The 71,399-nt window shown below is 35.1% G+C and overlaps 2 protein-coding genes across 5 annotated transcripts; both read right to left on the bottom strand.

Moving 5' to 3' along the window:
• Nucleotides 1–4,695: 4,695 nt before the first annotated feature.
• Nucleotides 4,696–15,319, bottom strand: LOC123548314 (uncharacterized). The gene is made up of 2 exons (XM_045335483.2): nt 14,576–15,319; nt 4,696–6,363 (listed from the first exon to the last, which is right to left on the bottom strand). The coding sequence occupies exons 1-2, from the start codon at nt 14,580–14,582 to the stop codon at nt 5,444–5,446; spliced, it is 927 nt and encodes a 308-aa protein (XP_045191418.2). The 5' UTR covers nt 14,583–15,319; the 3' UTR covers nt 4,696–5,443.
• Nucleotides 15,320–16,821: 1,502 nt separating this feature from the next.
• On the bottom strand, nt 16,822–59,611 carry LOC123548312 (Bardet-Biedl syndrome 4 protein-like). Of its 4 annotated transcripts, none has more exons than XM_045335479.2 (13): nt 59,496–59,611; nt 46,489–46,597; nt 45,857–46,000; nt 44,971–45,082; nt 44,031–44,103; nt 43,606–43,659; nt 41,615–41,742; nt 40,001–40,055; nt 39,000–39,221; nt 36,412–36,583; nt 24,866–24,935; nt 23,617–23,761; nt 16,822–22,030 (listed from the first exon to the last, which is right to left on the bottom strand). In XM_045335479.2, the coding sequence occupies exons 1-13, from the start codon at nt 59,550–59,552 to the stop codon at nt 21,374–21,376; spliced, it is 1,998 nt and encodes a 665-aa protein (XP_045191414.2). In that variant the 5' UTR covers nt 59,553–59,611; the 3' UTR covers nt 16,822–21,373. The 4 variants fall into 4 exon arrangements, with proteins under 4 accessions (XP_045191414.2, XP_045191417.1, XP_045191416.2 ...); XM_045335482.2 differs by lacking the exon at nt 59,496–59,611 and adding an exon at nt 56,611–57,563; XM_045335481.2 differs by lacking the exon at nt 59,496–59,611 and adding an exon at nt 51,314–51,480.
• Nucleotides 59,612–71,399: the final 11,788 nt, after the last annotated feature.

A 71,399-nucleotide genomic window follows, 5' to 3' on the forward strand; every position in this document is an offset into this window, starting at 1 on the left:
TTCTCCGCAAGTAACTGCCAACTTCCCCACATGAATCAGAGATGGAAGACTAATGATTTCAGACACAATGTCGTTTATCAAATAGTCACGGAGAACATACGCTCTGTCCGAGTATCGAACTCACGACCCCGCGATCCGTAGACCAACGCTCTACCTACTGAGCTAAGCGAGAAAGCATAAACATATAACCCAAAACGGATAGTTCAAAAGGAAATGACGTCAACGTAAAAAACGTAGAAATGGAAATTCAATGACGTTGAGGGGCAATATATTCATTTACTTGTTTTTAACGCGTTTTATGCTAGATAGCGCATGTTCTTTTCGTGTTATAAAGTTTGATTTGAATTAACCCTTGTCGGGCCTCAGCATAAACGAGCGCGTGCGATGACGTCACGCGACCCGCGAGACAAAATACATGTATTTGCAATTCAGAGTACTTTAGGGAAGGACAACTTTTTGTTATACTCACCTAAACTTGTTGTGTTTTTTTTTTTTTTTTTTTTTTTTGCCGACTTTGGTGCTGATGCAAGTGCTTGTGATGACACAGATGTGTTTTCAAGTATCTGGCTCGAAAAAAAGCTTTAAAGTGGGTGGCCGAATATTTACAACCTGGCCGAATTTACGACTTGAACCAGTACATATCCTAACTTGATCAGTCTTATATTGTTGGGTTTTACGTAGTCCAACTCGTGACGTAATCAAATTTCATTTTTAAATTTCAATCTGATATTTCTGTGAACGGACCGTCGGGGGAGGTAACTGGAGTCACGGACTTGGTCTAGGTTTTACGTCACACCGACAAAATTGTTGGTCACATGGCGACTTTCCAGCTTTTCGTGGTGGAGGAAGACCACATGTGCCCCATTAGGTATTAGTTCAAAAATGGGCTTCTTGGTATCTAACGTCCGACCTTCCCTAAGGCAGATAGAAGGCTGCCTCACTTTGAACAATGAATTATACTTTCCAAGGACTTTCGAACCGACAGTGGTAAAGGGCAAGTGACTCTTCAGAAAGTCGGGAACGTTAACCACGCGGATACTCTCTAAATACCTTTTTCCATCCGAGTTAAAAGGCAATGCAGATTGGAGTAGTATTTATATATGCAGATGATATTCATTTAAAAAAATCATTTTTAAACATGTATTACGTTTTCAAGAAAAAAAATACCAAAATATACTCCGATCTCCAATGATCGCATCAGATCTCTTACCTCCGTCACACATGTCTAAATAAGAAGTGACTACGTTATGACTAGGAGTAAAAATCTGCTGAGAAGGACTGACTATTCTTGCCTACCTAGCGGGGAAAGTATACATTTATCCGAGCACGCGCCGAGGATAGATATTCCTGTCTTTTCCTAGGGAAAAACCTTGTCTAAAATAGCGTGCACTAAGGTGACGTCACATAGTACTGGTACCATTGTGACGTCATAAACTTTATAAATAATGTCAGGAAATACCCAGACCTATTTGTCTCCACGAACCATTTTGAACATGATAGGCAAGAAAAATGATCTAACATGCCTGCTTGTGTAAGACAGCTGTTTTCCCTACCCTCGGGACAGCATGGATAAAAAACCTCGCTAACGCTCGGTTTTCCATTCCACGCTGTCCCTCGGGTAGGGAAAACCCCGTCTTACACAGGCAGGCATGTAAGATCCTTATATTCTTGCCTACCCAGCGGGGAAAGTATAAATTTATCCGAGCACGCGCCGAGGACAGATATTCCTGTCTTTCCCTAGGGAAAACGCTTGTCTAAAATAGCGTGCAATAATGTGACGTCACATAGTACTGGTACCATTGTGACGTCATAAACTTTATAAATAATGTCAGGAAATACCCAAACCCATCTGTCTTCACGATCTATTTTTAATGTGATAGGCAAGAAAAATGATCTAACATGTCTGCCTGTGTAAGACAGCTGTTTTCCCTACCCTCGGGACAGCATGGATAAAAAAACCTCGCTAACGCTCGGTTTTCCATTCCACACTGTCCCTCGGGTAGGGAAAACCCCGTCTTACACAGGCAGGCATGTAAGACCCTTATATTCTTGCCTACCTAGCGGGGAAAGTATACATTTATCCGAGCACGCGCCGGGGATAGATATTCCTGTCTTTCCCTAGGGAAAACCCTTGTCTAAAATAGCGTGCACTAAGGTGACGTTACACAGTACTGGTAACATTGTGACGTCATAAACTTTATAAATAGTGTCAGGAAAAACCCAAACCTATTTGTCTCCACGATCTATTTTAAACATGATAGGCAAGAAAAATGACCTAACATGTCTACCTGTGTAAGACAGCTGTTTTCCTTACCCTCGGGACAGCATGGATAAAAAACCTCGCTAACGCTCGGTTTTCCATTCCACACTGTCCCTCGGGTAGGGAAAACCCCGTCTTACACAGGCAGGCATGTAAGATCCTTATAGTCTAGTCCTAACTAGAAGAAACGTAGTTCTAATTAGGACTGAATTAGGCGATCTAGTAACTTCTGACTCGAAAATACTAGTCATAATTAGGAGTTACTAAAATTAAAATGAGTAGGACTAGTTACACAAGTCCTAATTTAAAAATAAACTTAAAAATAAACTCATTTAATAGATCTAGATTTTTTTCTAAATATACTTATGTATGTAAATATTTACCTTAAAACTGCTATGTGATGTGGCCTGGTTTTGAGGTCTTCAGCAACCACCTCTATCTAAAATTTGCTGGTTCCTGGACTATTAATAAACTACTGCGAATGATATTTCGGTAGATCTAGTGTACATGTATTTTCGCGAGCTGTAATTTGCATTTGTCATGAAAAGCCTACCTAAATGAACATTAAATATTACGTCACACCCATGACGTAGTGTTTAAGGTTATTTAAAGTAACCAAGGGTAACATATCACAGTGAGCAGGCGGTTCCAACGTTTTTTCTTCTTTTTGTGCACGGTGAAATTTACTCAGAAAGAAACTGAATGGATATAAATAGCTATGACTGTGTTCACTTTATAATTTCCTGGTGTTATGTCGTGTCCAAACACTCAACTTAAGTAGGCCTACATTCAGTGGGGAAAGGGGACGTTGTTTCGTGTTTTCATCATCATGGTTTCGATTTCTTTACAATCGTAGTTTTGACTTTTCATCATCGTAGTTTCGTGTTTTCACCATCGTGATTCCGACTTTTCGAACTCAGAATATGCGGCGATGCCCTTACGTACGGGACACCATAGAAGTCCAATCAATATCATCTTTGAAAAAGGGCACTTATTTGATGTACGAAGGTTAATGTGAAACAACACGTAATAACTTTGACCTTAAAAGGTTTTGTACGGTGTTCTGTTTGGACCGTCGTCATTTTTATTTCTGAACCCCATATCTCGAATGTCAAAATCATGAACCTACGATGAAGAAAAGTCGAAAACACGATCGTGAAAGTCAAAATTACGAGGGCGAAAACTCGAAACTACGATCATCGGGTGAAAGCCGAAATTATGCAATATCATTTCGCGTTTTCGCCATCGTCGTTTCGTGCTTTTTTTTTAACGTGCTTTTGACTTTCGTCATTATGGTTTTGACTTTCATCATCGCAATTTCATGATTTCCTGGAATGGGGTTTAGTTAGTCGAAAGCACGATTATGAAAGTTTATAACTAAAACAAAACATGTTATGGAATCAGGGGCAGAGAAATCTGATTTTGACTTGCTTGTCCCTTTTTGTCATTTGATGTTTTTTACTTGTCCGTATGATAGTTATATAGTAAATTCTGGTCAAATTTTACTTGTCCGTATAGGCTTTGGGACAACCTGGGCAATACGGACAATTGAATTTGCCGCCCCTGGGAATGTGGAAAAAATCTAACTATTATTAAGAATAATATCATCCAAAGTGGATGAAAATTTTATTTTTTGTGTGTTAGTTTTAGGCCATATTTCTAATTAGCCGAACATAATTGTTTTAGCATTTTAAGTCTTTGTTTAATAGACTGGTTTGTTTCATTTTGTTGTCAATGATGCAGAGATATATTGATGCTTTCAATTGCATGTCATTGGAATATGTAATATTTTGTAATATATTCGTGTGTACACATATTATTCACATTTTATTTGTGGAACAGAATGTATGAAAATAATTTATGCAATGGGAAATTATGAATGGGGGTTAATTTATTATATAAAAAGAGAAGAATAAAAACTTTAAAATGTCCATTTCGAGGGCTCAATGCGAAACTAGTCTATTTGCTTCTATTTCTATATACACTTAGACTAGTTTCGCGTGTAGCGCTCGATTTGTTGGCTCGAAATGATATTTTGTTGACTTTTAACTGTGTTGATAAATTTTTATGCTCCAACCATACAAAAAGGATGGAAGGGAGAGCATATAGTGATAGTTCAGTCCGTGGGTGTGTGTCAATCCATTCATTAGTCCATATGTGCATAAATTTCTATGACCAGGTTTCCGCATACTGAAATACCTGCAGTGACTAGGACAAATTTAGAGGGAAAAAACATGCTCTAACAGTAAACAGTTGCAGGCATAAATTCAAACATTTTTCGACTTGTATGCTTTTGTCTAAAATGTGCAATTTATTTTGCAATATTTCGAGGTTATAGTATTTTAGGAACGGAATTGTATGTGAAACCCGTTGACGGAAATGAAATGAATATAAGGGAGTGTATTGTGTAAGTTGAAATTGAAACGACATTTCTATTCATTACTTTTATTCAAAATCAACAAAATGTATAACAATCTAATAGAACTTATCACAGCAACTGCTTAGCATGGCTATTTCATTTATGTAGATAGCCCGGTTCGGCGAATTTCCGGTTTCCTTTTCCGGATACTTTTTATAGTCTCTAAACATATCCATAGCTTGATGTGACATACGGTAAGTAAAGAACTTAAAGACCCACAAGAAATATGTCCCTTTTTTCCAGGAATATAACGATAAATGAATTGCATTGAGAAAATACAAGTTATGACTTAGATATTAACCTTTAGCCTGCTGGCAGCAAGTGATTCTGCCTTTGCGACCAGTGCAGACCAAGATCAGCCTGCACATCCGTGCAGTCTGATCATGGTCTGCACTGTTTGCCATTCAGTCAGTATATTTTTGGTAAACACCCTTTTTAACAGTTAATGGTACTGTCCAAATTGAATGGTACTGTTCCAGATAACACTGCAGTTTTCTCTTCTGATTCATAGTTAATTTTATGTAAGAAATACCTCAGAAGCATCTCTTGAATATTGTCCGGTGAGCATACCCAAGCCGACATAGTGCGTCCCAGTTGAAACAGATTAGGTATCTTAAAACTATTAATGTTAGCTGTTCCGTCGAGCGTAGCAGACGACATGTACCTTAAGCAGACTGAAAATGCAAGCCTGGAAGTTGATTTTTTGTACATGTTGAATTGCACAAGACCAGAAAGACACTTTAGAAATCTCGTCTGTCGTCCTGTCAGGTTTTCTCTTCAATTTTACTAGCACTCTCAGTATTTGAGTCACCGTTGCCTTTATTATACTCTGTTTGGATATTAGTTTTTTTGATAATGGGAGAGACGGAATTTGTTTTATATTTGGCTTTCTTTTCACTTTCTGAATTAGTTTTAACAGTTCCTGTCTCATCAGTCTTAATGTTTTCTTTATTTTCCTTTTCAATTACAGAAATAACTTTAGTACTATCCTTTTTAGTGGTAGATTCTGTTTTCACTAAATTAGTATCATCTTCAAAATGAACCGACTTTATATGAACTTTAGCTGTATTATTTATATCGACGTCAGTGAGTATTACATTAGGCAAAGTACGCTGTTTACTAGAAACTGGGCGTCCCCGAGGAACAGGCGATTCGGCTTTTAATGTATTTACTTTATTTGACGATGCATTACGGGATGTTTCCAGCTGTGGTTTTATAGCTCCCCCAGCCGTTTTACTTTGTGTAAAAAATGGAAATCTTGGAATTCTTGGGCTTCCATTCTCTATGATTTTACTTCCTCCGTTTTCTAAAACACCATTTTCTTTCGCTGTTACTTTATCAATAGTTATTACAACTTGACTATTTTCCTCTGGTCTTTGAGATTTTAAGGTCGATTCTCTATCCTTTTTTCTGCTCTTCACAAGTTCTTTCCATCTTGTAAACACATCTAAAGTTCTTTCTTGCCGTGCTTTTTTGATTTCTCGTTTTTTGAATTGAATCACGGAAAGTCTCGCGCGAATCAGCGATCGTGTGTTCTCGTCAATTTCATTCTCATCGATATCTGTATAATGCTTCTTCACACAGAACTTAACAAGTTTAGCAATTATAACAGCGAGGATACCCACAACTGCCAGCACACCAAGTGTTATTACGGCTTTTACCCCAGCGTTGTCAAGGTCAGAGTCTGAAACAGAAAATAAATAATGAATTGACTAATGAATGATGTGCTTTGTCCTGTGTGTGCAATTTGTAATATCATTTACTTGCTTCTTCCTCCTTATTATTGTGTTTGTCTGGAACTTAATGATTATAAAACGTTACCATAAGAGTGTCTGACAAAAAGGGAATATAAAAAAGACAGGCACCATGTTATATGGCAGCCGAACCATGAGAATAGAAGTGTATTGTTACAAAACGGTCTAACAAAAAGAATGCAAAGTAGTGGAGGACAGGGAACAAAGAACGTTATGGACGTTTTAGGGGTACTGGAGGATATGGCACAAAGAACGTAATGTTTGCCGTGGTACTGGAGGGTATATCACAAAGAACGTTTCGGAAGCTATTTTAATGAACGGCAAAACACAAAAAAAGAACTGGAAGCCATAGTACTAGACGGCATGGCACAAAGAACTTATTGGAAGTCATTGTACTGAGGAGCATGGCGCACAAATGTTTTGGAGGTTATGATATTGGAGGATATGGCACAAAGAACGTTTTGAAAACTATGGTGTTGGAGAATATGGCATAAAGAATGTTTTGGAAGTCATGGTATTGGATGTAATGGCACACAGAACGATTTGGAAACTCTGTTATTGGAGAGTATTGCACAAAGAATGTTTTAGAAACTATGGTATTGGAGGGTATGGCACAAAGAATGTTTTGGAAGTCATGGTATTAGAGGGTATGGCACAAAGAACGTTTTGGACACTATAGTATTGGACGGTATGGCACAAAGAATGTTTTGGAAGTCATGGTATTGGAGGGTATGGCACAAAGAACGTTTTGGACACTATAGTATTGGACGGTATGGCACAAAGAATGTTTTAGATACTATGGTATTGTAGTGTATGGCACAAAGAATGTTTTGGAACTCATGGTATTGGAGAATATGGCACATAGAACGTTTTGGAAACTAGAGTATTGGACGGTATGGCACAAAGAACTGTTGGAAGCCATAGTTCTGGACGGCATGACACAAAAAATTTATTGGAAGTCATTGTACTGAGGAGCATGGCGCAAAAATTGTTTTGGAGGTTATGATATTGGAGGATATGGCAAAAAGAACGTTTTGGAAACTATGGTGTTGAAGAGTATGGCTCAAAGAATGTTTTGGAAGTATGTTAGCTGAGGGCAAGACACAAAGAACGTATTGGAAGCCATGGTACTGGAGAGCACATTACAACAAATAAAGCTAAAGAAAAGCAATGAATTAATGGATGGTTGACAAATAATAATCAATGTATAAAAGCTTCATGACACAGGATGGCCTACCAAACTGTTCTACCAAACTGTTCATGAGCATTTTGTAGAAGGGTCTGAAATAAAACATTGAACATAAAATGGAATATGAAACGCATGAGTTTGACAAACATACCGCGGCTATAGAAATGCGTCATGGTACATTGAATTTTATAACAAGATCATGGCTATACTGACAGACCTAGACAAAAGAAAAAACGTCACTTTCCACTTTGCAAAGTGAATCGAGAGGGTTTCCTATCCTAACAAATATTTGACTTATTATATTATTAAAAATTAGAGGGCCTTTTTAGGTCTCATCATACACTTTGGAATCCCTTAAGAAAAATCTTTACAGTCTTATCCCCATATCAACAAGATCGGTTCTTTGTGGTAAGTTATTACGAATGCGATACATTGTCAATAAACAAGCGGCAATTAAACTTGCCAATTGACCTCAGCTTTCCATTTTTTTTATCAAATGCCGCTTGTCAAGTAGCAAAGAATAACTACACAACATTGATCTTAATCTTTTCTTGACGTTTTTTCTTACTTTCTTACTTTCATATTATCATTGATTTGCCAAAATAACATTAAGTGCTTTGACGTATAATTAAACTTTAGCATTAAGGTATAATTTCTCCCAGCGAAATGTCATTTTGTGCAATATGGCGCCACAGCCTCTTTATTTAAGAAATATATATTCGATTTAACAATTTCATATTTTTACATTTGAATTAAACTGCTATTTGAATTTTATTTATTACAAACGTTTGTCTTAAAATATGCACTTAAATCTCATTAAATGTAATACAATCTTAAGATCTTAATTCAATATATCGGTAATTGTATTACATAATGACCTATGACACGTTTCTGTTACAAGGGAGCAACAGTATTTATTTTATTTTTTTTCGTTCGTGGTACTTGAACATTTATTGCGATAAAGCAGTCTTTGATCTTAAATAAATACCTGTTAAGACAAATTCCAATTAGAAGTACATTAAGCTGGTTATAACACCGTTTGTACGTACGCATATACTTAATTAACATTTTACGTCAAACTCAGTATAAAGTTACGTACTATCTTGCAATAGTTCACAATCATGATATGTTGTATCACATTATCTTTTAAGACTTAATATAAGCCGCTTAAATAACGAGACGACTCGCGGATAGTCCTAGAGAAAACTCTTCAGACCTGATTTTCCTGGTCTATAGCCATATTATGGGTGACAGTATATATAGGTTTAGACCATAAAACCTATATCTCCCCTGGACATTTTAACATATTTATAAGATTTTGTTTTAATTGCATTGTAAATATGAGCCGCGCCATGAGAAAACCAACATAGTCGCGGCATTTTGCGACCAGCGTGGATCCTGACCAGCCAGCGCATCCGCGCAGTCTGGTCACTGGTCAGGATCCATGCTGTTCGCTAATGGTTTCTCTAATTGCAATAGGGTTTGAAAGCGAACAGCATGGACCCTGACCAGACTGCGCGGATGCGCAGGCTGGTTTGGATCCATGCTGGTCGCAAACGCACTATGTTGGTTTTCTCATGGCGCGGCTCATATTATGGTGTTGACCTGTAACAAAATCAGTTTTCATAACAGGTTGCTCTGCAGCTTTACCATTCCGTGTCGCACCGTACAGATGCAAGATTAAAAAAAATATTATATACCTATATAATTTCAGTCAAAAATACGGCAAACAAAACAAAGTCGTGGAAGTATTATGAAAGAAGGGATCATTATGATAACAGTAGCTAGATCTGGGATTCTGTATTCGGCTCTCGTGGATTTTGCAAGGTCGGATCTCACTCGATGTTTGTGCGCTTCGTGTGATCCGACCTGGCAAAATCCACTCGAGCGAATTCAGATCACGCTCCTCCCATATATAACAAGGCCAAGGGGACATAACGCATAAGTAACAGAGTAACCGTTACTGCTCAATGAGATGTAGCAATACAGAAATGTCACGTGTGTTGGCCAACCTATAACCAGACCAAAAAGGAAGCGGGTAGTTTCTGCAATATATATCTTATAGAAAGCATGAAAAGGGAACAATCTGTTCCAGATTTTTTTTATAGAAGCATGAAACTTGACCCCTTTAAAAAATGCATTTATGATTATAGAAATGTAAGCGCTGGCAAGTTAGAAGTAATGCTGTGAACAATATGACCTTGCTTTGACTTGTTATGCGTCATAACTATCATTTAAGCAACATTTAATGTTCATTTACTTCATAGTATAATGTATACATTTATTATAGGTGAATTCGTTCATTTCATGTTCAATTTAGCTATAGAGGAGGCAAGTTAGCTATGATCATGATGATAATTGCATGAGAATGGACAATAAGCCGCTGATACAGCTGTCTTAGAAACCTTTATATAGCCCAAAATCATGAATTATTTACTTAGCTTGCGTTTCAAAGTAAATAAGTTATACATGCACAGCATTTATATGCATACGACCAAAACATTATTGATAAAATGATAAGGTGCATGAAAGTTCAATTAACAGCATTAACATATAGATGTTTTTCAAATTGATAACCCGTGTTACCTAATTATAATGCAAATTTCTCTCTCAGTTTTCAGTCAGGGGACTTTGTGGTTGACTGAAAGAATTTTTAAAATCAGACCACCGTCACAAAAGATATGGCAGTTTGAAATTTGAGAAAATGGCTTATCATGGAGGCAGCCGTTATAGTGTGTTAATGACGTTATTTATACACTGTGAATTCTTTGTTTGGCAAATAACCTTTTAAATAGATTCATTTTATGTGTTTCTTGAGTATAAGATGTAAAAGATGTTAATTTCTTTCATGATAGCTGGAAAAAAGTAGAGAAGTATTTTACAGGAAGAAGTAAATACAGTCCAAATTTATGTCAGGAAACTTAACAAATCCACCATTTTGTTGGGGTTTTTTTTGTTGCCATGGAAACAAAATGGCCGCCATTTTGATCAAATATTAAAATGCTCATCACTTATTTAAGATAATTTTGAAAACTCTTTCAATTCTTTTAATGATTTATGAATTCCTAGCAGACGGAATTAACATAAGAACAACATTGCCTTTCCCTTTAAAATGCCTTTACAATCCGAAAAGAAAGCTTTTGATATCTAAAAGGTTTTGAGTTGACATGGCTTTGCTATTTGATACATTAATGTATTTAATAGAACTAACAAAAATATTGAAAGGCAAAGTTGGCTATGAATGTATAATTTCGATATTCATTCTTTGATATAATAACAATACGTCACGGTATTAAATCTTTTTATATAAATATTTAAAATATGACCACTTACGTGGGCCAAACAATTTCAAATATTATTCGACACAACTAAGGTAAATATCAAAACAAGGGTGTGAAGACGTTAAGATTTTGACATTAAACTTTCTCGCTCTTGAAACTTGAAGTAGCCGGGTTTGTACTTAATCATATTTACTTTTATTGAAGCATCGTATCAAATAACTTCAAGTTTATGTAATAGAGATTTATTGTAAATTACGTTATGTTTATTGTTTAATTAGAGACACGGTCTAGAAATGTGATAAAGGCAAACCCAAGTCTCAAACTGAAATGTGATTTATACTGTATAATCATAAATCATAAATGTTGCGAGAGAGGGGAGAGAATGAGGGGTGGGATGGGGATTAACTCTTCCTTATGATTGGGTTGATAAGGACAATCCTTCTGTTGATAATAGAAATCTGTTTTTAAATGCCAGAAGCGCTTTTTCTACATGTAAACGTAAAGCCAAAAGAAAATTTTATACAAAAGAAAGGAAAACATTGTCAAATTTGAGTAAAAGTAATTCGAAAAAGTTTTGGAAATATATTAAGAAATATAAACGAAAATGTAATAATGCATCTGGTAATATTAGTTTAGATAGTTTTGTTGAACATTTCAAAAATGTTTCAAATTCCCAACATGAGTCAACATTTAATATTGATGATTTTGATAGAAGAGACGAACCTATAAATATTGAAAGCTTAGACTGTCAGTTTACTAATGACGAAATTAAGAAAACTATTGAATGTTTGAACAGGCATAAAAGTTGTGACATAACAAACAATGTTGCCGATTTTTTCATCGATTCAAAGGATTTTATCTCATCATATTCAGCTATAATTTTTAATGTTATATTTAATTCAGGTGAATACCCTGATCTTTGGAGGAAAGGTGTGATCGTACCAATTCACAAAAAAGGCGATACTTCTGATCCCTCAAATTATAGAGGAATAACACTAGTTAACGTAATGGCAAAGATATTTTCCCTTGCATTACGCAATCGAATAAACAACTGGTGTGAAAGTGAAAATGTTTTTAATAACGCCCAATTCGGTTTTAGAAATGAACATAGTACAGCTGATTGTATATTTTTGTTGCATAGTATTATCCAAAAAGTGTTATCTCAGAATTCTAAATTGTATTGTTCGTTTATAGATTATGAAAAGGCATTTGACACTGTTATTCACGATGCATTATGGGTTAAATTGATTGAATCCGGAATAAGTTGTAAAATGGTAAAAATGATAAAGTCTATATATAGTAACGTAAAAGCCTGTGTAAAAGACACTTTGACATTGTCGTATTCTGACTTTTTTAATGTAACGTTAGGCGTAAAACAAGGCGAACCACTGTCGCCTCTATTGTTTATACTATTTATAAATGATGTAAAGAATATTATTGACTTTTCACAATTGTCTGAAACTGATATAAACTTATTATCTATGTACATGTTATTATTTGCTGACGATATTGTTCTATTCACTACAAACCCTAACAGTCTTCAAGATTTGCTTAACAATTTATATGAATACTCGCTCAAGTGGGGTCTGAAAATAAATGTAAGAAAAACGAAAATTTGTGTATTTAAGCAAAGACTGCGTGACCAATATGTTCAAGAATGGAACGATACAATATCAAATCAGTCTAAACTAAATTATTATAGAAAATTCAAGACTGAGTTTAGTTATGAAAAATATCTAGATGTTATTGATAGTGTTTCTCTAAGAATTGAATTATCTAGGTTTAGACTGTCTGCACATTGCTTAGAAATTGAGAGTGGTAGATTTATAAATGTAGCTAGAAATGATCGTACTTGTAAAATCTGTATGAAAAATGTTGAATCAGAGTACCATTTTATGCTATGTTGTCCTTTCTATCGTGATCTACGCCAAAAGTATTGTATTGATCCTTCATTTCCTTCTATTAATAAGTTTGTGAAACTATTATCATCAAAAACGTTAGAACTATTAGAAATGTAGCCAAGTATGTATTTAATGCTATGAAAATACGTAAAGAAAAACTTGATATTGCTGCTTCTTAATTCAATTTATTGTGAACTAATATAGTATTATATGAGCATTTATGTGACGTAATTACTAAGTATATTATACAATATATACAATATACTGTATTTGCATTATATACTGTTAATATCATGAATTTGTATTTTATAAATGTATGTCTTGGCCATCTGAGATTTTGTTTTGTAAATAGCCAAAGGCATGTTTATGCCGATATGCCAAATAAAACTGTAAAACTGTAAACTGATAAAATATACATTTAAATGATACATTTATTTTTTTGTCAGATAAAAATGACTATGATCTTTTGAGAAAATGTTCAGCTTTAGTGCTGGACGAAGACCCCCGCGTGTCCCCCAGGGAATTATTTCAGACACGAGTGGGAATCTGGGCACAGTCACCGACTGTTCCGTTATTCCCTTCTATCATTATGAACTCCAAATTAATTCAATATTTTTCCCGGCATATGTGTTTATGTGCGAATTTTACTGCGCAAGTTGTAAGTATGCGAAAATGTAAATTGGAAAACTTAAAAAGTTGAATTTTTTTTGACCATTTTTGATCTTCACTTTGACAACTACATTGTACTGGAATTCAATCAATATTTATTTGTAGAGAGGCGGAGTGAGGTGGTGGGGGGAAGCGGGGAGGGGTAATGGATGCAACTTTTGCCGAAGCCAGACTTGTAGAGAAAAGTGGTTTGGTAAAACGCAAACTGCCTTTAAATTAATATATACCGGCCTTGAAATTCAAGTATTTAGTTACAATTCTATTGTTCTTACAGCTTTAATAGATATCATATGTATTCTATATATCGCCTGCCTTTGGATTGCTAATTGATATTTGTAGTTAAACAATAGATCAAAAGGTTATTTTGTACATTAAAATTCTTTAATCAACTGTTAAATCTTGCGTGTTGTACTCTTTACCCCCTAGCTGAATACAGATATATATTAGTTATTCATAAAGTACTAATTACTTTATAACTACATGTAACTTTATACCTGGTATAGAGAATCTCATTTCCCTAAAACAAAAAACAAGGTACAATTTAGCGTTAATCGGTCAGAATAATTAAAAACGTCTGATTTTCAGTCTGTGACAGTGCACTTCCATTCTAAAATGTGGAAATTATGGTAGATATGGTATAAAAAGGTACCGTATACAAACGAAATACGTGAAGCTACCTCTTGGCATTTTAAATGGGCTCCTGTTTACCTGGAGACCTAGGCACCAGATAATATATGAGATTCCCATGGTAATATTAGTTTCCTAGCGTTTTTAAGACAAACGGACAAAATGCAAATGTCTTTCATAATTTTATAACAAAGTTATTTAATAATAGAATATCGTTTTTGGTATCAACATTCAAGATTCCTCCTGAATACCATTTCATTGCTAAGGAGACTGCAGCGTTTCAGCGAAATGAAATAAATGTGCACAACATAATAGTGCGTACCCACTTACAATTCCGAAATTATATTAGGGTTTCTGTCACAAAGCAACCAGGGAGTCAATATAGGTTTCAAACCGCCGGTCCAGCTCTAAGATCAAATCTCATCCACGCGATACTAAGAAACAAATAAACAAAATATCTAGTATAGTGTCTTACCTGCCATCTTTCCGAAAAAGACAAATCATTTATTTCAAATTAACATTGTTTTCCTCGCTGCAAAAATATTTATGACAGACTGCACATTTTTTGCAAAAAATATATAAATGGTGTATGTTTAAATATCATAACCACAACACGTTGTCAAATTGCATTGTTATATTTTGGTAATCCGCCCTGTCTTATTTATAATCCATTTTTACAATATTTTATATAAAATTATATATCCCATTTCAGTTGTTTATTGCACCATCTTATTTAGAAATTAAGGGGCTTTAAACGTAACGTACAACCATATAGACCATTACATATACCCTTTTATCTTTTTAAATAAAATACACAACTTAGATATATATCTTAATCTTTCATGTTATATCTCTTCATTATTTATAAGATCAATGATTTTTCACGGTAAGAAAGCCTCTCTATTACCCAGACTACCTCGAGTCGGAACAATTATTTCTACATTGTATGTTCCATTTATATACACGCAAACATTTCTTTAAATGCAATATAAGATTTCTTTTTATTCCATTTATTTCAAACACTCGTGTCACCGTAAATGCTATTAGTGATATATGAATGTTTATAAATTTTGGGTAGACCATGATTATACAAAAATCTATTATTAAATCTGGCAATATTTACTTTGTCAACTTTGACGATTTTAAATAAAATTCTGAAAACCTTTTTTTTTTCAAAAAGATTTCTTGACCTTATTGTGATAACTTAAAAGGCAATTATCAAACAGTTAGTTTTAAAGGCATCTGAAAATTTAATTTAAAGATTTCTTAAAATTAAAGGAGCATGTCTTTAGATTTACATAACAGAATCAATAATATTTTTCCTGTTATGTTCAACCGTTATAAACATTTTTTACCAAATGGGTACCTGCTATGGGTCAATGGAAGAACGCCATATTTGTAATTTCTTCCGTTTCTGTCCACTGTTTACAGAAATTATTGTAACTTGTATTTCAATTATTCTTGAGGGAGCCGCAGAGTCGCTCACCAGACTTAGATGCTACAAAATTAGTTTGATGTATACAGAACTGTTTCAACAAATATACGAGAGGTTCAAACTACATTGCATGTCTATTTTACAATCAGGTTTGATCTTTTTTTTTTCGTACAGGTACGTGTGTTTCCTATGACTGACCAAGTGACAGACCCAGTTTACCCACTTTTCAAGGTCACCTATATTTAATAAAGATAGAAGTTCTGACCAGATGCCGTAAATATTATTAATAAGTTTTTCCATGGTTTGAACAAGTGACCTAGTTTTTGAACCTGGACGACCCAGTTCGATTGCAAGTATATTGTAGATAATCATTTTGGCTTGATTTCATGTACATGCATGTGGAGATGATTGACATAGCCTTCTAATTTTTGAGTCAAGATTACCCAATTTCAAACTTGATCTTGGTTGTTTAATGACGAACATTATTAACAGGCTGGACTGTTAATAATAAGAATTATGTATATGATTTGACCTAGATTTTATAATGGTGAGCATTCTGACAAGGCCTGTTATAGGTTATTTGTTTCTTTTGGGATTTCCACCATTTTTTCAACAGTCTTTCAGTTACCTAACGACGTGCAGTTAACCTAACCAGTGATCCTGGATTCTGTACCAGTACTTAACTATTTCTCCACAAGTACCTGCCAATTTCCACTTATGAATCTGAGGTGACCAAATCATTTTAGATCGAATGTATTATTAATAGCCACGGGGAACATATGCCTCGCTCGAAAATCCAACCCGAAGACCCCGAGATTCGTAGATCTACGCTCTCTCTTCTGAGTTAAGCAAGTGGACTCTCATGTAGGTCTGATAGAAAATGTGACCCCAGACTATTATCAACCTACAAAATTGTAACAAGGACTTTACTACCTTGTTACTTGCTCTCATTACAGCTTGAAACTCATTCTATGCAAGTTTCAGGAGCTGCTACAGAAATAGGGTCTGTTGTGTGTTTGCTAATTTTGTGTTCAGCTGAACTCAAAACGAAACACATGTTCAAAAACATTCAGCTTCTGCAGAAGTATACAACTGGGTGGCGAAATACTAGTATGGTAGATGTACAAGCATGTCTGGTGAATTCTGAAAAGTGAAAATATCTATTTGTTGTAGATTGGTTGGAAGCTGAAATGTAAGTGCCAATGAAATTTTTTGGCAGTAAATTAAACCAATTTTACTCTCTAATTTTTGCATCAGTCTCCTCTTGAAAAAAAAATAGACAACAATGAATTTTGCTTCTTTTATTTCAAATGTTATGCAATAATAATGGTGTATCACAGACAAAATAAATACACTAACATTTTATCATTTATACTACATGTATGTTAACCAGGATGATGAATATTCAACAAATTATCTCAACTACCCAGACACAATACAATGTAAAGTTACACGCCTTTTTTCGTGTGTCATGATATGCCCATGTTGAACAACATAAAAAAAAATCCAGAGCTTTTACTTGAAATATACCACCCAAAAACCATAAAATTTCCTTCATTTGAAACAAATACACAAAATACGACAGCTAATCAGATCTAAAAGATCCACTTCAAAAATCAGTGCCACCATTTAGCCTTTGCCTACACACCTGAGAAAACAAAAAATATAAATCAACATGTCCAACAGATCTAAACAAAACCAACTATATTCAAACAGCATTTCATATACAGTGAGGGGGACACTCAAAATAATGAAACTGATAAACAAAATACAAACAAACCAAATTTGGCTGACTCAGCATTCTCTTACTGTTATGGAAAAGCCACTTTCTGTTAACATTCAACTTATAGCCAAAGGATGTTAAAAAAGCAAATGAGAACAGGTAATAGCATGGAAATTTCCATTTGTAATTACCCGTCTACTACCTTAAATATCAAATTTGTAGAAAATGGTAACAGCAGACAACTGATATTGTTTAGTAAGTTTTTGGGCCGGATACTTTGCAAATCAATCTCAAATCAATTATACGAACGATGTCTTTTAGAAAATGCATGTTTTCAACAATTTTGAGAGAACCTTTTCTCCTCTTTAACCAAGCTCATGCAAGATTAGTCAGTTAATATGAAACAAGAGCTGTACATAAAACACATATGCTTTTCCCCTCCCCTATGCTGCCCTCTTAGAGGTAGATGAGTGTGTAATTTTCCATTTCAAGTATGTAATGATCTTCAACTTTGACCTCCATTTCAAAAATAGGGGTCATCTATCAATATTTGTCTCAAGGTCATTGTGACTTTTGACCTATTGAGCCCTTAAACAGTAGATATCATCTACTAAATAGACAGTAGTAAGCCAAAATGTACCCAATTATTGGCCAGCAATATTGTTCAACCACACACAAGATCACAGTGACCTTATCCTCTGACCTACTGATCCCAAAAAAGAAAGGGGACATGTAGTGACCAAAAACAAACAATCATCTTATGATGTTTTACAACTGCAGGTCAAATCACTTTCTATTTCTAGGTTGAAAACTGAGCAATCTTTGGTTGCAGAGGAACAGTTCAATTATTGAAAGTAAATTCTTTCAAAATCAATCCATATGTGCATGTATGCATTAAGAACATATGTGAATATCTATAAAGTTTGTGAGTCATTATTTCTGGAGACAGATTTGAGTGGAGCAGTGTGTTTTCTGCAGCGAAATGAGTGTCTCCTAAAATTTCCTGGATGGCAGATACTTGGATTTGCAAGGGTTTGCACTCTAGGGGTCAATAAATAAGCATTATAATAATATAATATAATAATAAATAAAAATAAATATTCTTCATTATATTTAAATACACAAATGAATGCATGACATGTGTTGGAAGTAAGGAAAAAATGTCGAAATTTCTCTGCCTTAATGGGCAGGAGATGGGTGGGGGTGGGGGATGAAGGTAGGTTTAAATACCTACTTATTCTAGAAATGATCATAAAGGTCTAAATTCTAAATTAATTCTTTCGAATTGAATCAAACATTATTACAGAATAATCCACAAGAGTTGCTACTTTTTAAATGAATAAAAACAAATGAAAATCTTTCAAACTCTTGAGTATCCTAAATGTGCTTCAAAATTATGAAATAACACACTCTCATTCTTAAGGTCATTTGACATTGAGCTACTGAAGCCTAAAACAAAAGGGTCATACACTGAACACAGTAATTCATCCAAGTTACTTGACAACTGTAGGCCAAAATGTTCTCTAGTTACTGACGGTAAACCAAATTGCCTACCAACGAAAAGACAGACAAGGCAAAACAAAACCCCAATACTCCCCCTTGTTTGAAAGGGAGTGCAATAACTCAGCATTGAGGAGAGAGTTTGTGTGCAATTGGCAATTCTTGTGAAGAATAATAAAAGTTATACATAATAACACTGATAATGATGACAATGATTATAATTATTATGCTCAGTTTCCATTATAATGATTAAGATGATGATGATGATGATGATGATGTCAATGGTGATCAAATATTGCTAACAGATCATAAATTCAACTCTCTATTTCTGATCTTAAACTACTTTAAATTAAAGGCATATGCACATAACATTACTTTACTGTTCATTTCATCTTCTTCAAATACACATTAGATTAAGACATGGTAAAGTAAACAAAGAAAAAAAAAAACAATAAAAAGAAAATGCAAAATTAAATCTAGAAATGAGCCGTGCCATGGGAAAACCAACATGGTGGGTTTGTGACCAGCATGGATCCAGACCAGCCTGCGCATCTGCACAGTCTGGTCAGGATCCATGCTGTTCGCTTTCAGAGCCTATAGCAATTAGAGAAACTGTTAGCGAACAGCAAGGATCCCGACCAGACTGCGCGGATGCGCAGGCTGGTCTGGATCCATGCTGGTCGCCAACCTACTATGTTGGTTTTCTCATGGCACGGCTCAAATATGGACGGAACACTCATAATAGTAAGTAAAACCAAAGTGGCGGACCAATAACTCAATCTGGAATGATGTCTAGACGAAAAAACGTCAACAGTATAATTCTATTAGACTGTAAACTACATTCAAGTAAAAAAATAAACATACTTTCAACATTAATACAAAAACATATTCAAGGTAAATCACAGCTATACAAGGAACATATTTAAGTTTGGGATGGGTTAACATCACTTATCAATAATACAAAACAAGCCTGAAACACAATTCTCAAAAGCTTCCCTAAGTAAGGTTACCAAGGAAGAAGTCTTGAAATTCCAGTACATTTCTCCCCTTGCATCTAAACCATATATATATGTTTAGTGAAAATCTTTTAAAAAATGTCAGGAAAAACTGTAAATGATATAAAAAAAAGAAGCATTTAATATGAAAATTACGTAGTGATTCATCAATATGAACTTGTCTGACCTGTAAGTACTACACAAATACCAAAACAATCTTTACTTGTGTTTCTCACACGACTAATGTTTGATATCACCCTTTTAAATGTTTAAACAGGATTAAAAACTAACTTTTCATTCATGTTTGTTTGTTAAATTGGGTTTAACACTGCTCTTTCAATATAAAGAAACCATGCACATTAAAGTATGCCTTTAGATAAGTATGTTTTTTTTTTTTTCAAAATTGTGATACCTTTTGTCACATATGTTAGAAATTTTTACATTAAAAGCCTACTATTTCAATAAAATCCAAACCATTAACAGACTGTTGAAGTAAATAAACACAGAAATGGCAGATTTTGATACTGTATGTTTAAAACATATCTTTATCAATTCCCTCTTTAAAGAACATATTACCTTAAAACCATTACAATTTAAACCCGCATTATGTATGTCTAGAGTGAACCATGTTTAAAATGTTATTTTTTTATGGTACAATTTTCTTTTTCTTTAGATCATTTTTAATTAAACACACTTTAGTTGGTCACATAATATCATCAACTAAAGATCCAATTATCGAGATTCAGTTGCAACAGATTTTGAAATATAATTTACTACATCATGTGTACAGATATTATTTGTTTGTTTGTTTTTGGTTTAACGCAGTTTTTCAACATTTCAGTCATGTAACAGCGGGCAGTTAACCTAACCAGTGTTCCTGGATTCTGTACCAGTACAAACCTGTTCTCCACAAGTGAATGCCAACTTCCCCACATTAATTATCAGAGGTGGAGGACGAATGATTTCAGACACAATGTCTTTTATCAAATTGTCACAGAGAACATACGCCCCGCCCTGGAATCGAACTCGTGACCCCACTAGTACAGATATTATGTCTGGAGCTTTCAAACATTGGCATGCAACTAACAACCAGAAAGATAAAGACACTGAAGCTTTATGAAACATATCCCCAGAAAACTTTTTTTTCCTAAAGGACTTAACCCTTACCCTGCTTTTCTATAATGAACTTGTCCATCTTTCAATTTGGACAGTACCATTAACTGTTAAAAGGGGTGCTTACCAAAAAGATACTGACTGAATGGCAAACAGTGCAGACCATGATCAGACTGCACGGATGTGCAGGCTGATCTTGGTCTGCATTGGTCATAAAGGCAGAAACACTTGCCGCCAGCAGGCTAAGGGTTAAATTGGTAAAAACTTTTCCATCACATGCCTTATTTGATTTTAAGTTAGAAAATTCTGCCCCAAAATGAATATGTCTCAATGAAATGATCTTTTGAAAAAAGGCATGAAGTCATTGTATCACACAAGTATCTTCAATACAAAATGACAAAGACATTAAAAATCTGTGCAACAATGACTTCCAACAGTGCACATACAAACCAAAATCAAATCTGAATTACTGAATAAATAAACCTAAAGACTAAAATTCACACCTCATTACAATGGTTCAAGTTCTGCTTTAGGTTCTTTGTGTTTCTTTTTCTTCTTGCCTGATAATTTATCGGCCATTTCTACTTCCTCGTAAGATGGTAATTCATCCTCAGGGGGGTTAGGAAGATTGTCTAAATTGGGCACTGCCTGACCTTGAACCGGTGGTAGCTTGCCACCACCTAATTTGAAGGGTAGGGGAGGAACAGTTTTTCCGAATGGAGATGGAAGAGATGACAAATCTCCTGCTTTTTTCTGAAGCATAGGCTCTCCCGGAGGAGGGTGAAAAGTTGGTGTTGGCGGGGGTTGATCATGTTCATCTTCTGGTGGGTGGTTTGGTAACGGTGTTTCTGGGACTTCATCTCTGTTTGGCGGGAAACTCGGTGCAGGGGTTTGGGGTATATCTGGAGTCGGTGCAATGTCAGCTTCTACACCGGATGAAGTTGCGGCACGACTAATACCACCAGGGGTGGGGGTTGGGGTCGGGCCAAGATCATGTCTTGTAGGTTCTGGTTCCTTCACTCTGGATACTCCATATGGTTGTTTGACTTGTGTGTCCTCAGATGTCGGTGCAGAAGGCTTGGCCTCAGCTTGTTGTTTATCTTTCCAAACTAAATTATCTCCTAGCTGAAGAGCTGCTGCCATCTTACTAGCTGTCTCCTGAACCTATTAACAATAAAACAACACAATCAACAATATATAGCAAAACATTTTATGCTATATTCACATGCAGTTACATCTATATGCAAGGAGGCTAGATATCAAACAGATATGCTTGAGGAAATCCAGGTAACCATAAGCTTCAGAGACTATTTTCAACTTTATTCCTATACATGTAAAAGTGTTTCAATTCTAATCATCAGTTTAAAACAGGTATTTTTAAAGTTGTGCTGAAGGCTGAGCATAAAACTATTGTGTCTTGTTCTTTATTTATATACAGTTACAGCAGTTTCCAACTCAGTCCTCTGTATGAATAAAGCAAAATCAAGGCCATCAATGATGGCTATACAATTTGGCCAATTGATTCAGCAATTCAACTCAAGTCATTAGATGGTTACTTCTTTAAGATTATCTTAAGAACTAAAGATTTCTGAAAAGATTCCATCTTTCTGTCAAAGCAGTAAGAATTCAGCAACAACCAGTTTCGTTTTAGGTAGTATATTGGAGGACCATCCAGGGATCATAACTGCAGACCAAACTTAATTAAACAAGTGATCGCGTATTGCAGTGGCAATACCGAAGTCCCCTTCCGGTGAAAAATGTTTCTTTTTTACTTGACCTTAAATAGTGTCCTTGACCTTTGACCGACAACCATGGGTCATGCGCGTGACACATAGTCTAATCAATGGGAACATTTCTGTGTAGTACTAAAGAAATCCTTCAATGTTATTAAAAAGAAATGGAGCAGAAATGAATTTTTACTTGACCCTGAACAGTGACCTTGACCTTTAAACGACATGTATTGACCATGTGTTGACACATTGTCTCATCATAGGGAGAATTTGTGTTTAGCACTATATATAATCCATCAATGTATATAAAAGTTATTGGGCAGAAACAATTTTTACTTGACCTTCTATAGTGACCTTGACCTTTAACCTACAAGAATAAGTCATCTACATGCATAAGCTACACATTGCCATCTATTCACAAACCAGAGGTAGACAAAAAAAATAGGAGGTGCGCAAGTTCATATCATGATAAAGAATCATGCAAGGTTTAATAAACTTATATTAAATACTTTTTGAGCTAGGCACGTCACAAGGTGAAAATGTGCATTTTTGACTATTTCAGGGGCCATAACTCTGGAAATAGGGGGCAGATCCAGATGAAAAATAGGAGGTGCACAAGTTCATATCGTGATAAAGACTCAAGCAAGGTTTAATAAATTTAAATTAAATACTTTTTGAGCTAGGCGCGTCAAAAGGTGAAAATGTGCATTTTCGACTATTTCAGGGACCATAACTCTGGAAATAGGGGGCAGAGCCAGACGAAAAATAGAAAATGCGCAACTTCAAATCAGGACAAAGACTCATGCAAGGTTTCATGAATTTATATCAAATACTTTTGAGCTAGGCACGTCACGAACTTCGGACGGACGGACAAGACAAAACCTATATGCCCCCTCAACTCATGGGAGGACACAAAAATAGTTACATAGGTTGCAGTACAATTTACAAATTTTATAATGCTACACAGTCGCATAAAATATCAGAAAAGTTCCAAAAGCAAGCTAGCAATTACGAACTTACCTCAGAATCTGTATTGAGTGGATTAGCATTGCCCTTCAGAACTTTTACTTTAGATTCAAACTTTGAGAACTGTTTCTGTGACAGTTTTCTATCACTGATGTTGTAGAGGAACACAGAGTAATTCAGAGAGATCATAGGATCTTTCCTGAAAATGTAATTTAACACAAATTGTTATGTTTAACACATTATGATGTCAAAATTGTAAAATACATGCCCCTGGAAAATGCCGGATAGAATAATGAATAAAGTCCACAACAGGGTCGTGCTTATAAAAGGTGTGTGTGCATGTTAACTTCCTGTTGATGATATCTACCAAGTTTCATTTCAACTGGATGGAAACTGTAGGATGGGTTGAGTGCACTTGAAAGTGAGATGGTCACACTGGCGGATGGGCTGACTGATGGAGGGACAGACAGTTCAAACACTGAAAACTGTAGAAGCTGAGTCAGGAATATATGCAAATGTTCAACTTACATTGTTGATGAAAACCAAGTTTCATTTCAACATGATACAAGATGTAGGAGGAAATGAGTTCACACTGTTCTAATGTAGCTGAATATAATTTTTCAGTCTAATAAGGGACCATAACTCAAACATAATAATAGGACTTCAATATTTAAACAATATGCACAAATAAACTTCATGCTGACAATGTATACCAAGTTTCATTTCAATGGGATGGAAACTGTAGGAGGGGTTAAGTACACAAGAAAGTGTGAGGGACAGACTGGAGAATGGGCTGACTGACGGACCAAGTTACTCTAGGTCTCCCACACAGTGTGCATAAAAATACACCACCTACATCAAACTTATTAATTTTGTCACAAATTTTAGCTTTACATGCAACTATTTTTCTTATTTTCTGCATCTTACAAGGTACCATTATAGGTGAAACTTAGCACTGAATTTGATATGTAGCAGATACTGCTGCCTACTTTAAGAGGAGCATATGCCCCTCCGTGCATTATTTCATTACGAGCGGAAACCTTGGTAGAACTACCAACCTTCCGTAAGTTAGCTGGATGGCTTTGTCACATGAAGAATTCAATGCCTCGGGTGAGCTTCGAACCCACATCAATGAGGGGCAAGTGATCTGAAGTCAGCGAACTTAAACCATTCAGTCACGGAGGCTCCTTAACAGATGCTTCACTCCTTTTGCAACATGTATTTCTGCTAAAACTCTTTTCAGCGTAAGTTTGAACCAAAATTCAATATACAAAGTCTGTTATAAAAGAGTGTTTGTACTCACTCATCAAGCTGTAATGCTTGTTCATACGCCTGTCTGGCATTTTCTGCATCCTCCAGGTGTGTCAGTGCAACTAAAAATAGATAAATGTATATTTCACATAATCCAGGTGTACCAGAGCAAATAATAGAAACTGACACATAGATTATTCAAACAAACAAATTCATTGAATTGATCCCACACCCAAGTATGCACTGTGTCAAGTATAAAGAAGTTCTTGCACTGGCTACTTCTTACTGTAGGTATCTGTAGACTACGAAACAATCAAAGGGCAGTAACTCTAAGTAAACTTAAGAGATCATGACAAAAGTGTGTGCATCACTGCACTATTCTGTTGTATACTTATTTTAAATTTTAAGTATAATGAAATTTTGTTACCCTGTTCTTAGCTATTAAGTTATTTTAGGATTTTAAAACAAGAGGGCCAAGATGGCCCTAGGTCGCTCACCTGAGAAACACACCATAACAGTGTAAACATGGCTGACCAAGTGATTTCATGGAAACAAATATTCTGACCAATTTTTATTAAGATTGGACCAAAAATGTGGTCTCTTAAATGTAAACAAGTATTTTCTTCAATTTGACCTAGTGACCTAGTTTTTGAGCCAAGATGACCTACAGTTGAACTTGACCTAGATTTATCAAGGCAATCATTCTGACCAAACTTCATCAACCTCAATTGAAAAATACAGCCTCTATTGCATACAAAATGTTTTTCTTTGCTTTGTCCTAGCGACCTAGTTTTTGACCCCAGATGACCCATATTCAAATCTGACCTTAATTTCACCAAAGCTATCATTCTGACCAAATTTCAGGAAGATCAATTGAAAAATACAGTCTCTATTGCATACACAAGGTTCTTCTTTGATTTGACCTACTGACCTTGTTTTTGGCCACAGATGACCCATTTTCTAACCTGACCTAAAATTCATCAAGGCAATCATTCTGACTAAATTTTATGAATATCAAGTTTAAAATGCAGCCCCTATTGCATATACAAGATTTTTCTTTAATTTGACTGGGTGACCTAGTTTTTGACCCTAGATGACCCATATTCAAACTCCACCTAGGTTTTATCCAGACAAACATTCTGATCAAATTTCATGAAGATCTGGTGTAAAATGCAGCCCATATTGCAAACACAAGGTTTTTCTTTGTTTTGACCTAGTTTTTGATTCCAGATGACCCATATTCAAACTTGACCTAGATTTCATCAAGGCAATCATTCTGATCGAAATTCATGAAGATCAATTGAAAAATACAGCCTCTATCGCATACACAAGGTTTTTCTTTGATTTGACCTAGTGACCTAGTTTTTGATCCCAGATGACCCATCTTCGAACTTGACCTAGATTTATCAAGGCAATCATTCTGATCGAAATTCATGAAGATCAATTGAAAAATACAGCCTCTATCACATACTCAAGGTTTTTCTTTAATTTGACCTAGTGACCTAGTTTTTGACCCTAGATAATCCATTTTCGAATTTGGCCTAGTTTTCATCAAGGTAATTCTTACAAAATTTCATGAAGATCAGTTGAAAAATACAGCCTCTATCACATACACAAGGTTTTTCTTTGATTTGACCTAGTTTTTGACCCTAGATGACCCATTTTCAAAGTTGACCTAGATTTTATCAAGGTAATCATTCTGACCAAACAGCATGAAGATCAAATGGAAAATACAGCCTCTATCACATACACAAGGTTTTTCTTTGATTTGACCTAGTGACCTTGTTTTTGACCCTAGATTACCCATTTTCAAACTCGGCCTAGATTTTATCAAGGTAATCATTCTGACCAAACAGCATGAAGATCAACTGAAAAATACAGCCTCTATCACATACACAAGGTTTTTCTCTGATTTGACCTAGTGACCTAGTTTTTGATCCAAGATGACCAATTTCTGAACTCAGCCTAGATTTCATCAAGGCAATCATTCTGACAAAATTTCATGAAGATCAGTTGAAAAATACAGCCTCTATCGCATACACAAGCTAAATGTTGACCGACGACAGACAGGCGCCGGACATCGAGCGATCACAATAAGTCACGTTGCTCAGGTGAGCTAAAAATATGTGTATGTGGTGATCTAAAAGATGAGAAAGACAAGACTTTAGTAATATTTACAAAATGCTTTTACTCAAAGTACACAGACGAGATGTGAGTATGCTTACAATTTAACCTGATTTCCTAAGATTTTTTGCCAGAGATGGCGTAAATGCCCCATTTTATCTTGTATCAATTCAAAATTTCCCGTGGAGGACCCTGGACTCCCATCTCTATTTGTACTAAAGTTATGCAGGCGGGTAATGTGTACATTTCAACATGATTCTCTCAAATTCTTTATCAGAGATGTCTTAAAATGCACCATTTTATCTTTTACGGTATAATTTCAAAATTTCTTGGGGAGGACCCTTGAAATCCCATCTTTACCTGTATTCCAATTATGCAGGTGACTAATGCAAACTTTTTAACCTTATTTGCTCAGATTTTTTTTTGAAGGTTGCTTAAAATGCACAGCTTTGTCTTGTATAATTTCAAAATTCCTTGGGGAGGACCCAGAACCCAACCCTCTACGTGTACTCCAATTATGCAGGCAAGTAGTGTGTACATTTTACTTTGATGTGCTCAGATTTTTGTCTGAAATCACTTGAAACTAACAGCTTTGTATTGTATAGTGTCAAAACTTTTCAAGGAGGACCGCCCCCAATCTCAACTTGGCTCCAATATTGTGACGAGTTGTGTGTACGTACGTTTCAAAACTGTTTTGTTCAGATTTTATATCTGAAATAACTTAAAATACAACATTTTGTCTTGAAGAATTTCAAAAAAAAATTCTCAGGATGGGTCCCTGTAACCCTACCTTAACTTATGCCACAACTCCATATGCTTTTTATAGTTCAAGAAAAAATGTTCAAATTAATTGTTGACTTGTAAAATTGTAGTTTGTACCTAAGCCCATATATGCAACACTCTATCCGTGATCATATAGTTACTTACAACAAGTTTAGTTACAAGGTTTACCACAACTTTAATTCTTACTTCATGTTTACTCAGATAAAAACGAAACAGAAACTAGAAATACATCCTGCATGCCCACGGGCAAAATGTTGAGCCCGCCAGCTGTCTAAAAAAGTAACATTTATTATACTATTTGGCAGTGTCAGAACTGATTTACACTAGCACCCATATTTGCATATGGAATTTTTTGACCAATTATAAAAAAAATCTGTATAATGTAAGTCCACACAAAACTCCTTACCAGGTAGAGATAGGTCAAAAAACACCTAAAAATTGGATGTAACATGCATGTTGTACCAAAGAAAAGTGGTCTCAATTTTTCCCCATGGCCAGTAATAAAAAAGTTATAAAAAACTATTTACAGTAATAACAAAGAGAAATAATTCTAAAAACAAGGTTGCCTCATTGTGTTGAACATATGTGCCAAGTTACATCAAAATCCCCTTATGCATGAACGAAGACATGCTCCAGACAATGTCATTCTTGTATCTGACCTTTGGCCTCTAAGTGTGACCCTGACCTTAGGCCTAGGGACCTGGTTCTTGCACATGACACTCCTCATAATGGTGAACATTCATGCCAAGTTACATCAAAATCCTACCATGCATGAAGAAGAAATGCTCCAGACAAACTTCAAATTGACATTTGACCTCCAACTGTGACCTTGACCTTTGAGATAGGAACATGAGGATAGCGCAAAACACTCCTTCTCATTTAGGTAAACATTCATGCCAAAAATAAACAAATTTGGTCCATGCATGTCAAAGTTATGGTCCGGACAAACTTCAATTTGACCTTTGACCTCCAACCGTGACCTTGAACTTTGTGGTAGGAACATTGGGTTTGCGCATGACACTCCTTCTCATTGAGGTTAACATTCATGTCAAATATAAACAAAACTGGTCCATGCATGTCAAAGTTATGGTCTGGACAAAATCGGATGCACGGACACAATACACCAACCCGCCAAAAGTGACGACTAAGACGAGCTCACCACAAGCGGGCTCGACAAAAATGATTCCAAATCTAAGAACACAAATTGTAATAGCACAAAATTATCTTTAAGTTTATAATTTTTATCTACTTTGGTGGTATGGCGACACTAGATAGAATATTGATTAGATAGACATCATAGATATCACGTCTGAATTAGCATATTACTAAAGTTGTAAATATGAATTTAAACGATAAAGCTTGGAGAATATAAGACAAATATTAATAAGGAACGTGATGTAGCATTCATATAACATCTGTTGTTTACAACTTTGCAAATAGAATTCGTGATCCGGCAAATTGGTTACATTATTGTATAACTTTAAGACAAAATTGAAATGCAATAAATATGTAATACATGTATACGATTTGAATGGACATTAAAAGTAAATAAAAACTTCAAAACAATAATTCATAAACACATGATAACACAAATATGTAACTATGTTACAACCCTTTCCCGAAAGAATTCTGCCTCAGTGTTTTTTTCAGGGCTGGTTATGACACTGTGTGGGTTTTAACATTTTTAAAAAGATCTTCTGTTTGTTCACTAATTTCACCACAAAAATGTCACACTCTGTCCTAGGGCATTAAATGATTTTTATCTTTAAATATTTTCTTTTCAAAGTGCTGATCTGTACCTAACTGCTTCTAATTATGCGCCTAGAGGTAAAAAGTGCATGGTTTACATTAGATACCGTATGTACACAGCCACCTAAGCCTGCAATAAAGTTATAGTGGAGTTGTCTCCATTTTTTCCAGATATTTTACCCAGGATATATTTTTTTTCAGCTCAAATCACTCTTTTTCAGAAAATGATATCTGAAATATTTTTTTCAGGCTGTATATATTGATGCCGTTAGCTACACATATGTCTAAAATAGATAGTGCCTACTTCAAGTTTGTATTTTAGTTACAAAGGGGATTATGCCTCTTAATGCACTGTCCTATTTTATTCTTTCAGCCAAAGTTACATGTACTCCTTCGTGACTGCCCTTGACAGTTAACACACCTGTTATCTTCAGAATAATGAAGTCATGCGATTTCACACTACCCGCAAAAATAAAGTTAACAACTAAATACAATGAAAAAATATTTCTTACAAATCTTCTAGAACTAGGAATGTCAATGTATATCAGATCATTAAAATATCTTCTGAATGTCCAAATATTCAAATCATGTTTTGCCAATTCTGAATATTCTCATTTTTTATGAAAAATATGAATGACTTATAAAAGCTACAAGAAAAATTAACATTTGTTGTTTTAGTACATGCCAAACCTGTGTTGTTATTTTGTCAATGTTACACATTAAAATGGTGTCTATAAGTATATTGTGTTAACATTAGATGCACACAATCAAATAAAGAATTCCTCATTTTATGAAAGTATTAGACAGGCTTCTAAGTTTTGATCAAGATCCTTTGCAAGAATAGAATGCAACCAATAAAAGCAGACAGATCAATTTAAGTCATTTATGAGAGGTTATGAAAAATGCAACACATGCAAAAATAACACATAAAACTCATGCTGTTAAATAACCCTTCAGATGATGGTACAACTAGCTTTACATTTGCAGGAAAGGGTAGCTTGTATACATATTTTTGGCTTGCAGTGTAAGTAAACTGGATTTTGGTGGTTTTTCCTGGAAATTTTCTCCTTCCCTTTTGATTATCTCAGGAAATAGTGTGTTGTTTGTAATTTGAGGTTTTTCTTAATTTACCTGAATAGGTTTTGGATTAAGTCCTAAAACAAAAATTACTGGTATGAAAAATGAACAAACCAAATAAAGAATGAAATAAGTAAGAAAAAATAAAATTGCCAATGTTAAGTAAAAAGAATCTGGTTTTGAAGGGCGTGCTAAAGGTACAATCAAAAAAATTTTCAATGGGATACACCCTACAACAAATTAAAATGTGTAACGCAACTAAAACTTCCTTGAAAGAACATGAAAACAATAAAAAACAGACAAAAAAAGGCTTTTTATTGCTCTCGTAAATTCCAACCTTTACCCGAAAAATATGCCCTACCAAAGGAGGGCAATTAAAAATCCCTTCTTAGTCCTTACAAATTGGATGCCGCCTGGCTTGACATGAACAAAATTTTGGCAAAATCCCGTTTCATTGGAAAAGGCAGCTGAACAATTTTTGACAATAAAAAGAAGTGAACCTTGACAAGGTTAATATTGGTTTTTCCTTTAGAAAGGGAAAAAATTTTTGGGGACTATAATTAAAACAATATAAAAAGGGGCAATTTAAAACCAAAAGTTTAAAATTGGCTAAAAAAAAAAAACCCTTTCAAAGGGAATTGATTAAACCAAATTCTTTGGAATTGGAAAGCAAAAAGTAAGTTACAAGTAAAGGGCCAAATGAAAATATCCCACCTAAATGTTTAGACCCCGGGGAAACATAACCCCCAAAAATTGGGCTATTACCTACAGATCATGAGCTTCTGCTTGAGACAAACCCATAAACAGGAAAAAATGAGCTCCATGCAATGAAAAGGCACCTTTAATGCCCTTTAAAAGCAAAAAAAGAAAATTTGGAATAAAAGGAATTTAAAAAATTAAGAATTTTTCCTCTCCCCTGGTTTGACCATTGCCTGATTGAAAATTTGGGACTTAAGTTTTAAAACAGATAAAAACCATGAATTTTAAGGGAAAAATAATTAAGCTTCAATTGAACCAACAACAAGACAAACCATGTGTATATTACAGGGATTAATTGTTTTTAGTTTTCAAACCTATAAATCCTTGCGGTAGGGGCTGAAAATGGCAAAAAGAAAAATTGTAATGGAGTCAAAGAAAATTTTTCCCCTTTATTTGAATTATTAAAATCCCGGAAATTTGAAGATAGTAGGGACAAAAAAATTTCCTGGTTACCGTTCAGAAGGGTTTCAAGTTTTTCCTCTCGGTCCTTTAAATGGATCTCTTTCATAAGGGGACATTGAAAATTATATATGATCCTTGGGGGAAGCCTAGCATTTGTTTTAAACAGAAAATTTTTGCTCCTGTTTTCCTTCAAAAGGCCATTTTTGCAAAACAAGTAATTATTTCTGGATATTTAATGGGTCGGTTAAATTTTTAAACAACTTTGACTGTAAGGGGTTTCTAAAAAAAACTTACCAAGCTGAATTTTCCTGGGCCCAAAAGTTTCAAAAAAGGGGTTTAGGGTACTGTACAAGTAGTTTTTCAATAAAAAGTGTGAGTTTCTTGCAGTTTGATATTGGGAAAAGGAAAAAAAATACCGACTGTTTTGTAAAGTACTCGGAATGAGGGGCCAACCAGCAGTGGCAGTTTTAACAAACCGATAGTTTGAAAAATTCCTAATTCCCAAGTTAAATTTTCTGTCAAGGGCCTTTCTCTAAGAAGGGTTTAGTTTCTGTGACAACCCCCATGGGGAAAACCAAGTTTGCTTTACTGCGCATTAAAGAAATTGAATTAGGGAAAAAGGCCCACCAAAAAAATTATATCAAATGGTTTTAATTTAAAAAAATTACCCAGGGAGTACAATTTAACAAATTTTATCTTGGAAAAAGGACCAACAAACACTTCCACAACCAACCCCCAAAATATCAAAGGGCTAGGGTTTTCTTTAAAGGAAAGAAGTCCGTTTTTTCAACTTCAAGGCATGTAAAACTTGGGGGAAACCGGGGTTCGCCTCTTTTCACTCCAGCACAACGAACAACAGTAAATCATAGCCTCCCGTGTGTGGAGACCTATTCCCTTGATTTTTTTGTTGTAAAAATAGAATATTGCCCTACCCATGATTTTCTATCCAATAACACCATATTTTTGCAAAAACAAAGTAAGTTAAAACGTATGTTTAACAAACTTTGTGCAATTCTAGTTTTTAAGGGTTTTTGGGAAAAAAAATTCTCAAGTTTTTAATACCAAGGGCTTTGAACTGTTTAAGGAATTTTTTAGAGTTATAATAACCCAAAACCCCCTTTTTCAAAAAAAAAATATTGTTATTTTTCTAAGCCCAAAAGGGCCATATTCTTCAAAAAGCAGGATGAGTTATGTTTCTTGTGTACAGGCCCACTTTAATGGGAAAAATGTTCCCAGTTTTAAGCAATGCTTTGTTTAGTTTAGGGAGAAAGTTGACTTAAACATAAACAACCAAAAATGATTTTCTAAGTCCAAAAGGGGCCAATAATTTTGCAAAAGCAGGATGGATTTAAATGTTCTTGCTGTACAGGGTAAACTTATGTAACAAGTTGCAAGTTTAAAGCAAAGCTTAGATATTTTAAAGGAAAAAAAATTGACCTAAACTTAACCAAGAAATCTGATTTTTTCTAAGCCCAAAAGGGGGCCAAAAATTCTTGCAAGCGGGAAAGGATTTATGTTTCTTGCTGTACGGTAAACTTGATGGTAAACAAGTGTTGCAAGTTTAAGCAATATTTTTATTAAAAATAGTTTTTGGATAAAAGTGACCTAAACATAAAACTTAACCAAGAAATCTGATATTTTCTAAGTCCAAAGGGGCAAAAATTTCTTGCAAAAAGCAAGGAGGGAGTTATGTTTCTTCTGTCAAATCAGCTTTGATGGTGAACAAGTTTCCCAATTAAGCAATAGCTTTGATAGTTTGGAGAAAAGCTGACCTAAACATAAAATTTAAAACCAGGCAACCCCAACGCGACGCGACCGTTCAAATGATGACTTTTTTTTTTTTTTAAAAATCAGATGAGCTAAAAACGATTTTCAGAATTTAACAAAAATTTACAAATCAGATTTTGAAAATTTAATTAAATTAGGTTTATGTAAACCCCTTTTTTCAATGTTTTTTGGTAATTATAAAAGCGACTTGGCCCAGGTTGTACTAGAAACACACGAAACAGTGGTAAACATTGGCCTAACAATGTTGTAACAAATATTCTCCTTTTAAATCGGGCCCAAGTGTTTTTAAATTTAAAAGTGTTTTTTGGAATATTGCCTATGAATAAAACCCCTATAAACCACCTAATTTTTACGGCAATCTTTCTAAACCAATTTTTCAAGATTTTTAAAAATATTTACCAAAACAAATTTTTATGTTATAAAACCTTAAATTATTTTTTTGATTATAACCATATTACCGATGATTTCATAGGAATTTTTGCCAATTATAAAAAGTTAAATTTTCATACAAAGGTTATTTATAGTAACAACCAAAGGAATAAAAAATAACAACATTGAAAATTTGAAGATCAATCAAACAAAGCCAACGAGGCCCTAATTGTCTCTTACCCAGTAATTAAAATTTTTAATTTTTCTGCAATAATGTTATAAAATTTCATAGGTTCCCAAAAAAAATTGTTATTAAAAACATCTTTATTTATATATTTTGCAATATAAAAAAATTGGTTTTAAATGGAAAATTTTTTGGCTTTTATAACAAGAGGAACCAATTTTCCTTTGGGTTGAACTACCTAGTTACCCCATAATGAAAAGTTTGACTTAGTGATTCATAAAAAAATTCTGCAATTTTCATAAAATGGGTAAAATGTGGCCTAAGATTGTTTAACAAGTTTTTCTTGAATAAACCTGGTTGACCTATTTTTGCCCTAATAACCCATATTAAAATTTTGGCCTAAAATATAAAGGATCATTCTGCCCAGTTTCATAAGACAATTAAAATTGCCTACATTTCACAAGGTTCTTTGATTTGACCTGTGCCCTTTTTTTTTTGGACCAATGATCCAATTTGATCGCTGACTAAGATTTCTTCGGCAATTATTTCTGAACTTTTTGGTAAAGGGGCAAACTGAAAAAATTTGCCCCTATTGGCATACACCAAAGGTTTCTCCTTTTTTGAACCTAGTACCTTTTTTGATTTAAAGGTTATTTTAAATCATTTCATCATGGGAAACAATCTCCCAAATTTTGGTCTTTAGGGAATCGGGGGCCGAAAGGAACCAAAGATCGTTATATGAATTACTTTATTTGTTAAGTTTTGAATTTTATTCTTTAAAAATTGGTCTCTATTGTTCAAAGACAAAATAGCAAATTTGGCCCTTTAAGGGCCCATAACTCTGAACCCATGAGGGGAATCGGGCCTTTTTTTGAAGGAACTGGATATTATGCCAATACAAGTTGTGTGCAAGTTTGATTAAAGTTGATTGCAAAAGGGTGGTTTCTACCATGTTCACAACCAAAAATAGCAATTTTGGCCTTTAAGGGCCATAACTCGGGAAAACCCATATGGGACCCGGCCCAAGTTTTCGAAAGGGAAACCCAGATCTTAATATCCCAATACAAGTTGTGTGCAATTTTGATTAAAGTTGATTGCAAAATGTAGTCTCTATTGTGTTCACAAGACAAAAATAGCAAATTTTGGCCCTTTAAGGGGCCATAACTCTGGAACCCAATATGGGATCTGGCAAGTTTTCGAAAGGAACCGAGATATTATGCCAATACAAGTTGTGTGCAAGTTTGATTAAAGCTGATTGCAAATGTGGTCTCTATCGTGTTCAAAAGACAAATAGCAAATTTTGGCCCTTTAAGGGGCCATAACTCTGGAACCCATAAAGGGATCTGGCCGTTTAGAAGTAATCGAGACTTACGCCAAACATTTTGTGGGGCAAGTTGATTAAATTTGATAGCAAAATGTGGTCTCTATCGAGTTCACAACAAAATGTGAACGGATGGACGAAGGACGACGGACAAAATGCGATCACAAAAGCTCACCCTGTCACTTCCAGACAGGTGAGCTAACAACGTAAGGGCAATAACTCTGAAGTTACTGATGTGATCCTGATGAAAGTTGCATGCGCAGGTCTTTGTTATATGTATAATGAAGTTCAATCTAATGGCTACTTTATAATTTAATGTAAATCTGTGGATTTTAAAGCAATTAAAGGGCAATAACTCAGCACAATTACTGAATAGATCATGACAGAAGTTTACTGTGCACCACAAATACTTGACTACAAAGAAATTCTATAAATTAGCTACTACGTATTGTTGGAATTTAGGATTACAAAACAGTTCAAGGGCAATAACTCACTAGTCACTTAAGAGAGCCTGATGAAAACTGCATGTGCACCATCACACACTGCTGTTGTACATTTAATTTTGATATAAATGACACTAAAGAGTACCTCAAAAAGCATGTATATTGCTTCTCTATTTTTACAGCCCTCTCTACTTTTACAGCCCTCTCTACTTTTACAACCCTCTCTATTTTTACAGCCCCCTCTATTTTTACAGCCCTCTCTACTTTTACAGCTCTCTACCTCATAACATTCTGTCACTGATTGAAACATTATCTACTGAATATTATAAAATAAGAGAAAATTCAAGATGAGAAAAAAAAGAACCGCACCATGAGAAAACCAACACAGTGCATTTGCAGCCAGCATGGATCCAGACCAGCCTGCGCATCCACGCAGTCTGGTCAGAATCCATACTGTTCACTTTCAAAGCCTATTGCAATTAAAGAAATTGTTAGCAAACAGCATGGATCCTGACCAGACTGCGCAGATGCGCAGGCTGGTCTGGATCCGTGCTTGTCGCTATGTTGGTTTTCTCATGGTGCGGCCCAAATTTAGTTACCTGCAAGGAGCATGAAAAGCTGCGCCATTTTTGGTCTAAGGTTGATGGCAGCACTAAGAAAGTGGAATGCTGAGGCATACTGTTGCATGGTCAGGTGAACAAGGCCCAAGTTGTATAATATCTTCCAGTCAAACGGTGCAAGGTAATTTGCTCGTTTCAAGCAGCTGATAGCCTAGATAGAAATATATAGGAAAACTTACTCTTGCGGCTTTTTTCCAAATACAAATACAAACAAGAGGACCATGATGGTCCTGAATCGCTCACCTCTTCCCACATGATCCAGTTTTGAGTATGACGTCGTTTTTTCTATTATTTGACATAGTGACCTGGTTTTTGAGCTAATGTGACCCAGTTTTGAACTTGACCTAGATATTATCAAGATAAAAATTCTGACCAATTTTCATGAAGATCCATTGAAAAATATGGTCTCTAGAGAGGTCACAAGGTTTTTCTATTATTTGACCTATTGACTAGTTTTTTAGGCACGTGACCCAGTTTCAAACTTGACCTAGATATCATCAAGGTGAACATTCTGACCAATTTTCATGAAGATCCATTCAAGGGTATGGCCTCTAGAGAGGTCACAAGGTTTTTCTATTTCAAGACCTACTGACCTAGTTTTTGATCGCAGTTGACCAAGTTTCAAACTTGACCTAGATATCATCAAGATAAACATTCAGACCAACTTTCATACAGATCCCATGAATAATATGGCCTCTAGAGAGGTCACAACGTTTTTTCATTATTTGACCTACTGACCTACTTTTTGAAGGTACTGACCCACTTTGAACTTTACCTAGATTCATCAAGGTGAACATTTGACCAATTTTTATGGAGATACATTCATAAGTATGGCCTCTAGAGAGGTCACAAGGTTTTTTATTTTTTGACCTACTGACCCAGTTTTAGACCGCCCTGACCCGGGTTTTGAACTTGACCTAGATATCATCAAGATGAAACATTTAGACAACTTTCATGAAGATCCAAAAAATATGGCCTTTAGAGAGGTCACAAGGTTTTTCTATTAAATTTTACTACTGACTATTTTTGACCGCACGTGACCCACTTTCGAAAATGGGCCTAGATATCATCAAGATGAACATTCGGGCCCCATTTTTCATACAGATCCCCTGGAAAATATGGCCTCTAGAGAGGTCACAAAGTTTTTCTATTATTTGACCTACTGACCCAGTTTTTGATGGCACTGACCCAGGTTTCGAACTTGACCTAGATTTCATCAAGGGAACTTTGACCAATTTTCATGAAGATTTCATGAAATATATGGCCTCTAGAGAGGTCACAAGGTTTTTCTATTTTTAACCTACTGACCTAGTTTTTGACCCACGTGACCCCGTTTTGACTTGACTTTGATATCATCAAGATGAACATTCAGACCAATTTTATACAGTCCATGAAAATTTTGGCCTTTTTGAGAGGTCACAAGGTTTTCTATTATTGACCTACTGACCCAGTTTTTGATGGGAGTGACCCAGTTTCGAACTTGACCCAGATATCATCAAGGGGAACCTTCTGACCAATTTTCATGAAGATCTTGTGAATTATGGCCTCTAGAAAGGTCACAAGGTTTTCTATTTTTAGACCTAATGACCTAGTTTTTGACCGCACGTCACCCAGTTTCGAACTTGACCTAGATATCATCAAGATGAACATTCTGACCACTTTTCATGAAGATCTTTGAAATATATGGCCTCTAGAGAGGTCACAAGGTTTTCTTTTTTAGACCCCCTGACCTAGTTTTTGAAGGCACATGACCCAGTTTAGAATTTACCTAGATATCATCAAGGTGAACCTTTGACCAATTTTCATGAAAATTTTGTGAAATATATGGCCTCTAGAGAGGTCACAAGGTTTTTCTATTTTTAGACCTCTGACCTAGTTTTTGACCGCACGTGACCCAGTTTCAACTTGACCTAGATATCATCAAGGTGAACATTCGACCATTTTCATGAAGATCCATTTAAAACTTGGCCTCCAGAGAGGGCACAGGTTTTTCTATTTTTAGACCTACTGACCTAGTTTTGACGCACGTGAACCAGTTTCGAGCTTGACCTAGAATTACCAAGATGAAAAATTCTGACCCATTTTCTTTAAAAATCCCATGAAAATGTGACCTCTAGAGATGTCACAAGGAAAAGTTTACGCACGCACGGACGGACACACGCACGGACGCACGGACGACGGACACCGCGATCACAAAAGCTCACCTTGTCACTTTGTGACAGGTGAGCTAAAAAAAATTAAATGTTTTTACTCGATTTACATTGTAAAGTAAAGAGACTAATCATTTTTCCATACAGAAAATAAAAATTCTACCATATTATCTTGCCTTCATTTTTCTGTTTGTTTGCCAAACATACAGATTTACATAACTATTGTTGTTGCTGAATACATTTACAATATAGTTGTTACCAACAAAAATACTGTAAGGAATGGAATTTCATCTATCAAATATGTGTTGCTTAATATCCATGTATCAAACTTTGTATAATAAAAGTTTAATTTATCTAGTCAGATTTATCTACCCAGGATGTGTCAAAAAGCATTTTTGTAAGTATCTTCAAACTTACGGCCACATATTTTTTCTTTCCAAAGAAACACATTCCGATGTTGTTCCACAGGGGAGGACTTTCCGGCGAACTTACTGCAGCAACCCTATACTTTGTAAGCGCAACATCGAAGTCGCCATGGCTCTGCATCATACTTCCAGCAGCCATGATGGCTTTAACGTGAGTGGGGTCATAGGTCATTGCGTTACCAAGATTCTCAAAAGCTTTCTGATACTGTCCAACCTACAACAATAAAAACTTTTTCAACTTTCTTTTTCCAGATAACTGTTATTCATACAGATGTAGTGTATACTGCTAATCCAACAAACTTTTTTCACAGATTTTTGCACAACAAATTATCTGGCTAACTTTGTTACAATTAAACAAGAGTGGCAGACTGTCACAAGATACTCCCGTCATCAAATATTGGCCTAATTCAAGGGCCATAATCCGAGAGTGCCTAGGGCGATTTTGGCTGGTTATCAAACTTGGGCTGAGATATTTTGCCCATAAACATTGTCAGCAAGTTTGGTGGAGATCGGATGAAAACTGTTTGACTTAGAGAGTGGACAATGCTAAATTCACAATTTTTCAAGTTATTCAAGGGCCATAATCCAAGAGTGCCTGGGGTGATTTTGCTGGTTATCGAACTTGGCCCACAAACATTGTCACCGAGTTTGGTGAAGATCGGATGAAAACAGTTTGACTTAGAGGGAGGACAAGGCTAAATTTGCAGATTTTCAAGTAATTCAAGGGCCATAACTCAAGAGTGCCTGAAGCGATTTTGATGGTTATCAAACCTGGCCGAGATATTATGCCCACAAACATTGTCACAAAGTTTGGTAAAGATCTGATGAAAACTATTTGACTTAGTGAGCAGACATGCTTTTGGACGCTGACCGCCATGAGAAAACCAACATAGTACGTTTGCGACCAGCATGGATCCAGACCAGATCTCAACACATTTTTGGAGGTTCGACATTACAGAAGGTAATTCAGTAAACTGTGGTAAAACAGAAAACCTGCATATAAAGAAGTCCTAGTGTTGTCAGCATGTCTGGATGTTCTGGTGAAAATCTGAAAAACAAAATGACAACAGATGTCTAACATGCCTGTATTCATCAGAATATTAACTCGGATAAATCAGTACAAGATTACAAGTCAATATCATTTTAATACTTGGTAGATTACACAGATATCCAAGAAAGAGCATTTCCCAGGTCAATATGCTATATACTGGTAGCAATTGTTTACTATGTTATGTCATAATATGAGGTACATGCATTTTGGTGAATTTTATCATAAGCACTGAGGTATTTTACCTTTGTACAAGCGTCCCTTACAATTATCTTTACAATGCATGCAGTATAAAGGGTGAATTGATATACGTTCATTACTGTATACTTACTAACTAAGTTGATCAACTTAACTTATATTTGCATGAGAGAGCAGCCCTGAGTGCCAGTTTAGGCTAAGGAGTACAAATAACTACATAAGGCATGTCACTGCCATTAAATGAGTTGCTGATTATATACCTAGACACAGGTAAGATAACATATAACATCAACAAGAGCTGTCAGTGGACAGCACGCTTGACTATTCTCAGTGCTTGATAGTATAATATAAGCAATGAGTAAAACTTTAACATTACAATAAGCATATCCTAAGTCGAAAAGGGGCCATAATTCAGTCAAAATGCTTGACAGAGTTGCCTCCTCCTTTTTACAGACTGGGGTCTGATTGTAAACAAGTATGCCAAAATATGAAAGCAATATCTCAATGGGCTTTGAAAATATTTTGGGGGGGTACGCAAACTTTTAAAATTTATTCTAAAGTTGAAAAGGGACCATAATTCAGTCAAAATGCTTGATAGAGTTGCCTCCCTTTTTACAGACTGGGGGCATGATGGTTAAAAGTATGCAAAAAATGAAAGCAATATTCAATGGACTTTGAAAATATTTGGGGTGGTACGCAAACTTTAACTTTATTCTAAGTTGAAAAAGGAGCCATAATTCAGTCAAAATGCTTGATAGAGTTGCCTCCTCCCTTTTCACAGACTGGGGCTGATGGTTAAAAGTATGCAAAATAGAAGCAATTTTCTCAATGGACTTTGAAAATATTTGGGGTGGTACGCAAACTTTAACATTTATTCTAAGTTGAAAAGGGACCATAATTCAGTCAAAATGCTTGATAGAGTTGCCTCCTCCTTTTCACAGACTGGGGTCATGATGGTAAACAAGTTGAAGTATGCAAAATATGAAAGCAATATCTCAATGGACTTTGAAAATATTTGGGGTGGTACGCAAACTTAAACATTTGTGTGACGCTAACGCTCACACCGACGCCGGGGCGAGTAGGATAGCTCCCCTATTCTTCGAATAGTTGAGCTAAAAATGACTTCACACATCCCTGGCAGTCAAAATAGCCAGTAATTGTGCCCACATCTGGTTACTGGCCTTGGTTACAAGATTTTGTCCTAGGCAATATTGTTACTATTTATAGTAAGGTATATAATAATGATGCATAAAATATGAGGCAGATAAAAGCACTGCACCTAGATTACAAACTAATCCCTTTTTCTTCAAATAAAGTTTAAATAATCTGACTATTGGTACATCTTCTACAAGTTTACTCACTCGACAGCTCCCTTGTAGACCTCTATAGCTCCTTGTATGTCACCATTGATAAGGTAGACCTTTCCCAACATCACATAGGATATTTCATGTCTCTTAAATGCTATAGCTCTTTGAAGACATTCCTTAGCCTGAAATGCATAAACTTTATCCTTACAAGGCTCTTTATACATGTATAAACTGCCAGTCAACAGTTTGTGCTACTGACCTGTATGTAGATTAACACAGGTTTGCTTGGACAAAGTCAGAACGTGAGAGAAAAAATAACACTGAAATACATTTCTGATGTTATATAATAAAACACATAATATATTGTATGGCTTAACTAGTAAGTGTATTCTGTAAACCTTAGTACAGATACTTGTCTATTACTTCATAGAATCAAAGCACCTTAGGTACTCAATATCAAGCAAGAAGCAAGTGAAGATGCAATGTAAAATCTCTAGTCTTTTTGAAGGTAAAGATAGAGACTTGCGTATTGCTGAACATTCACAAAAGATAAAACTTGTCTTTATTATCATTAGTGGCAATTCATTAAATTTTTTACTGATTTTCACAAATTTTTTTAGTACTCCCCGAGAACAAGGGAAAAAAACTTGTCCTTCACATGTACAACACATGCCCCGCGAGAAAATGCAAACATTCTTAATTAGCATCTCATTAAATATTTAATCCACAACACTGTGTGCACTCTTCTGAAGCAGTTTTGCTTTTAATTTTTAAACAATTTCTTTTTAAAAAACGCTGTCAGAAAAAGCTGGAAATTTCCCCGGTTATGGGCAAAAGTTTAGTCATCTTTCTACCCCGAGACAATAGTTTTAAACTGTTCCCCAAACATCCACAATCGTATGCTCTAAGCAAAGTATGTTGTCCATGTTTAGAAATGTGGTCTTAAAGACTAAACAAGTTGAAAGGTGACTTTACTCCGTATATGCAAGGACAATAACGACTGATCTTCTCCCCAACAAGCAGTCCCAATTAAAATAAGCTTTCAGCTAAAACAAATCAGTATAAACAAGAAATGTTTGTAAACCAAGTATGCCCCCCATGATGGGTTGTCCAATTTTCAGTTCTGTGATCACTATGACCTTGACCTACTAATCCCCAAAACATTAGGGATCACCTACTTCATAAGCCCAATTATGCTTTCAAGTATGAAGGTTCTAGGTCTAGTAGTTCTCAAGTTACTGAGCAGGAACGATTTAAAAGATTCAGGCCCCTGTGACATTGACCTTTGATTTACTACTCCCAAAAACAATAGGGGACATCTACTTCATAAGCCCAATCACGCTATCAAGTTTGAATGTTCTTGGTCAAGTGGTTAACAAGTTATTGAGAGGAAACGGTTTTCAATGTTCAGGCCCCTGTGACCTAGACCTTTGACTTGCTGACCCCCAAAAATGATAGAAGTACACTACTTCATAAACCCAATCACGCTTTCAAGTTTGAAGGTTCTGGGTCAAGTGGTTCTCAAGTTATTGAGAATAAATTGTTTTCAAGGTTCAGGCTACTGTGACTTTAACCCCTAATGTACTGACCCTAAAAACAATAGGGATTCATCAGCCCAGTCATGCTATCATGCTGAAAGTTCTTGGTCAAGTGGTTCTCAAGTTATTGAGCCGAAAATAGTTTTCTATGTAATTTTTTTACTTCATAAGCCCAATCATGCTTTCAAGTTTAAAAGTTCTGGGTTAAATAGTTCTCAAGTCATTGAGCAGAAACTATTTTCAAGGTTCAGGTCACTGTGACCTTGACCTTTTATCAGTTGACCCCAAAAACAATAATGGTAATTTAATTCATAAGCCCAATCAGGCCATAAAGTTTGAAGGTTCTTGGTCAAGTGGTTCTGGAGTTATTGGGTGGAAACCATTTGCTGTACCGACAACTGACTGACGTGACCGAGACACAAAGGAATTTACCCCAGTTTCATGTATGTGGGGTATAATAAAATAATACTTCTGTTTATAAAGTTATAAACTGCTTTACAAACATACCTTATCCATTTCTTTCAGATACATGTAACATACTCCTTTGTTGTGGCATATTTCCTGCAAGGAAAAACATCACTTCAATTTCTCTATTTTTTTTTCTTTTGGGGATAATCTAATGTTAGAAATATTGGAATATGGTTTATTATGTGTATTCATTTGTCTCTACAATAGCAAATGAAACTGAAAGCATCTAGGTTGTTTTTATTAAATAACCTTACAGGAAATCTTTTTTCAGACCAGCAGGTCACCAAGATTGGAAAATTGTGTTTTAAGCATTTTGTGTTTTTGTTCTTGAAAAGTTTTATGTAATACAGCAATTTTGAGAAATTGTACATAACATGTCAGTGTCTTGGTCTGTTGACATCTAAAAGCATTTTTTTAAAAATCTAGTGCATTTCTCTATGCAGCTGTTTCAAACATATACATACCCAGTCATTAACACTTAGTTTTTCTGCTTCATTGTATACGTCAATAGCTGCCTTGTGTCTTGCCAACAAGAATCTGTAAAATGGTAAAGGGGTTCTGTCACATGATGCACAGAATTTCAAGTTTTAATTTAGAACAATGCATGATTGTGTATGCTGTCATATACATTTGTATATAGTGACATATGAAAATTAAAAGTCTTGCCAATGTTTTCAGTTGATTTGAAGTTTTTTCTAGCAGCATTCCACAAATCTGCCAGTCATTTCAGAACTGTTATAGCCATGTAGCTCTTCAAAGAATGATAAGGGTTCAACCTTCTTTGAGACTGTTTCATAATTTTCTTTTTCATGCAGTAAAGCAACAAGACACTATGTATTTTACAAATTTACTTTTTTCTGTCTTTACGATTAAATATTTTCACAATGTCAAAGGTCATGTAACCATTTTAGTTCTGTTTAGTAAGAATTATTTTTTGCTTGCCTCGAAAAATCATACCTGACAACAATATCTTTCATGATGAAATTCCTGTATTTACTTGAGCAGTTTATTGTACATACCGTAAAAGGATGTTTTTGTTGGGTTTTAACCCTTATCAAGCTGGACACGACTGACTCTGCTTTTGTGACCACTGTTGATCATGATCAGCCTGCACATCAATGCAGTCTGATCATGATCTGCACTGTCTGCCATTCAGTCAGTATCTTTTTGATAAGCACCCATTTTACAGTTAATGGTACAGTCCAAATTGAATGATGGACCAGTTCATTACAGAAATTTAGCAAGGTAAGGGTTTAGTAAGCAAGCTGGATGCATGTAACTTCTGTACAAGAAAGTATTCTACACCTCTAACAGATTTGACTTCCACAATGATGAAGCAAGTGATTTTAGGTTAGACAGTTTTAGAAATAGATTCTGGAAAAAATAAATTACAAACATACTTACAAGGACCTTGCTACTTGTTTGAGATTTTCCCCACTGCTTGAGTTAAGTAAGGCACAAGTCTGGAACAGCTCCAAAGACTCCTGAATTTTGCCCTCCATTCGTAGAATCAGTGCTGAAATTATTTTTTCAAAGTCAATACTATTATCTATTTAGGAAAATGAAAGAGCAAACATAATAAGATGAACGATATTTCTTTCATGCAAAATCACTATACATTTCTGAGGGGCACAGATTAATTAAAATGGCAATATACTGTTGTTTGAAGTAGTAAAGCTAAATTTAAATAAATTAAACTCAAATCTGTGAATAACCAATACATAAAAAACTTAACCCAGGTTAATATCATTTAAGAACAATCAACCAGTTCAATGCCAGGATAGTTTATGGTACAGATATTGTTGAAGATTTTTACATTGTGTTAGAGGTAGTGCTAGTGGGTATTTGAACCTGCATTTACTAAGTTCAGAGGTGACAACACTTGAGTTTGAAGACCACTCTTTAAAAAAATTTCAGCATCAGAATTTGGACCTTTTGTGCACAGTTACAATAATTTTAACTTCCAGGTTTACTGGAGAAATAGTGTAAACAAGGTGTTAGAACAAGCTGTAGATCGCTGTTGAGCGCTGTTTTTCAACACTCTTAAAGTTGTGTAATGGCAGCAGTTAATCCTAACAGTATTCCTGGATTCTGTACCTAAACTAACTGGTTATCCAACTGCCCCTCATGAATAGGAGGTGGAGGATGAATGATTTCAGACACAATGTTTTTTATTAATCATCATGGAGAACACATGCCTAACCTTGGGATTGAACTTAAGACCCCAAGATCTGGAGGAATGTGCTCTACCTGTTCAGCTCAGGCATACAGTTCCCTGAATTTGACTTACCTTGTACATATACAGCATATTCACACATGCCTCCACTTTCTCCAAGCTGTTCTTTGATCAGCTGTTTACACTGCTCATACTCCTTTCTCACGTAGTGTAAGTGAATTAGCCAATTCCGTCTCTCAAATATCGGAATATCTGGTGCTATAAAACATCAAATACCATTACTTACAAAAATCTTGAAAAACAACAGGGTGTGCAGATAAAATGCTATGACAGTCATAATGTTGTGTAACAACAGCAGAATGACCAACAAATGGTGGTATCAACTAAATAAGATTAAAAAAAAAAACATGACATATTATACAAATTTGTGAGTCATAGCTACTTTACTTCTTATCATGAAAAAAAAGTCAAGACTGCATTTCTGTGAAAATGTCAACCTGAACTCTAGATGGTTGGACTGGTTTTAAAGTCAGTCTTATTTTTGTTGATAAGTATTTGCAATATGAATCTGGTTATATTTTGGACAGAATACTAGAAAATATTAACTTTTGCTTTAAATTTGTGACTCACTATTTCAAAAATGAAAAAGTGTAACCATCTTAACCTGAATCTACAGTAAAGTCAATGCTGAATGCTAACATTTTCCCTAATTTGTATCAAATGCACATATGAAGCAACTGCACTACCTTTTCTTGGTTTTGGTTTAGGCTGAATTGGTATATCTGGTATAGAAGGTGGTGCTCCTGGGCCCTCCTGACCAGAGGGTGTGTCCACAGATATCACTGTCTGTCTCTCCTAGAAAAAAACATATTTATCAGCATCCTTTATAAACAGCAGTTCTCATAAACAAGAGGGTCATGATGACCCTGGATCGCTCACCTGAGTAATATGAGCTACATGTTTCAAATGTCAAACTGATGATATAATATTAAGAAAGTCAGTAGGTCACATTCATGGTCAATGAAATTCAGTTTTACGATTTGTGTGCAAAACTGTGTATGTCATCAAAATTTCAAGGCTGTATCTTAAAAAACAAGAAAGTAGGTCAGTAGGTCAAGGTCACAGTCAAATGACATCATATTACTTGGGGTCATCAGGTAATTATAATTAAACAGTCTTGGAAATAGGATCAGATGATTTTTTAAGTATTTTTCCTCTATAACTCACATAATAACTAAGTGACCCAGGGTGGGGCCTCTTTTAACCCCAGGGGCATAATTTGAATAATTTTGGTAGAGGACTACTAGACAATGCATCATACCAAATATCAAAAGCCTAGGTTGTATGGTTTCAGACAAGAAGATTTTTAAAGCTTTTTCCTATACAAATCTATATAAAACTTGGGACCCCCAGGCCAGGGCCTCTTTTCACCCAAGGGGTACAAGTTGAACAATTTTGTTTGAGGACCATACGACAATGCTACAAACCAAATATCAAAGGTCTAAGTGTTGTGGTTTCAGACAAGAAGATTTTTAAACTTTTTTTCCTATATAAGTCTATGTAAAACTTGGGACCTCCGGGGCGGGGCCATATTTGACCCTAGGGGGATAATTTGAAAAATCTTGGTAGAGAACCACTAGATGATGCTACATACCAAATATCAAAGCCCTAGGCCATATGGTTTTGTACAAGAAGATTTTCAAAGTTTTCCCTATATAAGTCTATATAAACCATGTGACCCCCGGGCAGGGCCATATTTGACCCTAGGAGGATAATTTAAATAATCTTGGTAGAGGACCACTAGATGATGATACATACCAAATATCAAAGCCCTCTAGGCCATGTGGTTTTGTACAAGAAGATTTTCAAAGTTTTCCATATATAAGTCTATATAAACAATGTGACCTCCGGGGCGGGGCCATATTTGACCCTAGGGGGATAATTTGAACAATTTTGGTAGAAGACCACTAGATGATGCTACACACCAGATATCAAAGCCCTAGGCCCTGTGGTTTTAGACAAGAAGATTTTTCCTTTTGGTTGCCATGGCAACCAGAGTTCTGCATGGAATTCAATTCTTTGAATAATTTTGAAAGGGGGCCACCCAAGGATCATTCCTGTGAAGTTTGGTGTAATTCTGCCCAGTGGTTTTGAAAAAGAAGATTTTTTAGAAATTGTTGATGCACTACGCACGACTGACGACGGTCATCAAGCGGTCACAATAGCTCACTTGTCACTTCGTGACAGGTGAGCTAAAAACAAAATTGATGTATGAAGTTAAGATTGTTCTTTTACAGGACATTAAGTACAATGGCATGCTGTGTAAATACATCAAACTGGCCTAGTTTATAATGAAAGGCACTGACCTCCAGATCATACAACAAAAAAAGAAACTTTTTAGGTATCAGAAAATCATTGTTATATTTTTTAAGAAGGCCTTGAAACTTAGTTACTGACAGATTATAAATTAGTGAAACACATAAAAACTAGTTGTTTTTACTAATTTCTCCAATCAAAACTGAAAGGCGTTTGTAATGGGGTACCGGAGGTAAACTGCATTAATTATAAAGCTTTATATTTAACAGGTGTTAAGTATGTATTCCTCCATTGTGTATTGGTCTAGACCGCAGAAAAATGTTTATTGCCACGGCAACCCGGGTTTGATTAAAGACTCTGGCATGATTTTTTTCTTGATTTGGCATTTATAAGTTTAGAAACAACAAGAGCTGTCACTAATGGTGACAAATGCCCCCGCAGCACCTTGACCTTGATCTGGTGACCTTAACCTTTGACGTGGTGACCCCAAAGTCAATAGGGATTGTATACTCAATAAGTACTATCAGCATGTGAAGTTTGAAAGTCCTGGGTGCAGTGGTTCACGAGTAAAGTGCCTTCATGCAAAAAGTTAACGTTGGCCCCTGTGACCTTGACCTTTGACCTGGTGACCCCAAAGTCAATATGGGTCGTGTACTCTGAATTAGTACTATCAGCATGTGGATAGGGATTGTATACTCAGTAAGTACTATTAGCATGTGAAGTTTGAAGGTCCTGGGTGCAGTGGTTCGCAAGTAAAGTGCCTTCATGCAAAAAGTTAACGTTGGCCCCTGTGACCTTGACCTTTAACCTGGTGACTCCAAAGTCAGTAGGGGTCGTGTACTCGATGAGTACTATTAGCATGTGAAGCTTGAAGGTCCTGGGTGCAGTGGTTTGCGAGTAAAGTGCCTTCATGCAAAAAGTTAACATTGGCCCCTGTGACCTTGACCTTTGACCTGGTGACCCCAAAGTCAGTAGGGGTCGTGTACTCAATAAGTACTATCAGCATGTGAAGTTTGAAGGTTCTGGGTGCAGTGGTTCACGAGTAAAGTGCCTTTGACCTGGTGACCCCAAAGTCAATATGGGTCGTGTACTCAATTAGTACTATCAGCATGTGGATAGGGATTGTATACTCAATAAGTACTATTAGCATGTGAAGTTTGAAGGTCCTGGGTGCAGTGGTTCGCGAGTAAAGTGCCTTCATGCAAAAAGTTAATGTTGGCCCCTGTGACCTTGACCTTTGACCTGGTGACCCCAAAGTCAGTAGGGGTCGTGCACTCAATGAGTACTATTAGCATGTGAAGTTTGAAGGTCATGGGTGCAGTGGTTCGCGAGTAAAGTGGCTTCATGCAAAAAGTTAACGTTGTGACTAACGAACGAACAAACGAACGGACAGTTGATAAACACTGAATCAGATTTCACAATCATTATCATAACAAATGTCCAAGATATATACTGATTATTTGTTAAAATGTTTTGTTTTTACAGAAGATTTGCATCTTATGCCGTAAAACCACAAGAATTACTGTGGTTTATGGCATGTATGGTTATTCAAGTTAATTTTTTTTATATGGTTCATCAGGCCTATGTATACATGCCTTATTATGGGTCAGTTGTACCATCCTGGTTCAAATGACCCAGTCTGGTAAAAAGGACCATCTCTCTGATCTGTTTAGAAATTTATTGCAACTGTTAATACAGCCGAGATATTCCTTAATAAATAGAATATATAACCCACTGCCAGCATTAATATATATGCGGGGCGTTGGTTTAAAAGGAATCCCAAATATATTAATGCCAAGTATCAATCAACAGAAGTATTAGTGAGCAGCTTTATGCCATATCATGGTAATGTTAGTATACTTTCTTATTCATAAATAGTGATGGATTTTAAAACTTTTGCCGTAAACTATCCAAGTTCACCTGGCCTAAGGAACTATTTTCTCAACAAACTTAGAACATCATTCAATCGCTCAAAATTATTCAAAACTTGAAAATCCTTCAAAAAGGTTTCCAGTTAGTTGTAAAAACTGATAACATTCTTTTTAAAGATAAATATGTGCAGTTTCCTGCGAATTTTCGCTTTTTTTCTTGAGCATGCCTTAATTAATACATGAAACCCAAAGGGTTTTCTGTCTGTAGTTAATGTATACATGTATATGTCAAGGTAAAATCTATATACCATATAGGCATTGGACTTGAGAATATTTTCTACTTAATCACTGTTTTGTTGTTGTTGTTGTTATTGATTTACTGCTTTGTTGCTACTGTTTGTAATGTCACTATCAGCACCAACACTGCTTAATTCGCAGTGAAGAGCAAACATCATTTGTTATCATTAAAGGGCAAGGCAATGGTGTTTTGATGTTAATTCCATCTGCTGGGATTTCGTTAATCATTTAAAGAAATGAAAGAATTTTCAAAATTGACTTAAAAATGAGTACGTTATGAGCACTTAAATATTTGATCAAAACTGGTGACCATTTGTTCCCATGGCAACAAAAACAAAATGGCTGATTTATTAAATTTCTAGACACATATTTGAATTGTATTTACTTATTTCTATAAAATAATTTCTCTAGCTATAATGAAAAAAAATACCATGTTTTACATCTTACACACAAGAAACATAAAAAATTATCTCTTTTAAAGATTATTTGCTAAATAAAGAATTCAGCAGTGTGTAAATGATGTAATAAACACACAAAATGGCTGCCTTCATGATCAGCAATTTTTGTAAATTTCAGAATCTCATATCTTTTTCAATAGTGGTCCGATTTAAAAAAAAATTCAGTGTTATGAAAGGTTTGAGGATGGCTTTCATATGAAATTAACTTACTATTAGGCTTTCCTTGTCCTTTAATAATTATATTTACAAGACAAACTTCTTATAAATGACACTGACTTCCATTTAATTGATGAATTATAAAGGTATTTTAAAGATATATTTCTGAAAGGAAATGAAACAAATCTGCCTCCAATCCGAGAGGCCGGGATTATAACTGACATCATGCTTATCACGCTTATCACGCTGACATCATTACCTGGGCTACATGTGTAAACTATTATGAACATGTATTTAAGACTATTCTTAAAGAGTTTCATTATTCCTAAATAATTTTCATAGCGAGCGCATAGCTCGCCTTACGGCAATGTGTAGGCGAATATAACAAAAGTGTGCTGAAAGAGGTAAAGTGATGTAGCTGAAAAACCTTCGCCGACGTCAAGGGGCCGCCATTTATTTCTACTTCTACTTACCAAAGTCGTGAAAAAACTGTGTTTTTTTTTAAATTTCATATTCGAGTTACAATCTCTTTATTTATTTAGGAGCCTTTATTTTTAAAAAGTTATGTTATGGAAATAATAATTTTGCTTTTATTTTATGAAAAGCACAAGCTAGCGGACAGGTGCTCACAGGAAATGCTTTGTTCGCAGTGAATACAGAACTTCATTTGATTGCTGAATATTATCCATCACTCAAAAATAGTGCATGAAAGATTTCCAGTTGGTAGAAAAAAATATTATTTTCTTTTAAAAGATCAAGCACTGGCCAGAAAATGGGAAAAAATGTCATTAATAAGCATGAAGGCTTTAAAGCCACATGAACGCAGCAAACAGATAATGACATCACCGTGACACTGGCAACGTATGATATTCGCTGGTATGATGACACTAAATTTTTTTTCTTTTCAAGTGAATAGGTTCTTGCGAATTATTTTGAACAGTGAAAAGTTTCTTTGTCATTTAAGCTACGCTTGCTCAGAGGCTTTGCCTTTTTCGTATTAAATGCGGTACCGGCCAAGAGCAAAAGTCGCTATGCTTTAAAAACATATTGGAAAGAACAACTAATACAGAAAGGACCAAAATTACCATACATGTATGATCGGGGTTCTGTTTAATTGTAATTTTATGGAAGTGTCTAGCCGTCCGGTAACCGGACGCCTAGCCTGTGTTCTAGTTGTCCGGTTACCGGACGGCTAGCAAATCCTCAGGGGATTTTCTAGTCATCCGGTAATTGATTTCCTAATGAATAAGACATGATTTTATATAGTTTTAATGTCATTTACTTAAGATATCGATACTTATCTGCAAACAAATTTCGTGTAAATACATACTATAAACATTTACAATAAATCACTGCATTGTTCAGCCTATAAAATAATGGAAGTTTGCCGAACTCAATAATGGTGAGATCGACGTGATGTCACTTATTAAAATCTAGCTGTTTATCTGGAGGCTTTTATGCGATCAGAATTTTTAAATTTTGTCAATTTTTCAAAATTAAAACAGTTTTTAAGTACTTTCTAATTTTCATATTTTAGTATTCAAATATTTTTTAATGAATAACTGTTTTAAATGACATCTAATTCAAAAACAGCAGCGTGATGTTCAAAACTTTAAGAAAAACAGCAGTTACGCGTTCAAAATTAATCCATTTTATTTTGAAATAATTATAGTCAAAATTAATGAATGAATTGCTTTTTAAGCTTTCCATTCTTCAAAAAAAAAAATATATATATATAAATCTGTGTTTTAATAATTAAAGTTAAGACCGTTAGAAAAAAATACCACTTTTTACAAAATAGCATATGGACGTTCGGCGGTCAATGTTTTATCATTTCTAAAAATAGACTATCAACGGATTTGAAAACAAACACGATCTCTTGCGTTTAATCGCCTGAAAAATCAGATAAGCATTAATATTTTAAGTAAACAACATTTAAAACTATTTTAAAATCATTACTTATTCATTAAGAAATTAATTACCGGACAACTAGAAAATTCCCTGAGGATTTGCTAGCCGTACAGTAACGACTAGAACGCAGGCTAGGCGTCCTGTTACCGGACGACTAGACACTTCCTAATTTTATTGGGGTGAGTGACTGTTACTAAGGGCCAGTAGATTTTAGTGGCTACCAGTCCTGCAGGGCAGATGGTGGGAAAAATAGGCTGTTCATAAAACCCGGCCCGGCCAAAACCACGGAAATAGCCGATTCTGATTGTACGGAAACCACCGGAAACTTACAGACGGAAGGCTAATATAATTACGAATGATATCGTGTCGATATCAACTTACATATTTAGAATTTAGTAAAAAAAATCCACTGAACTTTATGATGCCCGCGAGGAACTTCTTTGATGAATGGGTTAAAACTGCGTGTTCTTTCTGGTTGCAAAAACGTCTTAATATAATTTGTAAACTTGTACACAGGAAGTCGTTATACATAGCGTTGTTTTGACGAGCCTTCTATTTAGTTCCCGATATTTTGTATCGTTATCATTATATACTATTTTATAATCACGTTTTGTCCAAAAAGTTGTTATATTTCGAAGAGAGGAATTCCTCTCGGGCCTCAAAGAATGTTTGTTTCACCTGTGCATTCCCAAAGCCTAAATAATTCTTTGTGTCCGGTAACATGCCTAAAAAAATATGTAGTAAAAAGACAGGATTTTTTATACTTTTTTGTTCAATGAGACTTTACGGAAATTATTTTTATGTCAAAAAAAAAATGAATACGAATAATTTCTAATATCACTGACAATTTTTAAAGAATAGAATGAGCAGTTTTTTAAAACTTTTTATTAAAAAGTTTTTAAAAAATCTCAAAGACCTTGAAACATTTAGGGTCATGTAAAAAAAAATAGGATAGGTCGGGATACCGATCACGCACGAAGAATGCAGCGTTGAATATTGAAAAGTTTTACACACGGTACCCCGTATTTTTAAAATATTCCTGTATAAATATATAGAAACAAATACCGAGATAGGTTCACGCAGTATTCTGAGTATCTCTTGAACTTAGTCGACTGAACTGACGTACGATGAAAGTCACAAATTGAATATATTGTGGTACATTGCAGTTTGTGGCATAGCCTTTGCACTTTCGTTGCTATAATGTTTTAACATATTTTTTTTTAAGTTTGCAAGTAATCTCTGAATAAACTGACTTACTTAAGTTATATTCAAATTAGTTCAAAACTATATATAGAGGAGAATCTAGATACAAATTTTACCTTTTTTCATTTTTGTACAGATGTCTCGTAAACCGGAGGTCGCGGGGTCGAATCCTGTCAGCGGATTTTGACCGTGACTCCAACAGTCCCTTCTTTCTGTGCGAGTACTGGTTAGTTTCCAGGAAGCAGTCATCGAGTGTATTTCACATTAGTTGGTGAACCAAAACTCGACGCGAAAAAAGAAATATTTTAAATGGGAACAAAATTACCATTTAACTGCACTCAATATACAGAACGATTCACACTCTTTCGTGAAAAAAGACCAAGTAAAAACTTGTTAAGGTTCGTTTGGATATTTACCAATGCTCTACACTTTCAGATTATGAATTTAGATACTTCAAAATTAAACTTCAATGGTTAGACATATCTTGCAAAACTTTGCAATTTATTTAGGTTGATTTGATATATTATTGTATACAGAATGCCTTTTCAGTCAGTTTGCTAGTGCTCGGCATTTTTGATATATAACAACTGAAGAATCGTTTGAGCCCGCTAATCATAATTTACAAATAAGTCTCGAAAAAGCAAAATAAAACTTTGAATGAATGTTGTTTCTTCAAATCTCACAAATTTCTTCATTAAGATCTTTTTTTGGTAAATTTATCAACATCACAATGTACTGCAGACGATTTACTCTAACACTGCTTACTTTACTATGGTTACGTGACCACACCGTAAGTGAACTATACTTGGATCTATATTGAGCAGCTTTAATCCTGTCGCATTCTGATACCTTACGTTTTGTGAGTTTTTCATTGGTAGAACCAAACCTATTGTAATTATGCAAATAAAACTGTTGCTCTTCTTTTGTATACCGAGTAATTGTACGATAGTTTGCAGTTTTTTACGAAAAATCTGAGTGTAATTCTTCAGCTGTAATTGGTTTGTTAAACTGCCCATGTGTGGCCAAATCCATAAAGCATCTCAGAAAAGTTTTAACCTTACAATTTTGTTTTCAACTTTACGGTAAAGAAAGTGTTATGAGCGGGATTTTCCAAAAACGAGTTGCATCCTTCATAACTTGTTTAAATAATAGTAAAAGTTGATCTTCACCAGATATTACATTGTATTGAAAAGGAAAAATTTGTTTTAGCTCGATTGTGATGAAAGCTTCAAGCTTATTGTAACCACTCTCGAGTCCGCTTCCTGGAAAAACCAGTACAGGTGTCATATGAGAAGTCATGGTCGTGACCCCAGTGGGGCTCGAACCCACGACCTCTGGATTGAGCGGCCAACACCTTATCCACTAGACCACCGCTCCCTATTGCGATTAGAGAAACCGTTAGCAAACAGCATGGATCCTGACCAGACTGGGCGGATGTTGGTTTTCTCATGGCGCGGCTCATATCGACCTCACCAAAAGGCAATTATTGTATAATTTCACATGCGCAGAAATTGAAAATAACGATTTTGCGCACGAGATATAAAAACGCTTATGATATATTATTCAAGTTAAACTAATGGGAAAAGTGCATTGGACATTGTGTGGAGTATAATAATTTAACATCTGAATTGCACACTTTTGTAATCCATGCTTTAAAATGTTCATTTTAAAAACAAAAAAGTTAACATTGTGTGAATAGTTGTATAAGCATATAGCAAAAGCATAGTTCGTAGTCCGACCGGACCGTTTTTTTTTTTAATTCTGTGTTCAAAAGATATGCTAGTATTATTTCAAATATAAAAGAAAGAGAAATCAAAAATTAAATAATCTAAAACAAAAATAACGTTAGCAGTAAATTGTTAAAACATGAAAGTTCATTGCTATCACTACCCTCCCATTTATCCATATTAGATATTTACCGTTTTTTATTGTTTTGTTTTAAACAGACTGAGCGGACATGTTTCGGGGCGGGGGTCCGGGTTTGAAACTTTGCGACCGATCTTTCATATTTTATACTCCAGTTCATTCATTTCTACAACTTACTGTAACTCCGGGTATCATCTCCATACAAAATCACCCGGTTTTGTTTAAAGCTAAATCATATGACTTACCATTTGAGCAACATTTATGATATTTTTTTTCCAGTTTTCTTGTATTTCAGGAACAAAGACCTATAACATAGAGTTATACCTCTTCTGGAAATGCTTACTTTGATATTTTTTATGAAATTTTGTAATTGCCTCCCTTTAATATGAAAAAAAAATGTAAAAAGTGGACTATGTTTTTAGATTTTGATATAATTTATTAGTTTATTTAGTTTTATATTCAAATTTGAATACTTCAACAACCTGAAACAAATGGCAAGTATGAAAACAGCGCATAGCTTCGTAGTTCATCTATTTTCGATCTATCTTGGTTGCGCAACCGAGATAGGCAAAAGGAGTATAATAATAATTTCATAAACTTACATTTCTAGTTAATTTTCGCAAAATGTGTACTTATCAATGCAAATCCTTAACAACCTTAATATAAGGGTGTTTATATTCATATGTTCCCTAAGACAAGATATTTTCATTAAATTAATACGGGAAAACCGAAGGTTTTTCCGTCTATAGATAATGTGTACGTGTATATATGTCAAAGTAAACCTATATACCGTTCAACTTGGGAATAAGTTCTATACCTTCACCGGTTTTGTTGTTGTTGTTCTCCCATAATTCTACCGGACCTGCTGCCGTTCTTGCGCAATAAATAATTTTCAGGACGACATTTGATAAAATAAAATTTCTTATGAACGATCGGGCGCCGCATTATTAAAACAAATTATTCTATCGAGTTGAAAGTTCGCGGTATCAATAGAAATCGGTGTTATTCGGGTTTCTTCATGAAACGAGTTTATGGATGATTCAAGCGGCCCGCTTTTCGTTTTCAATAATGAATTATGACGTAAGCTACATTACTGCACTGTTTGAATAACAAAACCGTTGTTTATTTATTTCTTTGATTGTAGAAAAGCCAATAATTTCAAAACAGGTCAATGTAAAACGAATATAGACACGCTGTCCTAACAAAATTTATTTATATACATAATTTTATCACATATTTATGTCCAAAGTCTCTGTGGTCCAGTGGTTAGCGCACATATTTTCCATGCGCGAGGTCCGAGTTCGAATCTCGTAAGTTGCTTGATTTTTTTTTTTTTTAACTGAGGCCCAATTTATTTTTTTTTTCTTGATATTTATCACACTTTTTTTAATTACTTGAACACAAGTCAATAATAAGTATAGTTAACCAATATTCTGTCTGTAAATTTTGAACAAAATATTCGAAGGCATGGAAAAGCATATATCGATATTGCTTATCTACCCTCCCTTCCACAATCTTTCACATCCATTGCAACTACTTTCTAAAAGTCAATTTATTGACTAGAGTTTTAGTAAAATTACACTTGGAAAAAAATGTTGGCTATAAACTTGAGAGGCTCACTACGATCCCTATCAAGCTAAGAAATTAATCTTAATCGTATTCAAAAAAAGGTCCCAGACTGTTAGCAGTTAGGTAAATTAAACTGAATTTCGACCAAGAGTGTTTGTGTTATATATAAAATTCTGGTCAAGAAGTTTTTACAATGAATTTGAAATAAGAACTTTACAAGTAAATGGTTGTTTGTCATTCTCACATACACGAGTTTTACCATAGATGTATTAGTGGAACACAATTTGTCCTAAAAGAGTGTCATTTGACACTAATGACATTTAAAAGAATTAAAATAGTCCGTGTTTAGGATAGCAGGATTATGTAAGTTCCGGTATCTATACTACAAAAGAAAATCAGAACAAGATGATATTGAATGTGATGTTACACAGGCATAATGTGTAAATTGTTTCGTTTTATTTTTTGGATTGTTTTGTCGTTTTTAGAAACTATTTGTTTATAACAAATGAACTGAAAAGAATATGTGCATTCCCGGATTCAGAATTTTTTATCAGAGAAACAAATTGATAGCAAAGGCATGATCGTTGTAAACAACAACAAAATTGATAATATTATGTATAAATAAATGACTTGCATTAAAATATTTATCCAAAACTACTGAGGAAGAGTGTGTTTTACGCATGCTCACTGACAACACATAAAGGCCTGATATTGGGTCACTTTTGAATGACTGTTGCACCATATATAATACTATGAGGAAAATTTTGTAAATGACTTAGTGTTCGAATTTATCAATGTTCGTACAGCCCCCATTTTACATATCCCTTTCCGGCGCTCACTTCGTGTGAGTTAAAATTAGCTTACTAAATATAAATTTGAATTATGTAAAGTTTTCAGCAAAAGCATTATTTTGATAACAATAAATGATAACAATTTGCAGAAATAAAAAAGTGACAGGTAAAAAATCCCTCGTTATCTGTCCGGGTTTATGCAACAGTTTCGTTTTTGTCGTGTTGAGCGGCATGTGAAGTTTCCACTTTTCTCTATTTTATCATCAGTACAACTAATGGTGCATTTTGGGACTAGATTCTGTGCACCCAAATATCACTATTATCTTTAAGTTCTCATGAACACTATTTTCCATTGTCTGTCTAGTCTTGATACATTTGAAGAAATGATAAGATCTATGTTCATTTAAACAAAACTTTTTAAAACATTTCCCCTTCTTATTTTTTATAACAATAGCAAAACCATCAGGCTTACTGTCAAAACTGAAAGCCAAACAGAAAATATCAGAAAGGACAATTTAATACAGAAAAAAAGAAAGAATCCGTATGACTATCACTAGGTTTTCCCGTCAGATAGGCAACGCCTAATTTCATATTACTTAATATGCTAAAACGCTATCTTGGTCGGGCAACCAAATTTTATAAATACTTCCAGTGCACGGTATAGACCCCTTCGCCTTACCACACAACCTAGTGTCACATCGTTAGGTGTGAAATAACGACGTACATTTAACTAGTCTGTCCAGTTCTGTTGAAAGTATCCTGCAAACTGCTATCTCGTGTCTGTCCGGTACACAAAATGACACATCGACTGCCGAACGTATTACTTCTTTGATTGAGTGTGATTCAAATATCTTGTTATTTTAGGTCTTTGCTTATGTCAAGTGCAATACTTCATCAAACATACGTATCATCAATATTAAATACTTTGCTTCTACTTTTGTAATAATGAAATAAAATACACATAATTGCCTTAATTTAAGATGACGGTATCACCATTCGTAATTAAATTAGCCTTCCGTCCGTAAGTTTCCGGTGGTTTCCGTACAATCGAAATCGGCTATTTCCGTGGTTTGGACCGGGCCGGGTTTTATTAATAACCGGAAAAATATTTTACCCCCCTGCATAAACAACTCTGTAACTATACAAACAACTCTGTAACTATACAGTTGATGCCTTACGGTTACGAAAATATCAGAGTACGAATAAACCGCGAAATGCAAAGTACTGGACTGCTTGAAGGCCAGCTTCGGCAAAATATATTTTATTGAACTTGTGCTATATGAGGTTTTAGAAGGGGCAAATTTGAACAGACTACCTCCTCTAACTCCCCTTTTTCGGGCAAAGGGGCAGCTTGTTCTTCGGTCTCAGCCATACCGGAAGTGTAAATAATGTAAATATTTCAGGGCCGCAGTAAAAATTATTCGAAGTTCTATTGGTTATTTCAGGAGAGACTAGTCTCCGTTTCCCCATCGTATTGTACCGGACCGAAGCAGATAAGGGTGTCAGCCCGGTACAATTTCTCCTTCTTTGCTGTATAGTAAAACAAGCACTTTTGGACATGGATTGTGAATTTCACAACAAAATTGCAGCATTGACAGCTCTGTATTTACAGAAATGTAATCCTGAAAAACACACATAAAACAACTGTTAAAGACATCAGAAATGCCAAAAGATGTACACAGTATCAATAAATATATTTGGAATATAACATGTCAAAGTAGGGATAGCGTTAAATTGGGAACTTCAAAATTTCAAAGAACTACTTTCTGATGTCTTGAACAGTTGTTTTATTGTGTATTTTCAGGATTACATTTCTGTGCGGAAGGATTAAAAACTGCACCAGACTGGTGGCCATGACAGATGTCAGCGGGAAATTTAAACATGGACTAGATACTTTGATGTGTAGCAAAAAAGTTCATCGTTGATGGTGGTGTTTTTCTGTGATATATTGACTGGGATAGTATTACTCTTCAGAAATACAGAGCTGTCAATGCTGCAATTTTGTTGTGAAATTCACAATCCATGTCCAAAAGTGCTTGTTTAACTATACAGCAAAGAAGGAGAAATTGTACCGGGCCGACACCATGTGTTTTTTTTAAAAAAATAACAGTATTACAACAATTTTGATACAAATATTTTCAGTATGCGTGACTGTTTTGAAAAGAAGAGAAAAAATGTAGAATAGCATTTAGCAGAAACTAATTAAAGCTACCTACCTCCACATTTTAATATGCACACAATATTACTCAGATTTGCTTTTTTTCCGGCTGTGGAATACCCTCCCAAGCAACGTATAATCCAGCCCCAGTTTTCTATTTACTGAGCGGCTGGCTAGTTTATCAGGCCTTACATATAAATTCATTAATTATCTTCGAGTTTATAAATGCATGTTGTATGGGATCTATTTTACAGTAGATTTTACAGAAAAATAAAACTTTGAAAATGTTTATGCTTTTACAGAATCATATGCACTTTTTGTTTAAACATTTTTATTTCGATTCAATACGAATGTTAACATACATGGTTATACGCATACGTACTTTTATGAACCCACTACGTAAGACTTGAAACCAAGTCTTCAGAGAAAACGCATATGAATTCATATAGTTAAGTGTGTTAGTAGTCATGTTTTGAAGATATATTACAGCGAAATGGAGAAAAGTAGATAACTAGAAAATAACAGTCAGTCGGAAATATCGTAAATTTTAATCTGTGAAACTTTGATTTCATAACAGTACGTTGAAAAATGGGAGAGAAAGAAGGTGGCGCATTCTACATTAAAACGACGTCAACGTCAAAGCTTTTTCACTCTAAATTATTAGTGTAATACTAATATTCTAGCATAAAACTGCTGATCTTGTCACTTTTCGGAGGTGTTTTAACAAGAGAGAAAACGTGTGTAAATAGAGAGATTCTCGCGCTCACGTGCTGTTATAACACCTTTTTATATATGCGCGTTCCATGGCAAAGCGTAAACGTATTACAGCCCTAAAACGGATAATTCAAATAGAAATGACGTCAACGTGAAAAATCAACTCAGATATTCCCACGCATTTCATGAAAATTTAATGAGGTTGAGAGAGAATGTATTCATTTTTTAGTGTGTTTTTTTTTTTCGCGTTTTATGCTAGAATAGCGTTAGCGCATGTTCATTTCGTGTTATAACTTCTTCAGAATCCCTCGGGATTCTGCAGACGTTATAACACGAAAAAAATGCGTTATCCGTACATTATGCAATGTCTTTATCGCATCTCTGCGACGTCAAACGTGCGATAAAAGGAATTAACAGTTATTCTAAATGTCTATGTATATGTACCCCCTTAAAAGAGTTAGCGGCAAAAGCACCACTGGGGAGTTTAAGCCGGTTAAAGTGCACCAAACCTCACTCATAATCCTAATTATGTTCCAAAGTCACTTGATAGTGCAAATAAAAGCTATCTCTGTCTGGTGAATCCCTAATTCACGTAATGATAACAACAATCAATATAGATAAACACTTGAATACACCTGTAAATGTGAATAAAAAGACAACTTAAGAAACAATGTACATAATCATGTAATTATGAATTCCAGAAAGCGGAAACGCTCTTAAAGGTCCACGGAACAGCGCAGAAGAGAGCTGTCAAAACAGTTTATCATAGTTGGAGTTTCAGCACACTCTAAGTCAAAGAACGTGTGTGGACTATTTTGAATAAAACCTGGTGCAGACAGAAAAATCACGCGATGAATATCTACGACAATGGACAGCTGGTCTTAGTAACTATCAGCTATGGATAATATGAATAGGGCTGGGTACCAGAGCAGAACTGTACGTGTACTATTTCATTTCTTTGACAACAATAAGTAGATTACTCTAGAATTTCTATGTAGTCAAAGGAGCATGGTCATGGACTCAGCCGAAAGGCACAATTAAAAGAGGAAAGCCAGTTTTATAGGGTGGAAGTGAAAAAATAATTACGCCTGATTATCAAGTTTGGCATGCAAATGTGTGACTTGTATCAAACACGATAATCGTTTCTTTTAACATTTCATCATCGTGACATCGCGTTTTCACCATCGAACCATCGTTATTGTTTCATCACCATCGTGATCGTACCATCGTGCGTCGCGGTTTAGGATTCAATGCCGTCAGTACATAAAACACGATTTAACAGGATCTTGTGAAGGATGGTAGTGACGGACACAAATCAACATTTAAATGGCAGGTTTTCTACCAAAGAAGCTGTTCATGCATTGACCAGATTATTACATAACGCACAATATTGGCACTAGAGTCACTCTTAGATAGGAAATAAAAAGCAATGTCTTTCACAACGCTTTTAAAAACATAATATAGAATTACTCGTTTTAGAAACTTTTTCGGCATTTTTGTATGGACTTCCAGATCACCACACACAGGTATGACATGCAGGAGACATGCAAACTTTCAAAGACAGTTCCGGAGAAGAGGTACGTGTTAAACAATAAAATCTGTGAAGAGATCCTTTGGAAACATAAAACGAAACCAATAAACATAATAGCAGACTCGGTTTGATTGAACCGGTTTCTGCCCTCACGCCAACGGCTTAAGCGGAATTTCGTGACAGTGAAAAATGAATGTTTCAATTATTTCTTGATCCCAATAAGCACTGCATATAATGCGATATTCTTAAAAAGTAACAAAAAGCTTTTTCTCCCGCCAGACTGGACAGAAGTGTTTGAAGAAACGTCACAAATCTTAGCTAAATGAACACATGTGCTTAGAAATGGACACATTTGCGCTCCAGGTGTGCGCACCCATGGTTTTCATTTAATTCGGTATATGAATCATATTATGTGTAATTCCGTCCATATTTCTCCACATTCACTGGCAGTGAACGTAAGGGACGTCACTCTTATAGCTACAACATCTTGATAAGCGGTGGTTATAGCCTTTTATTGAAAGGCAATCATCTGTTACGCTCGAAAAAGCGAACAAAAATGTCAGGGAAATGCATGTATACAGTATTAATGCATTGTTCAAAAATCTATTTATTCCTAATATCCAATGGGCAAAAGGCCAAATCCAAACGTGATTACGCACACCTCTACTTGTGTGTAGTTTATTACTAGTATACGGGTGCCCTAGACTTTATGTTTTAGCCACTTAAGACGAATTTATATATTACAAAATGTTATTACACACATTTTCCAAAAATGAATAAAGCAAACATGCATCCAAGTCTAGTTCATTTCGATCGCAAGAACTAATGAATTGTAACTATGCTACCAATGACACTGAAATGTGTAATTTAGTTCTGTTTTTAATTTTTCAGCAAAAATAATGTAGTAAACATCATAGTAATATCTCGTGCAATTAATCCATTATATGATATACATTTGAGCCGCGCCATGAGAAAACCAACATAGTGGCTTTGCGACCAGCATGGATCCAGACCAGCCTGCGCATCCGCGCCGTCTGGTCAGGATCCATGCTGTTCGCTAACAGTATCTCTAATTCCAATAAGCTTTGAAAGCGAACAGTATGGATCCTGACCAGACTGCGCGGATGCGCAGGCTGGCCTGGATCCATGCTGGTCGCAAAGCCACTATGTTGGTTTTCTCATGGCGCGGCTCATTTACTGAATAGCTTGCAGGTCAATAGTCAAAACTCTTGCCAGAGGTCAGAAGGACTGAGGACTAGTGGTTATTATTAATGACCGGCTAGCCATTCAATAATTCATTCATGTTATAATAGAATTTTAAAGTAGTTTGATCTTAAGTTTTGATTTTAACCATGCAGTCCAGTGTTGAACTTATAGACCGGTCAGAAGCACAAACTTTTGCGGAGTCATGTGTGTTAGCAAGGGAAGTAAATAATGTTATGTTTATGGTGTTTTTCTGTGTTTGTTGTTCGAAAGTTTGCTCCCTCTTGGTCTTTGTGGTTGTTACCCGAAAGGTTGCGTCTTGGTATAAAATGCAATAAATATGGACATCTACATGTAACCGGTTTTAGCAATGGGAGTAAATAAACTCTTTAGGCCTACATGTTTTTGTTGTTCCTTAGAGTTTGTTGCTTGAGAATTTGTTTCTTTTGTGTGTATTGCTCCAGAGTTGTATGAATTCTTGCATCAACATTTAGCAAGGGAAGGAAATGTAAATTTGTTTATATTTTCTTTCTCTATTTCTTTTTATTATTGTTGCTCGAAATGTTTCCACTTTATGTAAACTGCTCAAGAGTTCTTTGAATGCGGATTTCGACATGCAACCAAAGGCATGAGTGTTGGACATGGGACGAAATAAATATGACCAGACTGATAAAAACCCTTGTTTTTATACTAAATATATCCAAAATGAAAAATATATAGTGAAATATGAGCCCCCTTCATATGATAGGTACGATCTACTGGAGGCCGGAATTCAGCGGTTCGAGCCTGCGAGCATTTGGTTCACTTCCCAGGCCGTTGTAAAATAAATCCTACAGAAAATTACACAAACTGTCTATCACTATTTCACGTATGTATTTAGTTACAAAATGAGACCGACCCTAAGTTCCTAAGTCTCTAGCCCTTAGTCCCGTTCATGAAATACCGATCAGGAAACGAGTACCTTCCTGCTGCAAGTCCCAGGTAAATACAAATTAGGCACAGCAAAACGGTACGAAAATATCACCTTAATAATGGTTGTCAGCCGAACGGGGTCAAATTCACTAGCAATGACCAACTAAAAGTGTCGAGGTCTAAACTGGCTCCAACCTGTATAAGTATTTTTGGCGTAACAGACCTCGCCACCAAAATAAAACTTCGGCCCAAATTATCTGATAAACAGCATTTTTGCGGTTTTAAGGCTGTTTTTCCAAAAGGATGTTGCCTAAGAGACAATTCTTTCTGGCTGTTGTCCTCGGGCTATTTTTGTTGTTACTTTGTAGCTTTGCACGAAAGACTATTTATTTTACAGTCATGCATGATTGTCTTGGAAATTATTACATTGTTTGCTTTCCACGAGGCTATTTCATTTTGCCTGCTGTGTAATTTTAACTCATATACGGTTTCAAAGTGTTTGGGTAAATGTATGTTTTAACCTTCTGTATAATTGTTGTTTAACCCTTACCATGCTAAATTTCTATAATGGACTGGTCCATCATCCAGTTTGGGCAGTACCATTTATCATTTGAAGGGATGTATACTGAAAATTTACTGACTGAATAGCGAACAGTGCAGACCATGATCAGACTGCACGGATGTGCAGGCTTATCTTGGTCTACACTGGTCGCAAAGGCAGAAACAATCGTGTCCAGCATGTTAAGGGTTAAGACATGATTTGTTTTCAGTTAAGCCAATAAAATGAACTGCATTTTATATGGTAAAAAAGACACAGGCAATGTGGTTGTTGCCCAAGAGATACTTACCCACCTGTCAAGTACTAACAGCATGTTTGTTGCTACACAAAAACGTTGTCTCCAAATAACGTGTCCTTGAAGCAGACATGGAGCTTTTTACTGGATCTGTTATTGTTTTGCCGAATATACGATTTCATCATCATCATCATCATCATCATCATCATTATTATTGCTATTATCAATACTATTACTGTTGTTATTATTATCATCATTATTATCATATATTACATATATATAGTATTCTTGTTACACGTAAACACGTTGAAAAATGCTTTCCAGTAGACAATAAGTAGGAAACGAAACAAACGGATACAAATATAAAATACAGATATGAATTCAAAGAAGACAAACAGATTTAAATAAAAAACATTAAAAGGCATGATTTACCTGTCATTTTACAATGTGTCGAAAAGGGAAATGGGATTGTAACAGACTTTTAACAAGAAATATCTTTAAAAATGATGGTCGGCGAATTGTAATAAGGAAAGAAGTTTATGAATTTTTCATCTAACATTCATCTTTCATCTAACATTTTTCAAATTGCAAAACTAAACACCGCACTTTAACAATTTAAATGGTTCTCTTTTAATTTTTCGCAAAGGTTTCGTAGGGTTGCAATTCTGTTTCGTTTATCTTTAGACGAATAATTACAGCAGTAGTTTGATGAAGATTCATGAAGCGGTGCATGAGAAGAGGTCATTAAACGTGTTTATATTTTAGCTAAATTGGTCCCTATCCCCATTTGTAACAAAATAGCAGGAGACCTTACGATATTGTTACACATCGAGTTTGATAAAAATCCATTACATTTTAGTGGTTAATGCGAAGAAAGGCATATCAACTTTTAGCTATAGTGGTCCCTAATAGGGCCCAAGTTCCTATATAAATAAATTTGGAAGAGGACCTTATAATGATGCTCCAGACCAAGTATGACAAAAATCCACCAAGCTGTTCATGAGACGCCGTATAAAGGAATTTCTCGCAGCCCCTAAAAGGGGTCAAATGTCCCAGCTGAACAAAGTTGGCTGCGGGCCTAATAAAGATGCTACAAATCAAGTTTGATTAGAATACATGAGAAAAAAAATCAATTAAAGGATTTTTTTTATTTATTATTTTCATTTATTTCTAAAATAGGCCAACTGATCCCGCTTTAACAAATAGCATATTCGCTATTCATGAATCTTTGGACAATGACATCACACCTATAAAAAAGTGAAGGTCAAGCAAAACATACAATTGTAATTATTTCAATATTTCTGTTTCATAAGCAAAGTTTGACCGTAGTCATATCACATAGATAAACTGTATGCAGCGCACCTTCTTTTCAGTGTAATGAGATTCAGTCATTATATAGCATATATATAATAAAACAGATTTCAACTGAGTTCAATATTTGCATACCATACTAAAGAAAAATATTCATATATAATTAATCAGTTAAATAATTTATAACAAATATATCAAATCAAACAAGTACTCATTTTAATATGCAATCTGAATAAGTCACAAAAGCAAGAAACCTTTTCATATACAGACGACAACTGTAACTAGGAAAATCTTTTAAAAAGCACTTCTCTACATAAAAGACTCTTATCACACCCTTATTCATGTGATACGCAGACCGTATTAAGCTCTTTCTTTAATTTGATAAATGTTGGTATTTGAACAGGTTTTTATCATATTTATTAAACTTACTTATCATATTGAGATATATCAATATTCTTGCTAAATATACTGAGCCAAAGTTAACTTTAAAACTGTGAACAGCGTCGTTTAGGATAAACGCTTTGTCTACATTTCAATCAGCGTAGCACAATCAACAGAGTGAAAGAAATTGTCACTCTCGTCCAATTAGGCAGAGTGTTGCATAAATCTTCCATTTTGATAAATTATCTATAATGCGTTATCAAGTAGTTTGATTTGCAAACTGAAGTCACGTGGCATAGGTAACGAAAACGAATTTAGACGGCGTCGCCGAAAAACACCCAACCTATATCGCTGGGGCGTCTTGGAGCAGTGTATGGTTTAACTATGGTTAAGCACGTAGAAGTGACCACCGTATATATGTTGTGATGTTGATGACAGACTTACAAAAGGACGGAATGACTATTTACCAAATGTCTGTTTCGTTGTAGCAATCGTTACTGTATAATGCTCTGTAGTTTGTTTCAGGTAGAGTATTCTCAATGTGGCTTTCCCGCTTTAAAGACGCGCCACAAAATTACTGTATTCTTTTGTATTTCCATGATGGTAATTATACATGGTTTGCATGAAAAAAAGAAGAGAAATAACAAGTATCTCGTTACAATTTGACAGTGACATATATAAGGCCAATACATTGTGTTTAACGTCTAAAAGTACTATTTAATTAATGTAGTAATATGAACATTTGTTGAATGATTAGGACGAGTTTAGAGCATACTTTGTTTCTACAGTGTAAGACAGTTACTATTCTATGTTTCAAAACTATGATGAAAAGAAAACGACTGAATAAGTTTACAGATGAAGTTGTGAAAACACATTTATTCAGTGAGGGCTTAAATTGTCCACCTGTCATCTTGTTGTATTCTACCAAAATTATTAGAATGATTTGCACGAAGTTCACGTGTTGGGAGGGGGGAGGGGAGTAGGTCACTAGGTTGTGGTGGGTCTTTAAGGATATCGGTTACACAAAAGAATGATTTCAGACGAGCCTTGGTAACGGATTTCTAAGCAAATTGTCACGGGTTTCACGACGATTTCTGTGTTATTTGCCGCCGTGGAAAACGAAAGTAGGGTAAAAATTCACATACTTCCGTGATACTTTGCTCACAAATCCGTTACCAAGGCTTGTCCGAAAGCATTTCTTCATGTGACCGACATCTCCAAGCGTGGTTTTGTTCAACAAATTTTCAATGAGAATGTTGCCTTTCACTGTGTCATTTTCAGTTTATACTTACCACTGGACCGCCACTCCCTCCATGTGAACGACTGGGTAGAGGTCTTTTCTCTGTGTTTGATGCTTGATAAACTTGTTTGTATTGGTTTGTGTGCAGATGTCATACAGATTACTTGTAGAAATTGCACAATATCCAGCTTTATGACGTAACTTCGTCTTCATGTGTTTGTTACCAAATGGACCGTTTTCTTGTATCTGCTGTCATGGTTAAATGTCGTCTTGTTGGACATTCAAGCTTAGAATTTGATCCCAGCAGTTCATCGGAAAATGGTGCGAGGAGATATGTCAGTGACAATTAGTTCAAACAGAATATATAGACCATTGTTAGAGACAGAATTTTTCAACTTATAGAGACGGAATAGTCGAACACTAATTTAACATTAAACGAAAAAAAGAAAGACTTAATTAAAATCTCTTTTTTTTTAAGTTTTATGTCTAATAAATGGCTCTTTACATATTCCCATGTAAGGAAATTGTCATACCTGTAATATACATGAAAAACTCTTCTTAAAGTTGAAATATGCTTGGACCTGCCTTAGCGGACACCTGTTTTTATTGAACAGTCACTTGCCTTGAGCAGACAGTCACCTGACTTCTCTGTATGACTATTGTTCACATTTAAACTTGTCTGAAGCTGCCTTCAGCAGCCGGATTATGTAACTAGATTTGTTAGCTGCTTAATACAGAATTGACCGTATATGATGAATTGACCGTATATGATGAATGGATGAAGTCGTAATATTAGTAAAATTTTACCAGTATCTGTTTCAGTTGACTTGAAGTATTGACATTTTACAACATTGTGTTCTTAGTATTATGTACTTTCAGTGAGTTTAAGATATTTGCAAAGTTGCGTGAGAACATTTGTTTAGTGTATAATACGATCAACTAGCATGTTTACATTTAAATAAAAGGAACACTTGAACTTAAAATTGACAATTGAGTTGATGTTGTTTTCCAGTCATTTATTGATAACGTGTCCTGTATCGTGTTTTAACACATAAAGTACGACTACTAGCGATATCCTTTCGAGCTTTAGCTCACCTGAGCGCAAATTATTGTTAGATGTATGTCGTCTGCCCGCCCTTTCTTCGTCGGCCATTTATTTAAGAACATCTCCTTCTAAACCACTAGTCAGTCTCAACCAAACTGGGTGGGAATGTTTCTGGAATGTTCCTCTTTTATAATTTCATTTTTCTTCAAATCTATGTCATCTGTTTAGAATTCTCGTTGCCATGGCAACCAAGGGATTTTTAAAAATCTTTTTCTCAGAAACTTTTGGTCTGATTTCAAAATAATATCATAACAATATTCCATGGGTAACCCTTTACCAAATTCATTCAAGCAATGCCGATTTAAAACTACTTCCTAAAAGCTTTGCCCTGATTTCAAAATAATGTATGTTTGTAGTAAAAACTTTGAAATATTCCGTTTAGAAACTTCTAGTCCGATTTTGAATTTATTTCACAGGCATGTTCTTTCAGTGATCATATACCAAGATTATTAAAAATATTCTGGCATGGCCACCAGAGGACAAAGCCACTTTTTCCGGTATGTATTAACCATATTGAAAGCTTTAAAAATCTTTTGTCAGAAACTCTTACCCAATCACTGATCTTTTTCTTTCGCGACACTACCAAAATTGCTCAAGCAAGCTGCGAAATTCAGATGAGCGATCTAGGGCTATATTGTCCCCCTTGTTTAAAAACTCCGCCTTTTGTTTACATTTTGCATATTGTATTTCATTAAAGATATGCAACGCCCATCTTTCACAAAAATATTTTATCTTCCAATATTTACATCACATGTAGAAAATCTACGTCAGATGCATGTAACTAAATTGTGTATGTAGGGCAATATTCATAATTAAAATGTCTTGCAGTTTCAGTCGATTAAAAAACTTACAGTTTTAACATTAGCATACATTTATATAGTCTGTGGTCAGACCCTGTGTTTTGTTCACAGGAGACTGATAACTCCTAAGGCTATTTAAATGTTGTATAATTATGTCCCTTTTCTTTAAAAACACTGGATAATCAGAGCAAAGAAAGATCGGCCAGAATATAGAAGAGAAATTATTTTTAAAAACAATAAAAAGATTATCTAGCCGGTAGTCAGACTAACATTTTTATTGTGTTTAGCTGAATATGTATTTAAGTGTACAATATTTTGAACCTAATGCATATTACTAGTAATACACACAAACATGATATAATTTTATGTTTACATGAACTATTTGTAGTAATTTTTCAGGTTTTCAAATATGAAACTTTGGTCTAATATACCTTTAAAAGTAAAGTGAAATTGTATCGCGTTTTTGTACTGTTTTAGTATACATAGTGTCTGTGTACTTTATTCTCAAGTTTATATTGTTTGATATTTTCAGCTGTGAAATAATTCATCAGAATAATAGGATGTGTCATTTAACTGAAAGTTCATTAACATCGTTTTTGAAAAGTACCAGTATGGTGAATCAGACGATTTTTAAAAAGATTGATAATAAAACTGTCAGTTTTCGTCCGTCTATATGTTTTTTTATTACATACTCGTTTCTATTCCCCGTTAAGTTACAATGGTACTGGAAACGTCAATATTTTTCCATACAGTGACGCCTGAATTTCATACCGGGTGCGTGACGTTATCTAGTGTATGTCGTTGCATTAATTCTTTTACTTACTTTATTTTCAATCTTATTCCAGCTAATGAACAAATTCATAATATTAACATTACCTTTATACGTGTAGATACGTATGTAATAAAAAGGTTATTATCTTTTCATCGGGAAATATACACTCGATTTTAGCGGAAGAATATTGCGCTCCTCAAGTCGCGCAATATTTCCGCTGCAGAACTCGTGCATATTTCCCGATACAAAGCTAATAACCTATAAATATCTCTAACTTATATATAACTGAAAATATGAC

The sequence above is a fragment of the Mercenaria mercenaria genome, chromosome 6 (assembly GCF_021730395.1).
Source record: "Mercenaria mercenaria strain notata chromosome 6, MADL_Memer_1, whole genome shotgun sequence".
NCBI classification, from domain to species: Eukaryota; Metazoa; Mollusca; class Bivalvia; order Venerida; family Veneridae; genus Mercenaria; species Mercenaria mercenaria.

Excerpts from the sequence above, each read along its gene's own strand:
- LOC123548312 (XM_045335479.2), bottom strand. The coding sequence starts at position 59,552 with ATGGCTGAGACCGAAGAACAAGCTGCCCCTTTGCCCGAAAAAGGGGAG. Across the intron at positions 40,056-41,614 it reads GTCTACAAGGGAGCTGTCGA|ATTTTCACCAGAACATCCAG; the intron begins GTGAGTAAACTT and ends TTTGTTTTTCAG. Across the intron at positions 23,762-24,865 it reads CAAGCATTACAGCTTGATGA|GAAAGATCCTATGATCTCTC; the intron begins GTGAGTACAAAC and ends TTACATTTTCAG.